Here is a 72089-nt window from a genome sequence, read left to right as displayed (position 1 = left end):
TACTTTTTGCAACAATAATCAAGCTATGGCAACAACAAAAAAATTTGTTGCCACATATATTTTTTCTTGTAGTGGACCTAGCTCCTCCACCATCGCACAACCACCACCACTGCCAACCATCACCGCCACCACCCGTATCGCGTGTAAAACACCTTCCAAATACCTCGACCTGCCACCACCTTACAATCTAATAATTTGTGAATATATATTTAAATCATTAATTTCTTAATACAGATAACTTTAAAAATGCAGGTGTCAAAAATATGAACAATCCTAATCATTTAGTAGAAATTAATGATTTAAATATATATTCACAAATTATTAGATTGTAAGGTGGTGGCAATCCTAATCATTTAGTAGAACATCCTAATATTCAAATGCATATTCAGATTCAAACATCTTACTCTCTTAAAAACACAAACAAACGCCCTCAGAAATCAGAAGTCTTCTTACAGCCACCATAACTCTTGTAAGATGCTTCGTTAAGATATTTACATGTATATATGAAGATTTTGTCGAACTCTCCAGGTACTGGCACAACCTCATCTTACAACATAGGTTTCGCGCTATTAATCCTTTTTAAATCATGTAGTTATGATATCAAGCTTAATAAAAGAGGGGGAAAAAATTCAAATTTCACAACTAAAATGGTAATTGGTATAGTCTCTGATAGTTTACAAATAATCAGAACAACTACATACATATTAAGAGTCACAACTAGTAGATTGTCTCACAATTTCAACTAAAAATTGTGCTAATGAAGAAGGCTGCACGAAAAAAAAAATATATATTACCTGCTTACACTATCAAGACAACATGACATACATACAATCTCGGTTTTTTCCCCAAATTTGAACAAACAAGAAAAGGAAGAACAAAAATTCAGCAAGTGAAGATACATTGGGTATACACTGGAGAAGAATGAGACCAAAAAGAAATAAATGAAAAGGGAAGATGAAAAAACAAGATCCATCTACAAAGAAAAGACTTTCCTATTGTTTTGGAAGCTGGAAAAGACCGAACGCCTCTGCTTCTTCGGTTTAGTTCCAAAAATGAATGATCTTAAAGGAATTGATCCCCCCGCTGAGTTATTAACTTGTTGCTGATTTCCAGCAGCAAGTCCAAACTCTTTCTCTAACTTTGTTACCGTCTTTTCGACATCTACTTGTAGTGTAGTTATATGATCAACACCGGCTTCCAATTCCTTTTTTACCTTTTTGTTCTCTTGTTTCATGTTCGAGACTTCGCCTTGCAACTTTGCAGCTTGATGACTACTGAATCTGATCCCATCTTCTTCCTCTCCTTCCTTTAAAGCTTTTGTAATCTCTTCCTGAATTCTGCACAACGATGTTGACCTACGTTTCATTTCATCTTTCAATGGGACGCTTTGTTCTAACCATACTCCCAACTCATTTTGAATTTCGCGCATGTGTTTATATATAGGCCTGATTTCTGATTTCATGTCTGCTTTAGTACTACTGCTCTCTTCCGTCTCTTTTTCACTTAGTTTAGATATTTCACTCTGCAAATCTTGGACCGTCGTCTTGAATTTTTGTATCTGATGAAATGTTGAGCTGAATCTTAGCCAGAAATCCAAGTTTTCGTCTAGCATTGAGTCAATTTCCAACCGGAACTTCTCCTCAAGAGGCGAGGGAGATGTATGTTCGTCGACCACAGTCATCTTTGTATTATCTTGATCATTGTTACAATTATCTTTGTCCTCTATCTCTGCCATGTCATTGGATTTTAAGGTTTGATCATCTGAAGGATTGGACGCTTTCTGTTTCTGTTCCTCCAATGCTTTGCTTTCAGTAACATTATCTCCTTGTAGAACGTTTAATTTCCCGCGTAGACTATTTATCTCTTCGTCCCTCTTTGCGATAGCACTTTTAAGCTCCCTCATCTGCAATGTGACTTCAAATTCGGTGTCCCTATCTTTCTTCTCCTTGTCACTTAGCTTCCTCTTTACTTCCTTATAATTCCTGAGAACGGTAGTATATTCTGCTAAGAGTGTCTTTTCCCTATCCTCCAACCGACTTGACAGCAACTCCTGCCAGTTAGGCTCGTCGCCTTTCTCCTCGTTTTCGTGTGATAGCGCTTCATGAGTCATGACTTTTGGATTCTCATCAACTTTTTCAGCTTGTGTTTGCTCCAAAATTTTGGAATTGGAATGATTATTTGTGGTTTCAATAACTTCCTCTTCTTTATTAGTACTAACAATTGTATTGGGAGATTCTTCTTTTTTAACTTCTTTATCTTCTGTTTTTGAGATACTTAAGTTCTTAGGATCTTCACTTTCACTTTGATGAACTTCCTGTTTTCTTGGCTCTTCTGGAGAATTGACCTTAACGACGGGCTCCTCTTCGTCTTGGATCTCCTCATCCGGTTTCACACTACTCAGTTTCTCAGCTAAACAATCAAGACTCGTACGAGCTGTGGTGAAACAAGTCTGAAAGCTACTGTTTTGACATTCAACATCTTGGTTCATGTTTTGGATACTGTGCAACTTTTCCTCTGCAGCCATCAGGCTGATTTTGAGATTCTGTTTATTATCATCTGTCAACGGTTCCTTATCATCTTCCAAAACATGAATTTGTGATTGGAGATCATCGGCTTCTGATCTTACTCTGTTGATTAGAACAGTTTGAGCTGAAACTGCTGTTTCGAGGCTGACTATTTCACTCACAAGCTCATCGATTTTCTCTGCCAGTTGTGTCACAGTTAGAGATGCCATCGAGCTTGTATCGAATTGCCCCTTAATTTTGTCCTGCAAAACTTCGATCTCCTTGGTCAATTCTTGGCTTAGGCTCTGAGATTCGTCTGCTGCTTTAGTGGCATTACCCTTTTCATCTGGCTTTGTTTCATCAATCTGATCACCAAAATGCTTATGCTTGAAGGACTTCAGTTTCTTACTAGCATCTTCAATTTTTGAGAATTCCTTGTTCGCTTCTCTTGTCGATTTTTCTTGTTTCTCCTGGATCTGAGCCAATGTTTCTTGACATGATTTTAGTGCTGCTTCAGCCATCAATGTGCGCGCGTCGTTATCGTCAATAACATGGCCCTCACCAAATTCATCCTCTAGTTTACATATCTTCTGTTGCTTTTCCATGATCTGGCTTTCAATTCCCTTGTACTTTGCGAGCCCGGATTCATAAGAACTCTTTACAAACTCTTTCACAGTCTGTAAAGCCAAAATATCTTTCTGAAGCTTGTCGATCTCTTCAAGAGCTTCGTTTTTTTGCAAACCGGATTTTGGAACACTTTTACTTGCATCTATCTTTTTGGATGATTTCTTGCCTTGCAACTTCTTTGAAGCTGTCGTTATAAGGCCCTTCAACTGTTTTATTGGAGCTTTTGGAACCTTTGGAACGTTTGATCCGCTTGATGTGGGAATTTGCCGGGGAATTTTTGGAGTTTTAGGGGTGCCATATTCGTCCTCCTCCTCCATTGCTAGTTGAATTTGTTCGGGGAAAACAGCAGCGATGGTGTTGTTTGCAGCCTGCAATTCCTTCGATAAATGATCATATCGTTCAGCCAAAGCTCGATAAGCACGATAAGATTCTTCCACGAAGTTTATCAGCTCTGGCCTTTTCTTGTAGTACATTTCAGCCCTTTTTGCAAATGAATCTCCATCCTCTTCAATGAGCTTAACCACACTCTCCACCTTCTCTTGCATATCTATTATTATGCCACAAATATATCAGAGTTGTTTTTCATACCCAATTAAGAGAAATACTGATACGTTAACAAACTATATAAGCAAGAGAAAACATATCAAACTTTGCACATGAACCGTAAGAATGTGCAATCTAGTCATGGTTAGAACCCTCCAATAGAATCTTTCTTCCTGGTTTGAAATTGAGTAAAAGTGGAACAAGATCATGCAGTTCCACTATGAAAAAGAAAAAAGAAGAGAAAGTGTTGCAAAACATAATTTCATCAAAGTTTAGCATTGGGTATGATTGTTTCCTGTTAAAACTCTTAGCCTGATTATGAACTGGAACCCAAGCTAGCATAGTACACACAGACACATGCATGAATGTTTGACCTTTGTACCTTTTTTTAACATATTTTGTTCTATAATCATTTTGGTCAAGTCAATTTGCGACTTATAAACTATTCTATTACGTGTGTATCTCCCACCAACACAAGTACCACGTAACTCTGTTTTGAACCCTATTATGTAACGCATTTCACCTTTGTATTCATAACAAAATGCTATAACAGGTACAACAACAATAACAATAATTACGCCTCAATCTCAAATAAGTTGGGATCAAGCTATATGAATCTTGACTCACAAAAGCTATTATGGAATATATGCAACATCGCATGTCTTTTTTGCTTTTTGGCTCAGTAATCCAATAATTTTTTTTAATTATGCCTTTTCCTTAATATTGAATGCTCCCACGACAACCAAAATTTGATGAAGAGTGAAGACAAAACTTGTTAGACTTTGTAAATGTTTTTTACCTTGAAGGCTCTGTTCAAGCCATTTGGATTGCTTGGTCCTAATGTGGCTAGCTGCCCACCATGAATATGCATTACTTGCTGCTCTTTGTAACATCTTGTTATTTTTTTATCCTTTCTCTTTTCCACAATATCTTAAGAAGAGGAAGAGTTTTTTTTTTTTTTTTTAACAAAAAGGAAATGCAAAAACAACTAAAACTCAAAATTTGTCATCTTGTCAACTCTTGATCCTTCCTCTTTTTTCCACAAAACAAATATTTCAAACTGAAAAAAGAAAACAATGAAAACAAATACTCAAAATTTTATCTTGTCAACATCATGATCCTTCCTCTTTTTCCACAAAAACAACAATCTCTTAGTAAGAGGAATATAGTTTCAAATAGGAGAAAATATCAAAAATTAAACAAACAAACTCAAGATTTCTTGTTGGAAACTTCAATGTGAAATAATATATATGATTAATTATGAGGTTAAGGTTGAGAGCTCATTTCGCCCCAAAATGAGTGTTGGATCCTTCTCTCTCTCTCAATCGATAAATTAAAGCCAATTAGCAAATCTTTATTAACGTGGCATAAATTGGTGCTAAACAGCTTGTCATTCCCACAAAGAAGAAAAATAAGAAGGAAAAAAAAAACCAAAAAAATGAATTATGTTGGGAAAAGGTTCAAATATATGTCTGAACTGTCGACTTCACTAAACTTTGTTTGTAGTTAGAAGTTGTCAACAAAAATCCCCTTACCGCTACACTTTCATATTATACTTCGTTCTTTTTTACCTATCGCAACAAGTAAAATTCTTGTTAATTTTTGCCATTACACAAGTGATGGCAAAGTCACAAATAATGAACGGGCTTAAAGTCAGAAAATTTACACTGTATAAATAAGTAAATAATATTTTTTTCTATATATATTAACTTTGAAATCCTATTGATATAAGAGAAACTTTTATTGTAGCGACAAAAACCATCCAAAAATTGCTTGACGCTCGTAGGTTCGAATTACAATTCCCTTGTTAACATTTTGGGTCTGCATGGTACACCGTCAAATTTTTACTAGATATGTATATAATAGAATAAGCAAAATAAAAATATTTAAAAAATGATACCACTTGTTATTATAATGATTTATTCACTTATTCACGTTTTAAAATGTTAGACACTTCGCACGGCTTACGAAAAATCCTGCGTACACTATTGTATACGCATAGGCTAACACATCCTGTAGAACAACTTATCTTATGCAAATTTGAGAGAGAAGATCCTCAAAATGTCTTATAATGATGTACTTGTTAGTGTCAAGTTTTTCTGATGACAATTTTATTTGTGCAGCTAAAACAATTGATGTAAAATCTTTCCAGCCTACAAGGCAGCCCAAACGAGATGGGCTCACACAAGTTTAACTCGGTGAAATCTTCCTTGCCCTACAAATGGATACTGCGAATATTGTGGTAGCTGACTAGATACTCCCCAGCAGTACAAAATCAGTTCAAGGAAGGAAAGGATATATGCGCCATTAAAGAAGGAATATTCCACGGGGTGTAAAAATCTTGTCAACTGTCAATTCGGCCTCATCGCACAAGGAAAGAAGCAACAGCCCAAGCCTTATTCTTGGAAATAGGATCACTAATTCCTTTTTCCAAGGATCAAATCCCTTGGGTTGATTACTCTGCATAAAGAGCCTAAACAGCCATAAAAGGGCTGCTTCGCAAAACAACTGAACCATGCTTAGTCTCATTCCCTCAGTGCTCTGCTTTACTTTTCATAAACATTGTTTGTCTGAGTGATTTATAGTGTAACAAAAAAGAGAAAGGAGAGTTACAGTATAGCGTGTGAAGCTTTGTATCAAAAAGACTAAGAGTGATTTGAGTGTAGACGTAGGAACTTCATTCAAAACACCCATTGTACCAAACCTTTATAAAAGAGCTGCAGAGAACACCCTTGCAACCCAAGGGAACTGGACTAGGATTCACATTGAATCTGAACCAGTATAAAATACTTTGTGTCATTTATTTTCTGTACCTTACTTTAGCATTCACTGAGTAAGCAGTCGACTACTGGTTTAACCTAGTCGACTAACAGATCGAAAAATTTACAATTCACCCCCCCCCCCCCCCCCCCCCTCTCTCGCACTTTCAGTACTCTTGTAAATCTATCATATTGTTAATAAATAATAATGGCATTTCTCTTGATCTGCCTCTACAAAGATCTAAAAGGTCAATCAAGAAAAAAAAAAATCATTCATTGGCTGTCATTTGGTAATTTGTTGATCATTTCTACCATAGCCAAAAGAAACACTCTTCACAGTAATATTCATTTCAGTGGTTCAGAAAACTGCTAAACATAGTAACATATCTTTGGCCTAAGATGCTCCATGTATAATGGTCTTGACAGGACTAGTACCAGATTGTAACACATTCCACAAGGGCAGTAACTTTCTTGTGGCAACACAAATACATCAATAGGATAAAAGGGTTGGCCTTTTATTTAACTCTAGAGGCACTAGCGATAGCTTTACGTCGACAAAGATCTGTAGGGCACTCACAGCCATCAATTTAGGTAATTTCAACCCTGGCACATGCAATCGGGAGCAGGATACGTATACACTGATTGTTTGGGTTTGCAAAGTCTGATCTTCCCTTGTCGGTTCTTGTGCCCTTCGACAATTGCCTCTCGGAAATCTGGCCAACTCAGTGTTTTATTCAGGTAAAGCTGGCCTAATAAGGCCATGTTAGGCCTTATTGTCTTCAGATTATAGTACGTTCGATGCCCCACCTGTTGATTTCAAGTTGATTAGCCGGATCATATGGGATTCAAATGAATCTTTATACAAAGTTTGCTTCTTGGATACAAAGTTCAATTGGATCTGAACTTAAAACAGATTATGGTCTTGCAACGAGAAGGAAAATCGCGGGTCATTACCATTGCATTGTGCATATTTCCTGGGGAAGCGGAAACAAAAATATCACTGTGCATGCTGACGTAATAATCAACTGCAGCCAGTAAAGAAGCCTTCCCTTTTATAAGAGCTCTTTCATCTGAAGAGGCAAGGCTCTTTTTATCTTCCATCAGAGGAAACAAACTTCTCAGGGTTGAGATCCGAGCTTCCCCACCGTAAACCTGGAAACAATGACATTAAAAAGAGTGTAACTTCAGAACGAAAAAAAATACAGGCTTAAGAAAATCTTGCACCTCAACACCAGACAAGATTTTGAAAAGATATAATCGAGTGGGGACCTTATGGGAGGCGAGATATAAGCGAGTGCTATTGTCAAATCCCAAAGCTGCTAGCAACAATCCGATTTCTTCTGGGGTCAATGGGCACCGTCCTTGATTTCTCAACTCTTCATCAGTAAATTGAGAGTTTAAGACTCTTCCCTGCCAAATCACTTGCCTGTATTTAGCTAATGCAAGTTTTTCAGCCTTTCCACCACCAAAATCACAGGCTGAATGTGCAGCCATATCCTGGAAAGATAACAAGGTTACATTTAGGGCTGGCAAAATGGTTGGAAACAACAAGTAGCCATCGTCGGATAACTAACTTTTTAAAAATGGATCAAATATGGATATTATCCACTAAAAAAATGGATTTCCATATAATCAACATAAATTTGTCTGCTTGTTATTTTTCATGAGTTCTTGCTTTTTGGGAGTCTAAGCTTATTTTGGCTTTTAAATATGGGCGGGTCAGATATCTTATCCATTTTTGTGTAACCCGTTTTCAACCCGCCCATATCCGATCTGACCCGCTGGTTTGCCACTCCAAGTTACATTGTGGATGAAGGGCAAGATTTTGAAAGCTCAAAACTGAAAAAATGTGCTATCGACTTTAACAGGTTTCAAGGATCAAAAACTCATCCAGAAAATCATAAACTAGTTATTTGATCAGGAGATACTGCAGGACGGCACACACGTTAAAATGCAAAGAAAGACAGAATTAGCAAAGCAGATATGAGAGCAGAAAATGGATCCTTAAGTTAAAGACTTCCAGAGCACTTCAGGCAGATATAATTATTGGAATGCAAAGAGCAAATTTTTTTATGATAATCCGGTAACTGCTAAAAGAATAGAGTGTTTTACCTTGTCAAAGCGAAGGTGAAGAGCAACAAACTTCCCTGCTCCTTGTTTGTACTTTTCACTAACCTCTCTAAGGTAGTTACTACTACCAACCATATTGCTTTTGGTAGAAGGATCTCTGAGGCGATTGACAAGGGCATCTCCAAGATGTCTTATGTGAGGAACAAAGACTAGTGCTTGAAAATTCGCTTTACATCGAAGGTGTTGGAGGTTCTTAGGCAAGTTGTCAAATGTCAGTCGGTGAGAAAATGGAGCTATGGCAGCAATCCCATAACTGTATCAATTTGAAAAAACGAAAATGTTATTTTAACGAGCTGACTCCAAACATAGGGAAATTATCTGCCAAGTTGCTCATGTAAGGTTAACATAGGGTCACAATCCGGTTCCTATTAATTAACTAAAGTAACGCACGTGAAGGAAATATGCAATCATCTATTCATAGGTCCTATAAATGAATGGCATTATATCTAGCATGACAAAAATAAAACTGCAGCTAGCTCTAGTGCTAGGCTGTTGAATTTTAGAAGAATTTTTCTAAAAATTCAAAAGCATGTAGCAGTTATACTCTCGGTTAATAGCATTATATCTAGTATGACAAAAACAAAACCTAGGCTAAAGGTAGGTTGTAGACCCTTTGAAGATTTTTCTAAAAATTCAAAAGCACTTTGAATACTCTCTGTAATTACGCCTTAACTTTTTGTTTTGTCATCCTAGTTATCGAGAAAGTAAACACATGCATCATTACCAATACCAAATAAATCTAACATAACAATTTTAACAGAAATATCAATCAAGTGAGCTACCTCTGCATGACAGGCAATACATTGTCCAAATACCAGTTTGTAGAAGCATGGACTGGTGCTCTCTTGATTCTGGATGGTCGAATAGCAGTTGCATAATACTCTCGTGTGCTCCAAGAGAGTCCATCTGGAAGCTCTTTAACTATTGCTACATCATCTTTCAAGGCATTGATGAAGTGATCCACATCAAAAATATCCATGAATGTGCTGTAAGAAGAGGCAGATAACTTGTATTATGTACCTAGTAGAATAGTCGAGGTGCGCGGCCCTGAAGCCACCGTTATTAAGAAAACACCTTGTAACATGTATTTGAAAAATGAAACTCAATAATCGAAATAGCAACATGTTACAGAGACCTCGAATCTTGCCAAACAGGATTCACTTCTAAATAAGGGATCACAAGTGTAGCATTCAGAATCTTGGCAACGACAACTGCATCACAGATCTTGTTCAAGAATTACACATGTCAGTAATCATCTAACAACAACTCATTATGTAAACTTGAGAAATGGGCAAATGGCATCGATGGTGAAAATATTCCTATAAAACGCGTTTGTATCTATCTTGTCCCCATAAACTATGAAAACTCATGATACGCACCGCCATCCTTTGTTGATTTAACCCTCCATCAAGAAACATTTGAATGTATCCCTCAGATTTTTCAGGTAGGTCTGCATGCATTTAAGTAACAGTAAATTAGAAAGAAAAAAAGGGTTAATTTGAAGTCAATTTGAAGAACTGATCCATAGATACTCACTAGAGGCAGCGGATTCAATACAGGGTTTCCATCCTTGGTAGGCCAAAGGCATCCAAAGGTCAGACTGTTTTTCAGAGGTCTAAATGAAAAAGAACATAATAAGATAGTAAACCAGTATCTGAGCATCCTGAGTAAAATTTGGAGCAACAAATGAATGCTTACGTACAGTTTGGCATTGTAGAGCACTTTTCAAAAGACGTGAGTGCCTGGGTTTTGGAGCATTCCATTCCTGAAGATGCAAATTGGATGACAGATATAAAACTTGCCTTATGAATCTAACTTCTATAATACTGCAAGTCAAATAGTGAGGTGGCAACCAAAAGCATGTATTCGCAGGCACAAATTGACTGTGTTCGCCGGTCTGTTAAAAGTTCATTCAATGCAGATAAGGAATTAGGAGAAAGGAAACCTACTTTTCACATAGGTTGTTTAGTCTAATTTATCCGCATCGTCTCTTGCCCTATGGAGTTCGGCTTTTCAGTTGTTTGGCGAATCATGTCAATAACTGTTAGAAAGAACGGCAGAGTTCTCATCTCTAGGCTAGGAATGGTGCATTTCCAGAAAATTACTAAAACTGACTACCATGCACTTTCTGGTTTCAACATCTGATCATCCATCCACTTCCCACTCTACACCCCTTCAATTGATCCTCCATAAAATCTAATCTTACTCAGATACCATTTTCACTTCAAAAAGGGTATTTTTATGCTTTTCCAGTTTACCATCCCATCCTCAGGAACCATTTTCTTTCATTCCAAACAGAACTCAGTGAGGCAAAAAGGTCAAAGAAAAAAAGCAGCACAACTTAGAAGGAAAAAAACACATTGAAGAAACAGCATCACTATTGCTATATGGTTACTTGCAAAAAGAAAAATTAAAATACTTAATAACAAGTAACAACATAACATTTGAATCCCAAACTTACAGGTGTCAGCCATACCAATCCTCAATATCTTTTTTTCTATTTTTGGTATAACTGAGTAATCCTCGAGAATCAGCTAGACTCGAAACTCGGGGAATAATGAGACATTCCTCTACACTTCTCCACTTAAAAACTAGACTTTTGTCTGTGGTAGAGCTCGAACACGTAACGTGGGCCTAACCTATATATCACACGCTGCTCTCTTACCCACTAAACACACCAAGCTCACCAATCCTCTCGTGTTCTATTAATCAGAAGCATCCAGCTGGGCCACACCAGTAGAAAAAAGTCAAGCTACTAATCTAAGCTGCTATATATTGGGGAACTCGGTATAAGCCATTTGCCACTTCTACCTTTCTAGGCTTCACAATAGCTCCCCTTTTTTCACAATTCCTTCTTTTCGTTCCACTCAGGGGCCAAAGTAGCCTTTCGGCCCCGGGTTCAATTGAACCCATAATTTTCGACATGGAAAATAGATAGTATGTTGTAAGAATCTACTAAGATTTCAACAAATACTAAAACTGAACCCAAAATTATCGACATGGAATATAGATATAATGTAAAAATTTACTAAAATTTCAACAAATACTAAAATTGAACCCATAACTTTAATATTACAAATGAATTCAACGCTGAAAATCTATGAAATTGCGCTCATTAAATATAAATTCTGAATCCACCTCTGGTTCCACTTAGGTGGAACAATCGTCAATATTTATTCTATTTCCTTTAGAATTATTTCACTACAGCACTCAATAAACTGTCCACCACAAATTGTTCTATACATTTTCTAATGACATAAAGCAAGAAAAATTACAGAGTGAGAGATACACTGGAACCAACAAGAACATATGCAGTGTTCACCCGAACACCCTCGGCAAAAAAATACAGTGTATATATAGGATAGATTTTCTGTATTTATGTACATATATTAACTTTTGAACACCCTGAACAAATGCAAAAGGTTAGCTCAAGCGGTCCAGGGTGTTCAAAATTGTCTCTAGTGTCCTAGGTTCGATTCCCTTTGACAACATTATTTTTTCCGAATCCCCTGAATGAAAATCCTGCATCCGCCACTGCCCACAGGTGGATTTTGGGAGGATAGACTGTACGCAGACCTTACTCCTACCTCATAGAGATAGAGAGGTTGTTTCCAATATACCCTCGGCTTATGTAAAGCATTTCAAAAAGTAAATACATAAATGAAGCAGTAAACAACAACAAAATAGTGTGAAATGGAAAGCGTACATAGCATTCAGAAGAAAGAACAAGTAACAACGTAGATACAATGGAATCATACCGAGAAAACGGACAGTGAGGCATGGCTCAAAGGAGTGAAAAGACTGGGAAACAAAATGGGGAAAAGCAGCAAAAAACAACCAGCCATAGTCCCACCTCTATGATAGACCCTCATACTGGTAATTGGCTCAACCCCTGATCAAATAAATAATATAATCAGTAACAGAATCATCCAAAAGTATTAATCTTGGAGAAATACTATAAGAAAAAAAAGCACATTTCAAGAATTAATAGAAAAGAAAACAGAAAAAAAGGAGACATTATGATTATTAGCTACTCCCTTTGTCACAATTTACGTGATACAGTTTGGATTTCAAGGGTAAACTTTTTTATTTTGACGGTGACTTACCATCTTTAAATTTTTTAAAAAATAATTTACATTTTAAGAAACTACACAAAAAATATTATTATAAGTCACACTAATTAATAATTTAAAATATTTAAAAGGCATACAAATAAATCAATAACAGAATCGTCCAATAGTGTTGATCTTGGAGAAATACTATAAGAAAAAAAGCACATTTTTAAGAATTAATAGAAAAGAAAAAAAAAAATGAGACATTAATATTATCAACAACTATAGCAATAGTAGAGTTGGATAGAAAGCTTACAGTTGCAATGAAGTGATTTGATTTTTACTTGTAAAAGTTTTTCACTATATTTATTTGTTAATGGGATTGAGGGGTGTCGTTTTTCTTTGAGGAATGACAAGTGGAGAAAGAGTTTTTGGAGTCCTTTGTTATTGTATGTATTCTCGTGAGTTTCACAGAAATGTTAAAAGTGAAAGCAGATTTTGGAAAATAAGTCACGTATTTACGTGACTATAAATCATCTCATTAAGGTAAAATAAGTATTTAAAAGTTACATTGTTAATAAATACTACTTCCGTTCATTTTTACTTGTCCGACTTTACACACTCCTTAAGAAATAAAATAATAAATAAAATGCGTAATTTACTATGATACTCATATTAATTGGTGCATATTTTAATGAACTTGAAAAATGAATAATTAATACAAACAAGGAAAAAAAATTATCTTCTCATTATACGCTAAAAGTGATAAGTCAAAGTGAATATATTTTTAGAATACTAGACAAGTAAAAGTGAATGGAGTGAATATATAATGGTGTTTGAGATTTGACTAAAAGTTAAAGGGTGGCACATAAATTGACACGGACGAATTAGTAAAAATATTGCGGTTGAAACAGTACAATAATCAAGAGAGAAATCCAGAAAGCTTACGGTTGCAACGAAGTGATTTGATTTTTAGTTGTAAAAGATTTTCACTATACAGTATTTTTCTTGTGGGAATTAATGGGGGTGTCGTTTTTCTTTGAGGAATGATAAATTAGGAAAGAAATTTTGGAGTCTTTTCTTGTTTTTTCTCGTGAATTTTCACAGAAATGTTAAAAGTGGGTTTGTTAACGACACTGCTTTGCTGATACAGGGAGCTGAAGAATTAGAGACATTGACAAGGAATTCACCTAGAAAGGAACTTTTTAATATATGGGATTCTGGATTTTTTTTTTTTTTAACGGTTTTTCCATTTTATATTACTCCCTGAGTCCCCGTTTAAGTTTTTTAGTTTGACTAGAAATATAGTTTAAGGGCCTATTTGGACATGATTTGAAACCAGTAATCTGAAATTAGTGATTTGAAATCGTGAAGTTGAAATTTTGTTTGAACATGCAATTTGAATTTCTTATGTTGTATTTTTCCTCAACAACAACAGCAACATAGCCAGTGAAATCTCATAAAGTGGAGTTTGGGGAGAGTAGAGTGTACGCACACCTTGCCCCTACTTTGGAGGTAGGGAGATTGTTTCCGATAGACCCTACGTTTGTGAAAACTATCAAATTTCTCTCAATTCTTATACAATCTTATCAAATGAACAAATTATAGTTTATCAATAAGGTATCGGAATATCCTAAAGCGCCACAATACTAAATCGCATATCTCCCCCTTGCTCTTATAAGTAAATGCTTGGAATTACATGCTATTACAAACTTTTAATACACATAATTTGAATAAGATTCATTGATTCAAAAAAGCTACAATAGTAGCAACTAGCTATTCTTTAATATAATCCTTCCACATGGTGTGGACAATTTTTTCACATCAAGTCTTTTTTTGCAAAATTTAAAATGATGAGTCTTTTTTTACAAAATATAAACTTATAGGTTAAGTTTTACATTTAAAAAACTTTGAAATCGTGATTTAGAATCCCAAATCCTACTTTTTGGAGAATTTGGGATTTGAAATCATGATATGAAGTTGAAGTTGAATTTTGTGCAAATTTCATAAACAAACGCTGATTTGAAATCAAAATATAAAATCATGATTCCAAATCACATGGCCAAATGCTTACTAGGAAATATAGGGAGACTTTTCAATCTCGTAGTTCTAAATTAAAGATGTGTATAATGTACTAAAATGTCCTTTGAATTTTGTGGTTTGAAACTTGACTTGTATGGTGTTTGAATTGGTAATTTACTAAATATAGAAAGAGACACTCTTTTTAGACAGACCAAAAAGAAAAATAAGATACTTAAATTGGACGAAGGGAGTAGTATATAGTAATAATTGGCTAGAAATTTATTACTATATTGGATTGGTTTGTGTAGTATATTTTTTCTTAACTAGATATGCCATTATATTGTTATTTTCTTTTGTATTAACTATTTACGGATCGTTGTATTAACCAGTGTTTTAGGAGGCAAGGTGTTTTACGCAGCAGAGGGCGAGGCGTAAGTCTCATGGATCAACGAGGCGTATGTCTCATGGATCTTCAATGTTATAATGTTATTATTAAAAATAAGTAAAAGTAAAGTTTTCATTAAAATTCTGCAAATAAATTCAAATAAATCACCAATAATATGAAAAAAATTATTATAATTATTATTTGAGAATGGTAACAATACAAAAAATGATAATAGCCTAGATAATCTTTAAAATGAAATCTACATTTACTTCATTATCAATCTCCAGATATATTAGTCCTTCCCACTCCTAACTAATATTTGCACTGAGTTTTATTTATATAATCAAAGAAGGAGAAGGGCAAAAAATGTAAGAGCAATGACAAAAAATGAATAAAGTTGCTTCAGGAACATAGTACTGTGATCTTTTTCACATCAATTTCAGGCATAATCATAAAAAAAAAAAAAAAAAAAAAAACTATTTATGTTAGTTTTATTTTTTATGAGAGTTATTTATTTATTTATTTATATATTGTAGGAAAAATCACTACAACATGAAAACATGATTACATAATACATAAAATACAAGTATCATTATACCAATAATGAAAATCCTAATTTATAACAAAAATACTTTTTAAAACAATAAAATCAAATTAACGCCCAAGGCGTACGCCTTTACACCCGGAGCTTATGTTTTTGCGCACGGGATTTACGTACCAAATTCTAGGGCATACGCCCTATGGATCTACGCCTTTTATTTAATCCCCGAAGCGTTTTTTATATATTCGGGACTCGCTCCGAAAACGCCTTTAAAAACATTGGCATTAACTATATCAATAAGATACAATCTAGATTATAAAATACTCATTTTACGATAAATCTCTTCGACGAGTTCTCATTTTTTAAATTTATATTCATGATACCTTCGTTAAAGGCGGCTTTAAATTAAAAACAAATCACTTTAAGATAGGAACTTTGGCAGAGTGGTTGAGTTGATTGCTAGGGTAAGAAGATTAGGTTGGATTTGTTACCACTTAGATTTTTTTTTTTTTTAACAAATAGGCAAAATATATAGATTTCATCTTGAATTATATTCAAAATATCGAGTTCACAGTCCAACCAATCGGGCTACTTATTATTCCTGATCATCTAAAACGTATATTTAATGCATCTCTGAGACACATATAATTAGTTGCACAAGGGGCGGTGTTACACACTCGCGCGCCAAATCAGTGTGACGTCAGAAATCTTCCAAATTTTAATTTTATATTCTTTTTCTTTTTTTAATTATATTTACGGTATTAATCCCTAATTAACCATTAAAATTATCCAATAATTATATCTTCTTCAATACTAGACCATCCCACCACGGCACCACCCATCTCACTGAAACAACATATCCGCCACCACAACCACCACCAATAATTATATGCTCTAAAAGTGTCATTTTGTTATTAGTTTCACAATTAATTATACTTAATTAATCTTTTTCTTTTTCCGTTTCTTTTTTCGAAAAAAAATCAGACGGAGATCGTATTAGATGATCGTTGCTGTTTTCGCTAATTGACGGAGCTGCACCAGCTGAGGTTCCCTGCACCTTTCAGTTAAACAATTTTGTGGCCGCAAAACTTCTGTTCCCATTTTTACTTCTAAAAGAGAAGGAAAATTAAAATCTTTACAAATAAATACCCAAGAAAGAAAAAATTTAACAGATGGAAAAATATAGGGGTGATATGTAATGGAAATTTAAGAAAGAAAAAGGATGGGCGTCGTCGTCGGAAACGAGCTTGTCGGAGCTACGACGATGATGGAAGTGGGATGAGCTCGTGAGATAGGGAAAAAATGAAGAAGAAAGGGAGAGTAGGGGTGGGATTACAAAATCTTAATTTTACAATAATAAAAAAAAAATGAATAAATTTTAACCAAAACACGCCTCATTTTTAATTATTTTTATATCTTGTGTCACATTAGCTCTCAGGGAGTCATTAAATACACTTTTTAGATGATCCGGGCTAAGGCAAAAAATTTATGACATATACATATGAGCACGAGCTCGAATCCCTGACTATGATTAATGAATAACTAGTATTAGTACTAGCGAGATGCGCGGATAGTATTTAAGAAAAAAAATTATAAAAAAGAGATTGATGAAAAATTACTTAAATTTGCAAATATACCATATGAATAAAAGCATAATTCGTTTTCCCCTTGATCAATAGGTAATGAAATATATTGTCAACATGATCTCCTTTGGCTTATTTATGATTATATATTTGAATAATCTACAAAAGTTAGTCCATTACTAATCATCTCAAAGTAAAAGAAAGGAGAGATTAAAACGCAATAACTTAAAATCTGTTGAAGTTGTTCACCTATAATAAATACTAAAAGGAGACTATGCCACTAACATAGCATACATAATATGTTTTCATTTATTCATTCAACCAATATGTCAGTAGATCTTCTTATAAGATGCCTATCGTATTTATGCCCTAACAGACCGTTTACACTTTACAACAGCTTGGACACTAAATAGACCGTTTACACTTTACAACAGCTCCTTATTATAATATGTGGTGGACCTGCAACGCCACCAAATTTTGACGTTTATTCCACACACCCCCCCCCCCCCCCCCCCGCGGGAAACCAAAAAAAAAAACCCCAACCACCCAAATAAAAAAAATAGTATATTTAACATAAGATTCATGATCTTGTTTTTAAACCCAACCTATACCATAATTTTAGTGTTGTAAATATAATTGTGATAACAGTTAGAGGGGAAAATGATCCTCTATTTAAAATCTGTTCATTTTCATCGATTCTCAAAGGGAAAGATTGTGGCACGATTAGTCATTTTGTTCTATTAAAGGGGAGAGAACTTTGTTAGTGACTTGGCGCCATTAGTTTAATATAATCAGTGTTTTGAGGTTTTAGATGAAGCCACAATGGTTAAAATATTATGGATACTTGTTACCTTCAGTTTGGTATCTTGTAGTTCTCTTTCCAGTGAAGTCAATATACTTTTAAGTTGCTCAAGTGCTTTTTCAGCGTCTGAGATCCCTATTCAAGTTGTTGGTTTTGTTATTCCAACAGACTATAATATAGTGTGTATTCCAATACCAAAGAACTGGATTTTTCCTTTGATATCTTAGTAAATAAAACATGAATTTTTTCCTACCTTCAGCACAGAAACGCACAAACCAAGTAACTTATGCGCCAATTGCAGTCTTTCGTCTTCCTTTTCCTATTAGACAAATTCTCAAGTATGTAAGTCTTAGAGACACACAAAAGAATTCTTCCCTCTGTCCTAACATAATTCATGTCCACAGTCACACATTGTGGAATTCCTTCTAGACACCTTAAATGATTAACAACTGAGAAACAAAATGTGACAGTTTGAATGTTAAAGGTTTGTCATGTTTCCACATGAACATAGATATATGCGAACAATGGAATACATTAGCCAAAAGATTATAAGAGAATAGCAATACATAAAAATAAAATGATAAATTTATGTTATAACGTATCAAATTAAATTACAAAAAAACTTCCTAGTACACTTCATTTATAGCTTCCTTTGTTATCTGTCCATTATCATCATAAATTAAAATGTTTAACTCTTTCTACTTATCACCTCTGAAAGAACTGTTGATAGTTAGTTAGTAAGTATTGCATTATTAGTTAGTCAAGTATTCATTTTGTACACTTAGGACCATTAGCTTCATACAATTTTACACTTGTATCTTGTATATATATAGCACTTTGTACATTGTAAAAGAGAGAGGACTTATTCTAAAAGATGAAATAAAAGATCTTCTCTTTCTCTCTCTTCAACCGACTTTCTTCTTCCATTTGGCCCTTGCTCCATTGATGAATTATGTATCGTAACATGGTATCAGAGCAAGATTCGTACAGATTCGAGGAGCATTTCAGATTTTCTATCGATCGATTGTAGTTTTTGATAGGTTCGTGGAGCACAGTTGAAAATCGTTGGCGAAATTAGGGCTTTTCAAATTGCTGCTTGAAGTTCTGGAATTTTCCGATCAAGTTGTTCATGATATTGTTGAATACAGTTGGTAATCTCTATTTCACTCCCTATTTTTAACAGATTGGGGCTTCTTTTCGTCTAAATTCATATGATATTGTTGCGATTTCCCCTACTTTGGTAGACTGGAATTTGTTTTCATCCGATTTGTGTTGGTAAATACGATATTACTGCAATTTCTCTGATTATCGTGTGCGAATATGGTTACGCCTACTGTCACGGCAACACATACGACTCCAGTAGCTAGTGTACCGACTACGACTGAAAATGTTGGTGCTTCTAGTGATGGTTTTGCCCCATTTTCTGTTGAGCCTTGGCATCCTTACTATTTACACCCATCTGATAGCCCAGGTACTATTCGATCTAGTTATCTCTAAGTTCAATGGTACTGGATATGGTGGTTGGAGGAGGAGTATGTTGATAGGTCTTTCATGCAAGAATAAATTAGGGCTCGTTAATGGTACCCTAAGTAGACCAGAAGAGAATTCTCCTTACTATGAACCTTGGTGTAGAGCAAATGATATGGTACTTGCTTGGATATTGAATGGATTAGAACTTGAGATTAGAGAGAGTGTAATGTACACAGAAATTGCAGAGAACTTGTGGAAAGATATTGAAAGAAGATATGGACAAGCAAGTGGAACTAAGGTTCATCAAATAAGAAAAGAGATTGCCTCTATTTCACAGGGATCTTCAAACATTGCTTCATACTTCTCTAAAATGAAGAAATTATGGGGTGAACTTGCATACTCAATTACTTACCCTGATTGCTCATGTGGTTGTAAGGAAGCTTTTCAGAAAATGGAGGAAGAACAAAGACTACATCAGTTTTTAATGGGTTTAAATGAAGTCTATTCAGGGGTTAGGAGAAACATTTTAATGATTAAACCACTTCCTGATGTTGACACTGCCTACTCTATGTTGATTAATGATGAGAGCCAACTTGAAGCACATACTACTAGCCCTTCATTCAGCACAGATGCTGCATCATTCTCCACTGGTATACAAAAGCCCTATTCAAGTTCTTACACACAAAGGAAACAAAATTATCCACAAAAGGTGAACTTTGATAATAGAAACAACAACAGAAACAGCAACAACAACTTGTTTTGTAGCTACTGCAAAAAAAAGCATGGGCATCTCATTGGGGACTGTAGAAAACTTCAATATATCAACAGTATCAACAATAATTCTGCTACTGGTCCTACAAATAGTGGCAATTTACATCATGGAAATTCTTCTTCCACTCAGTATAAAGGAACTGTTGCCTGTGTACAAGGTTCAGATGTTCAGGTTGATGCAAGAGCTGAGATTCTAGGCAAATCTGAAGTAAAGAATGCACAACAGTTTTCACCAGAGCAGTTGGACCAGATGATGAGCATGTTACAGCAAATGAGGAATGCATGTACTGAAACAGGACAGGGTACACCAGACACCATCTGTGCAGGTTTAGTAAGCACTTCTGATATTAGTAATTGTAGCTCCTTTGCTTGTCATATGTCTAGGGTAGTTGATAATCCTTGGATTATAGATTCAGGTGCAAACAATCACATGACACCAATTAAGTCTTTTTGGACAAACATCATTCCCCTTCCCATTCCTTATCTCATTACTCTCCCAAATAGATACACGGTGAAGGTTACTTGCACTGGCACTCTTGCATTATCACAGGAACTAGTCTTGAAAGATGTCTTGTTTGTTCCCTCTTTCAGATACAACCTGATTTCTTTACACAAACTGTTATGCCAATTTAAATGTGGGGCTTATTTCACTGCTTTTAATTGTATTCTACAGGGCCCTTCTTTGAAGAGGCCACTGGAGCTTGGTAGAGTGTCACAAGGACTGTACATCCTTCATCCTACTGCACTTACTCTTACTCAATCTGTAAATACCATTGCAGCTTCTGATTGCACTATTAATAAAGCTGCTCTATCTTCTACAGTTTCACATAAGATTGTATCCTCCTGTTTGTCTTCGGTTGCTTGTTATTCAGTTTCCAGTAAAGATGATTTGCTTTGGCACCTTAGGTTAGGTCATATGCCTTATAATAAAATGAAAGCTACCTTTTCTCCAAGATAAGCTATCTAAGAAACAAGATTTTATTTGCAAAATTTGTCCAATGGCCAGACAACAGAGACTTGTTTTTCCTGAAAGTTCAATTAAATCTACTTCACCTTTCCAACTCATTCACATTGATCTATGGGGTCCTTACCACACTCAAACATACAATGGTTATAAGCATTTTTTTAACTATAGTAGATGATTACTCCAGAGCCACATGGACTCACTTACTGTCCACCAAATCTAATGCCTTAACTCTCCTTAAGTCTTTCATTCTCATGGTTCAAAATCAATTTCATACATCTGTTCAAACAGTTAGGTCAGATAATGCATTTGAATTGGGTTCAAGTTCATTGGCAACTTCCTTTTTCTCATCCCAAGGCATTATTCATCAGACTTCCACTCCTCACACTCCTCAACAAAATGGTGTAGTAGAGAGAAAGCACAAGCATCTATTAGAAACTGCAAGGTCCTTGTTGTTTCAATCTAAACTTCCTGATAAATATTGGGGTGAATGCATTCTTACTACCACTTATCTGATAAATAGATTCCCCTCACCTCTATTGAACACTTCTACCCCATATTCCCTTCTCTACAAAACTGATCCATCCTATTCTCACCTTAAGCCTTTTGGTTGCCTAGCTTTTGCTGCTGTCCCTAAACCCTATAGGGATAAGTTTAAGTCTAGATCAATCACTTGTGCTTTCCTTGGTTACAGCATGACCAAGAAAGCGTACCAACTCCTGGACATGACCAGACATGCTATTTTCTTCTCTAGGGATGTTCAGTTTCAAGAAACAATATTTCCTTATTCCTCTCCTTCTCACCCTACTCTTTTTCCTCCTCCTGATCCCACTTTTGCAGATACTTCTAATCCTTCACAACAAATCCATTCCTCGGGTTCTTCCCTTCCTATTGACTCATCGACTAGTCCTGCTTCTGCTCTTCCTGTCCCTACCTCTCACTACAACACAAGGCATATATTGCTACAAAATACATTGTAGCTAAATATAAAAAATTCCGTGGCTAAACACTTTAGCCACAAAAAAAAAAAAAAAAAATCCGTAGCATCCGTAGCAAAATGTAGCGTAGCTAAAAGTTAACTACAAACTTTACATGGTCCGTGGCTAAGGATTAATACTTATTGCTACGAATTTTTTGTGTTGTAGCTATGATGGTAAGAAATTTTTGCCATGCAAAATGTATTTGTAGGAAGTGATTTTATTCTTTTGCCACGACAAAATAAACTCTATGGCTATCTTTATGCTTTAGCCACGAAGTGATATATTGTGGCAAAAGATGTAATTTATTTTGCCACAAAAATTAAAATATATAGCTAAGCTTACATATTAGCCTCTTGTTATTAATATTTATGTCTAGCTACAAATTCAAAATTTCATAGTTAGAAGTTGGCATAAGATCCGTGGATATATTTTTATTATATATTAATTTATAAATTCTTGATATAAATTAATTTATTAGTAGCGATAAAACTTTTCATTGAAAATCTATTGTTATTTTTCCAGATTAAATATTTTCAATTGTTTCATATCCATACATATATTATGAACATTAACAACATAATAAGCTTAAGGTATGACTTAATTCATACAAAAAATACACAAATATATAACTAAAATTCATGACATTCATAATTCAAAATACTTCCAAATCATACATAATGAGATTGTAGAATAAAACTAGACAGGATGGATAGTAACAAATATTACAAACTATGTACAACATGTTAGATATTTCAACCATAATCTGTAAAATTCTAAAGTTTCTCATATCCAAAAAAACAAGTATTTGTCTGGGATTTTTGATGCTGCAACCCGCCTGATAATCTTCTTGCATTCAGGGAAAGGATGAAGTAGGTTTTACCTGCATCAATAAGCTGAAAGCCTCAAACAATGAAACAAAAATACTTTGTCACAAACTTATCTGTGAATCATAAAATAAAAACAATGGATATAAGTGCATGTTTATATATCTCCATACCATAAACAAAAAGGCTAATCGAATGTCTGGAAAGTCATTTTCCTGTTGTCTAACTCTTGTCCATTAAAATGCATCTGTAAATTCATAAAATTAAACTAACAATCAGCACAATAAAAATGAGCAAACCCAAAAAAAAAATTAATACAAAGATGAAGTTTGCTAAGAAACAATAATAGAATCTCAAGAAAGAAAAAAAAAGATTATGTCTTGGTAATTATTTTACAAGAATCTTAACATATAACAAAATGAAAAAAACACAAAGAACAATATTATAAAGATCTTTGTAATTGGAAGAGAGAAGCGCCGATTACCGATGGTCGAAGACAAAAAGGGACAAGTAATAGAGGTGGTGCGGCGGCTGGAGAGGGAGAGAATTGGAGTAATATGTTTAGGTTTTGAAGATTTTATTTTGGATAATTGCCCAAGCCTTTATTAACTTATTCACTACTATATTTAACTCTTTTTTCCTTCTATAATAGTACGTAAATGAAAGTAAATGCAAGTACTAACAAATATTAGTAAGAAAATTACTTCTGAAGAAATCCTAAGTAATAACTACATATAATTTGCATTAAGTAAAATAGGAAAAACCAACTACTATATGATATCGTTAATTTTTGCATATGGTCCTATTTCAATGATATTAAATTCTTAATTTTATATTTTAAATTAGATTTATAACGATTAAGTTTTAAAATAGTACTATAAATCTAACCTTTATGCTTATTTGAATTGACTATAATTAGTAATCAGTATAAAGGATACATGGAAAAATAGTTAATTTGATATACTTAGTTATTCAAATGTAATTTAAATTAATTATATACATGGAACATATATAATATATATATATATATATATATATATATATATATATATATATATATATATATATATATATATATAATTTGATTAATGATAAATTATTGAAATAACAAAGGACCATATCATTATAACGTTTTTTCTCATCTAGATCAAATATAATTAGTTATAAAATGTAATTGGGTACAAGCTTATAATTGTTTAAATTCTAGTATATAATTAGTTATAGTTGTTTACTATCAGTTAGATATGATTCAATTCTTCTTTTAATTATAATTGGAACTTACGTGTAATACTTATTTAATAAGAATCAGTGTTTTAAAAGGCGGAGGCGTAAGGCGAGGCGTTTTATGTCTGCCTCAGCGAGGCGTAAGCCCCGAGGCACGAGGCGTAAGCCTCATGGGACTTTAATTTTTAGTATTTTATAAAATGATATAATTATAATAAATACTTTTAAATTGGTTAAATAACGTAAAAAATTGAAGAAAACAATAAATAAGTGATATATATATATATATATATATATATATATATATATATATATATATATATATATATATATATATATACACACATATACATACTCCACCCCCACAAAAAAATTAATTAGAACAATCTATTATACGTACTTACAAGTATAAGTGACTGCTCGTTACTTTTTTGAGATAGTAGAAGACAAGTTAAATAATTGGAAAAGAACATATATTAGGCATTCTAGCAATAAAAAAAGGTCTTGACTTTTAAATTTAATGTTTCAGTTCCTTTTTAAAATATTTGAGTAATTACATGTTGACTTTTGAAAATTTGGGCATTATACTAAGGACTTATTTAACAAATTTCGTTTTAGTTTGAAGAAGTTTTCTGGGCTTACGCCCCAACAAAAAAAAACTCGCCCCAAACGCCTAGGCTTACGCCCCAACAAAAAAAAAACTCGCCCCAAACGCCTGGGCGTACGCCCCAAATTGTTGGGCGTACGCCTTTGGGGACTTGCGCCCCGACCCATCGCCCCGAGGCATTTTTGGTACGCCCCGCCTCGGGGCTCGCCCCGAGGCTCGCCTCAAAAACGCCTTTTAAAACACTGATAAGAATTTATAATATAATTTATGTTTCGATTACAGGCCAAATTTCTAAAATTATTTACTTATTTTTTAGGAATGTTTTTTTAGAAGTATGTTTGGAGAAAAAGTTATTTGTGTTTGAACAATTCATTTGATAAGTGCCTTTTTTAGTATTTGATATAAATATATTGTGTTTGACGAATCTTTTCAAAAAGTGCTTTTACGTATTAAATTGCGAAAATGATAGTATTAAGACTCATTTTACAATTAGTAATATTTTGGCTAGAGAATGATTTTTAGAAGAGTTTAACTAAGTTTTTTTAATTTATTTAGGGAAAATTTAACACAGAAAATCAAAAAACATTTTAAGGTATTTAATGAAATATAAATATAGTTAAACCCATAAAGGGAGGAGAAAAAAATTTGTATTTATATTTGAGAGATATATTAGCTATATTAATGATATGTAGTTTTACACATATAATTTTCTTGGAAGGATAATTTTGTCTTGAAAGAATTAACTTTCTACTTTACTTTTAAAAAAATAATAATTAATAACTTTTTCCTAACATCAGAAAAAAACAATTTCTATTGTTATTGTAAAACACTTTTTGATTTTGACCAAACACCTCAAATCTTTAAAAAAAAGTGTGTGAGTATCAAAAAGTACTTTTGGCTCGCTAAAAGCTTGCAGTAATTATTTAAAAATGAGTTCTTAGATAAGTGAAATTACTTTAAATTATTTAAGATAATTAAGGTCGGCCTATACATAAATTTATCTACAACTACTAAAGTTTTCATTATATAAATACTTGTCTAAAATAAGTGCTTAAATATATAAAGTTAGTCTAAATACTTATTTAAAAATTATAAAGGAATAATACATACATAAAAAATCTCTATAAGTATTAATAACAATTTGAATTTTACATATAATATCATATAATTAATATCCAAAAAATATTGTAATAGAATAAAATATGAGTTAATTAAATATTTGAATTTACATATAAGCACATACTCGTTGTTTAAATCTGATATAACCACATATTCAAATTTAATTAAATATAATTAAGTATTTACTTAAATTACTCCTGACACTTATAAATAATGTTTTGTTAAATTTGATTTATGATATGTTGTTTAGTTTTGTTATACACTAATATATCAACCATATTATATTATTAACATCCCTTTTGAAATAGAACTTTATAACATCTAAAGTATTATAAAAAATCAAATAATAGTCACAAGAGATATAAGACACTTTTGTATACAAATCTTATTAAATTCTCAATTCGTAGATATAATGTATAATTTGATTTATAGGAACAACAATAACATACTCAGTGTAATCCACAAGTAAGGTCTTGTGAAGATAGAAAGGTTATTTCCGATAGACCCTCGGCTCAAATAAAGCATATCAAAATCAAGTATGTAAGGAAAAACAGTAGTGAAGAAGCCATGTTAAAAATGAAGGAGATAATAAAAGTTATAGTTGTTTAAATTTTATATAATAGTTTTTCACACATTAATTAGATATTTTCATTATGTTTTAAATTATAATTGGAACTTAGAATTAATACCTATTTAATAAGAATTATTATATAGTTAGTTTCTTATATGGACTTAGATATTAGCCATATTAATTTCGTAATACTTAGTGTAACTTAATAAAATAAAATTATGTAAGAATATGTATAAACAAAAATATGAGTGATAAAGAATTCCCGATGAAAAAAAAAAGAGATTTCGTAATATTTCGGCATGCATTAACGCAAAAATTAGCAATAAATTTCATTTTTAGTCGTAAATTCCTCATTATTTTAATATTTCTTCTCTCTCTCTCTCTCTCTCTCTCTCTCTCTCTCTCTCTCTCTCTCTCTCTCTCTATATATATATATATATATATATGCAAATATAAATCCACCATTATTCAATCTATGCTACTACGAAATGTCAATTAAAAGTTATTATTATAAATTTATCAAAACTAAATGCGCCAACACCACCACAAAAAGTTTCAATACATGAGCACTTATTTAAAATCAAATTTTTTAGATATATGAAATTACTTTTAAGTTCTTATTAGGACTAATTAAGGACCATATACATAATATTTCTACAACTATTAAATCTTCAATACAAATATATACGTTTTGAGAAAAAGTGATCACACGTAAGAAGTTACTCTATTTTAAATTAATTAAATACCAGATATATAAATTGATTTTACATACAAATTATAAAATTAACATAAAAAATAACAAGTTACAATGAAATAAAATATGCATGATAAGTTTTGAGGTTACAAGTAGGTACGAATAATCTGTTAATGAAGATTACTTTTTTTTTCATTTTATTCTTTTTATTTGAATGTTAATTAATTGTTTATTTTATATACAATAACTATTTTCTATCTTTTAGAAAAAATCTGAATTTTATGTTTAATTTCTTTCCATAACTTAACATTGTAGCGAAAATTTATTATAGCAAAAAGTCCGTGGCTATATAATTTAGCTATTGCCCCAATTTTTTTTAGAACTTGAAGCAAAAGTATCTATTTAGCTACAATATTGTTTTAAAATAATTTATCGTGGCTAAAAGGCTATTATTGCTACGGTAACTTCTATCGCGTGGCAAAACTTATAATCAGCTACAAAATTTTACCGTGGCAATAACTTTTGTAGCTATTTAAGTAATTATTGCCACGATTGTTAGCAATTATAGCAAAACTGATGAATTAGCTTTGTCAATTAAATTTTCATGGCTAAGAAATTTTACGAATTTGTATATAGCCATGGAATTCAAAATTTTGTGGCTATTACTAGGTATTAGCCACGATTTTTAAATTCATAGCTAAAATTTCGTAGCTATATATACCTTATGTTGTAGTGTCTCCTGTCCCTTCCACTGATAACACCTCTTCCACATTTTCAGATTATGTAACTTTCTCTCCCCCTGTAGCATTGAGAAAGTCCTCTAGAGTAACTGCCCTTCCCTCTTATTTGCACCAATACCATTGCTATAATGTTTCCACTTCCAATGATTCTTCTATCTCTACTGACTCTGACTATGCTTTATTTGAGCCTCAATTCTATCATCAAGCTGTTTCTAACCCTGCTTGGCAGGAAGCTATGCTTAAAGAGTTTCAGGCTTTGGAGGCCAACAATACATGGGATCTTGTCCCTCTTCCTCTTGGTAAGAAGACCATTTCTTCTAAATGGGTGTATAAAATTAAGCAAAAGGCTGATGGTACTGTTGTAAGATACAAGGCTAGATTAGTTATTAGGGGTGATACTCAACAGGAGGGAGTTGATTTTACTGAAACATTTTCCCCGGTTGTGAAACTCACTACTATCAAATGCTTGTTGTCTGTTGCTGTAAAAAATGGGTGGGATATTCATCAGTTAGATGTCAACAATGCATTTTTGCATGGTGACCTTGATGACCTTGATGAAGAGGTTTACATGAAAATTCCACTTGGGTTACAAGTTCAGGCCCCTGACTCCTCTACCACCCTTGTGTGTAAGCTCAACAAATCCCTTTATGGCCTTAGACAGGCCTCCAGGCAATGGTATGCTAAACTCTCTTCTGCCTTGTTGTCTAGAGGTTATCATTCTAGCAAAAATGATTATTCCCTATTTCTCAAGTCTGTAGGGCCTTCTTTTACTGTCATAGCTGTTTATGTGGATGATATCTTATTGACCGGGAATGACTTGATGGAAATTACTTCCCTTAGATCTTTTCTGGATGACCAGTTTAGGATAAAAGACTTAGGTCAAGCCCACTATTTCTTGGGCTTGCAACTCCTCAGGTTCCCTAAAGGTATTCTTGTGACTTAACAGAAGTTCCTCAAAGATTTGCTGCATGAGTTTCATTGCACTGATGTTTCTCCAGTGACTTTTTCATTGGATTTTCATATTAAGTTGGCAGTTGACTCCGGGGATCTTTTGCCTGACCCTTCCTCATACAGGAAGTTAGTTTGGAAGTTGAATTTCCTGCAGCACACACGACCTGACATATTATTTAGTGTTCAACATTTGAGTCAATTTATGTCTCAACCAAGGGTTCCACATTATGAGGCAGCCTTACATGTTCTAAGATATTTGTCTGGTACTTCAGATTTGGGGTTGTTCTTCAACAATACACTGGATTTCTCCCTTGTGGGATATTGTGATTCAGACTGGGCTAGTTTTTCTTCTAGTAGGAAGTCTGTCAGTGGCTACGTTTTACTCCTTGGTGGGTGTCCTGGAAATCCAAGAAGCAGGCTACTATTGCTCTTTCATCTGCTGAGGCTGAATATAGGGCCCTACGACAGCTGGTTGCTGAGATTGTTTGGTTGGTCAGACTGCTGGCTGAGTTGACTGTTGCTTCTGTTGCCCCTGTTTCTGTGTTTTGTGACAACACTTCTGCCATTCAAATTGCTAAGAACCCTGTCTTTCATGAGCGTACTAAACACATTGAGGTCGACTGCCATTTTGTTCGGGATGTTCTTCAAACTGGTTTGATTGCCCTCAATCGTGTGCCTACTGATTCTCAATATGCTGATGTGCTGACTAAGGCCCTTCCAGGTGTTCAACACAATACTTTCTTCTCCAAGCTTGGACTGGTCTCCCATTCCAGCTTGCGGGGGGGGGGGGGGGGGGGGGGGTGTTGATAGTTAGTTAGTTAGTATTGCATTATTAGTTAGTCAAGTATTCATTTTGTACACTTAGGACCATTAGCTTCATACAATTTTACACTTGTATCTTGTATATATATAGCACTTTGTACATTGTAAAAGAGAGAGGACTTATTCTAAAAGATGAAATAAAAGATCTTCTCTTTCTCTCTCTTCAACCGACTTTCTTCTTCAATTTGGCCCTTGCTCCATTGATGAATTATGTATCGTAACAAGAACAACGTTCAACTGTCCATGTGTAAATACTGATTTCTTCAAAAATAACCCACATCAGACAGTGACTGGCCTTGACTTTTATTGATGGTCATTGCAAATGACACAACGGCTTGAGCTTGTCATCGCTGGAACTTAAAAGGTATTCTCGCATCGATTGATAAAGTCAGTTTCCATAGGCATTTTTTGAAGGGAGTAATAGCTTCAACCTAGGTTTTTTCCTATATGATGTATACTCTAGGTTGAGGTCGTATTGTATTATAGGAATATATTCCAAATATATAGTATGCTGCATAGGGTTCTTTTATTTTAGAATGACTATTAATCACTACTAGTATTCGTACCCACGCGATGCACGGTCGATATCAAATGCACGAATCGTAGCAAATTTTATATACTAAAATATCAAATATGTAAAATTATCACAATCTGAGTCTTCTAACTCAACTATTTACTAAGGTCGAGATTTTCATTTATGTTTGAGAACATCAATATATCAATGCAAATATATTTTAGTGATTAAATACATTAAACAATTTTGTTGATCCAATGTAATCCTGATACTTTCAATGAGCTTAATTGATATTAATTATTTTTTTCATTTTCACTATGTTGATTAAAATTCTTGGATTGTTAAATAGATTTTGTTTTTTACTTTATCTGTTGATATTTTACTTACATGATTGTGCGAAATATTTCATCATAAAATCAAAACACTTTCTTGTATTAAATTAAAATAAACTTTATCCTTCTAATATTTTGTCTCTCTTAGTTCCTCACTAAAACATGGAGATACAATGCGTGTTACTACATTATAAAATGAAATTAATCATAGATACAATCTTATTTGTTTTAGCAATTTAAATCCTATCGATCAAACAAATGATATTAGATATTTTTCTTTCGTATGTAATACTCTAAAGAACAAAACATCTTAATTTAAAAAGCAAATGATCACGCGGTCAATGAATAATATTTGAATGTCCCAAAAGCATCCTAAGAATATAATTCAGTCGTGATAAGCTTTGTCTTTAGTTAATCTCCTTTTACATTTTGTAAAATAAGTAAAAGTAAGTTTCAGAAGTATATACTCAATTTTCTAGAGCAACATACATCTTTTTGAGTATACATATTTCGGGGGGTTGTTGTTTTATAAAGCCTATTGGCATTTAAACATTTTAAAATATTTTGAAAATAAACATCAATCCAAAAAAAAAATGTACTTAACAATGTAATTCTTATTATAATAAAAATTAAGTATATATGGAGTTCCCATTATACACCGAATATAAATATCAAAGTAATAACAATTCTTATCTATAATTTCCTTTTAATTTTGTAAAAAAAAAATGTAAGTGATAAGTTTCTATTTAGAGCCCTACCTATAAATGTCATTTATTACTCGTAATCTTAATCATACTTAAAATTTTATTTTTTTGGCTATAAAATCTTAAGTTATTTTAAATCGCCTTCATTTCAGTCTTAGAATAGACTTTCATTTATAATTAAGTACTTGGATTCCCTTCCTCACTTTCGATGTTTAAATATTTCTTAGATTTTTTCAAGATTAATTTTGTAAAAATTTGTGTTTTCATGAACATTCTGAAAAATAATATATCAACAAAAAATTTAAATTATTTAAAAAACAAATAAATCCTAATAAACTTAAGCAAGATCCATCTTGTATTTCTTAATATTCATTCCCATACTCTCTAAAATAATCGTATTCTCTATTCCATTAGCACTCTTTGCATTTTGTCATCACTTTTGTATATTGACCTCGTGTGGTACTATTTTACAGAAAATTTACAACCTAAATGCGATGAAAACTTTAACTTATCAATTTATATTTTCTTAAGTCTCTTACTGCTTTGCACATCAATTATAAATTTTCTTGTATCCAAATAAAGCATTCACCAAACTTACCAACTTTAAACACCGCGAATAATTCAAACCAATTCTGACAAATAATTTTCTTGCTCCAAACATACATCGTGAATTCAACGTTCAACCTCCATTAGCTCTTATTTTGAATTAGTAATGTCCTTGAGAAAACGTCTCATCAATATGCATGCTCGCCTACTCTATCAAAACCTGATGTTAAAAGGATAAGAATGAAAAAGATCAAGAAAGTCAATCACCTTTATATCATACTTATGTGAAAGAACATATAAATCAAGAAATTGTACATGTGATACAAACTCATCATGTTATAACACTGAAAATTTTAAGCAATGAAAGCAAAAACAAGTAGGATGTTTGGAGAATTGGTTGATGGCAGAAAAATAAGGATTCCAGACATTTATCACTTTTTTTTTTGCTTAATAATTGCACATTTATAAACATACCATAATTGTGTATCAATATTGATTGATATCTCTATTATTTCATACCTTATTTATGTGTTGCATTGTCCTCACAAATCTCTGAATCCAAATCTCTCTTTATTAACTTTCCTTAAATCTCTTTTAATTTTACGATTTGATTATATTTAACTAATTACTTAATTACCTCCATAAATGCCGGGAAGATTTTCTGGACTCAAATAAGGCACTGATTGATTTTTCCTGAATTGGTTTCCTAATATAGATTGCTTGGAATTATTATAGTGTTTAAATTTATCATTAAGATTTCGAGTATTATTTATTTTTATAATTAATTTAAAGTATATACCATGTTGTCATAATTATATTATTTTTCTCTACTACAATATTTTAGTTAGTTTTCCCATTGCTATTGAAAAGTGTAATAAAAGACATTTATCTTTCCACTACTATAAAATTTGCTCGCCTAAGATGGCATATCGGCGATTTTTACGCCAATCTTCTCAATTACTTTTCAACTAAAATTGGAAAAGATATCTTTCTTAATATTTGGCTAATCGTTTTTCTTTCTTTTAAAAAATCTAACAATTGGAAAGTAAATAAGGCAAATAATGTAAGTTTCTAGTAGAGGTTTGCATTAAAAAACTTCTTAAATTATTTATCTTTTAACTGAATGTACTTAAAATTGAAAACTACACTTGTGTCTATAAATTATATATATTTCAGTTCAAATTCAAATCCCTAATTATTTAGGATGTAAATTTGAAAAAAAGTCACAATTGCCAAAGGCGAGTAAAATTGGTAATCAAGTGCCTGTTTTCGATACATATATTATTATTATTATTATTATTATTATTATTATTATTATTATTATTATTATATCCTAGTATTCCTTATAAAACAATATTTGTGTAAATATTCTAATTTCATTCCTTATAGGGAATAAAATTGTAAGAGTACTTTTTGTCATATAATATTATTTCTCATATGGTAATATTTGAATTGAAAATATTATAATGTCCCTATAAGGAAAACTATTATATGAATATTCTTTTTAATTTATATGATGTTATTCCTTATATGGTAATATTTGACTTGCAATTGATATTTTTCTTAAATTAAGATAAATATTAAATAGAATTTGTTGCCAAGTGGCTTGTTCATATTACGCCACTTGGCTTAATATTAAGCTAGACTACTCTTCTTTTATTATAATATAGATATAGATTATTATTATTATTATTATTATTATTATTATTATTATTATTATTATTATTATTATATCCTAGTATTCCTTATAAAACAATATTTGTGTAAATATTCTAATTTCAATTCCTTATAGTGAATAAAATTGTAAGAGTACTTTTTGTCATATAATATTATTTCTCATATGATAATATTTGAACTGACAATATTATAATGTCCCTATAAGGAAAACTATTATATGAATATTCTTTTTAATTTATATGATGTTATTCCTTATATGGTAATATTTGACTTGCAATTAATATTTTTTTTAAATTAAGATAAATATTAAATAGAATTTGTTGCCAAGTGGCTTGTTCATATTACGCCACTTGGCTTAATATTAAGCTAGACTACTCTCTTATATATATATATATATATATATATATATATATATATATATATTGATTGATTGATTGCTAATTTATTATTCACTTTCCAACTTATTTATTACGCACATAATATTTGCTCCCTTTTTATTTTTCTGCTGATTTATTATATTATAATATATATGTTCCTCGTTCATTTCATGTTGAAGTGATTATTAAAGAATCGATCTTCTTTTGTGAGATCGATTGCCTTGGCTTTAAAATTTTATTACCTATTTCGTACTGTTATTAGCATTTTTCAAAGAAAATATTTTGTAAATCCAATATATCCTCCAAACCAATATGCCATTTGGGGAGCACATCAAATTTCTTACCAAATTTGCATCTACTAAATTCATTTTCTCGGATTTCATAAGTAGCAAAAGTTGCGCCATAGTGATTGGAATCAAAGTAATGAACTTACAAATGTGAATCTCCTCAGATGACTGGAATAAAATTAATAACCTTAAAAATGTGTAAACTACTCATTTGGTTAGTTATTAAATGCGTAGATTGATACAATCTACACTACAGTATATGACATAATCTTTTTATTAATTTAAGATATAGATTATTTATTTACTTAATTTATTTTTTAAATTAATTTAAGGTATAAATACCCTCTTGTCCTCATTATATTCTTTTCCTCTACTATAATATTTTAGTTAGTTTTCCCGTTAACTGTTTTATCTATAATTCAAAATGTTATTGATTTTGTTATTGAAAAGTCCAATAAAAGACATTTGCCTCCGAACTGCTATAGATTTGCTCCCTCAAGATGGCATATCGGTGATTTTTACGCCAAATCTTTCTCAATTACATTTCAACTGAAATTGGAAAAAATATTTTTCTTGATGTTTTGCTAATAATATTTCTTTCTTTCAAAAAGTTAACAGTTTTGGAAAGTAAATAAGGCAAATAATGTAAGCTTCAACAAAAGGTTAGCATTTAAACTTTTTAAATTATTTATCTTTTAACTGAATGTTTTTTATTTCACTTAAAATTCAAAAACTGTACTTGTAACTATTTCACTTATAAATTGGGACCATTTGTTCAATAGTATTCCTAGAAAATAGTAGTTGATGAGTTAATTGTCCATAGTTATAGGAACCCTCCAGATAAAATAGGAATTCTAATTTTTCAAAAGCTTTCCGAATTTATGGTGAAAATAGGAGTCAATCTTAATGGGTGAAAATCATTTACACTTCCCAACTATGCTTTACAAATCAAATTTCCCCTCAACTTTGAACTATAGAAATTCTCCCCCCTTTATCCTAATTGACTTTTTTAAATGCTTATTTTACCCTTACATTAGCAACTTTTGTCTTCTTTTTTTACTTCTATAAAATCATGATATTTTTTCATTTTTTTAGTTTATGTAACAAATTTCTTATAAAAAATAAATATTATCTTCTAGGCGAAGAAAAAAGTGAGAAATACTAATTGAGTATATAAGTTAATGATGTTCTATAATAAAATAAATTAGCAAAATAAATAAAAAATTAATTTTATTAAAAATAATCAAAACTTTAATATTTATTTATACAAGTGAAAAACAACAGGTTATAATAATTTTATAACATATTTATATGCACGTAATGAAAAAACAATTATAATATGGGACATTTTTTAAAATGATTTATTTATACTGTAAATGAATTTTATTATAATTTAAGAAATATTCCATTAGTGACAACCAAAACTTGTTTATTTATATAAACAATAGAGAATAATAAAGAAGTGAAACTTAAATATACACACATGCATGTACACACACACTTACTGCATATAATATTGAAATCACAATCATAAAAAATAGCATTAGAATTTGTTACAAATTCATAAAAGTATTATTCTACTTATAATGTTGAAGAACTTAAATAAGAATCAATAAATGTCTAGATTAAAAAAATAATTATTATATATAATATAAAAATATATTACATAAATTGAGGATTGATAAAACAAGGGTGAAATAGTCATTGCATATGATAAAGGGGGAAAATGACTATTGTTCAAAGTTGAGGGGGGAGTTTGATTTTTAAAGCAAAGTGGGGGGATGAAAATTATTTTCACCCAATCTTAATTGATTCCATCATAAATTAAATATGATCCAATCTAATTAATGTATCAATTTAAAATTAATACAAATAGAATTTCGTTGCCAAACGACTTGTTCATATTATGCAATTTGGCTTAATCTCAAGTTAGACTACCCCTTTTAATATAATATAGATATAGATGTGTTTGACTTGTTGGACTAGGAATTAGCACGGCATATATTAGTGCCAATTTATATTTTTATGTATTTTTTTTTACTGTGTGCAGAATGTATATTTAGTATTCACCGTCTCATTTTATATGACGGTGTTTGATTGGGCATTAAAAAGGAAAGAAAGCTTTTGAAATTGTTGGTTCAAAATGAGTCATAGATATCTGTGTGGCTATATAGAGTTTAGTTCTCCATGTATTAAGTATTCTATCTTCTATCCTGCATCAAATTATACTTAGACTTAAATTTCAGTAAATCAAGTACGGTGTTTGGTTTACAGTACCTCTTAACTAATATATACATGTCTAAGTTACTAAAATGCTATCAAATATGATACGAGTTATGCTAATTTTAAATCACTTCTCCGGCAATCAAACAACGTAATCCCTAAAGATATACTGTACAAATTGAATTTGTTATTACCAAGTTGGCGTAAGGTATTTCTTGATGCCATCACACAATTATATTCTGAGAACAATTTGCCAAAAGCAAAGACAAAAGACTAGGTATTCAGCACACTAGTTGATGGAGAATTTATGCGGGGAATTTGTTTTCATGGCTCTTGAATATTTTCTATGACGACTTCCATTTGTTACAGTTTGAATATGGTCCAAACAGACAACTCTATTCTTTTCCTTTTTATGATCCCCACTTTCTTGTACTAAATTCTACGGCATAAAAATTGGCATTAAGTATTTTGTTTTGATAACCCTGATCAGAGTGTCCAACGCGCTAATTTCAGAGGTACTTGCTAACTCTCATCAATATAAATATCAGATAACTCTATCCATCAAGACTTGAAAAAATGAAAAAAAAAAAAAAAAGAAAACCACCTAGTATTTTTGTTTCCACTGGAATTTGAATGTGAGACATCATCGTTCTTAACCAGTGCTTATTGATCACTAGGCATACCCTTAGATGTTTGAAAAGTTTGACATTGCTTTATAGACCAAAATTACTCTTTTTACTGTACATTATTATAGCAACATAATGAGTGAAAAATAAACAAATAAATTCTTTAAAGGTGGTCATAACTCATAGCGCTCACACCAGTATATAGGAATAAACTAACGACACAGACACCAAGTCGCTTTGGCCGAGTGGTTAAGGCGTGTGCCTGCTAAGTACATGGGGTTTCCCCGCGAGAGTTCGAATCTCTCAGGCGACGTTTGATTTTTTATTCATTTTAATTTGTTGGACCCACAAAGCATCTTTTACTATCCGGTAATCTTCTGCCACGTAAGAAAATACCCATCAATTTTATTTTATTCTTACTGGTGAAATTTATACCTCTCCTTTTTTTAGTTGGTCAAATATCACACCAAAAGAAAGATTACCGCCACGTAAGAAAATACCCATCAATTTTATTTTATTCTTACTGGTGAAATTTATACCTCTCCTTTTTTTAGTTGGTCAAATATCACACCAAAAGAAAAAGGGCCCAGGTGAAATATACTCCATCCACCAATTTATGCATGTGAAGTTTGATTGGGTATCAAATTTACAAAAAAAAAAAAAAAAAAAAACTTTTGAAGCTTATGATTTTAAAGAATCAAACTTTGCTTTTGATCAGGAGATCATGGGTTCGAGCCGTGGAAACAGCCTCTTGTAGAAATGTAAGGTAAGACTGCGTACAATAGACCCTTGTGGTTCGGCCCTTCCCCGAACCCCGCGCATAGCGAGAGCTTAATGCACCGGGCTGCTCTTTAAACTTTGCTTTTGAACTTTGTGAACAATCCAAATTTGCTTTTTAGCTGTTGTCGTTAGCCTATAAATACAAACTCAAACCACTTTATACTGACAAAAGTAAGAACGAAACATTCTTTAATAGAGATCAAAATTGTTCCATTTCATATAATATAAGAGCAGTTTTGACCTTGTAACCAAAGAGTGAGCCTAGAGGCCGTAAAAGTTTCACGGGGCAGTTTGTTTTGACACTAGTATTTAATCACTTCAGATGGAGTATATGTTATCTGAAGTTAGACCCCTCTTTTTTTTTTTTTTTTTTTTGGTTGAAAAGGAAGTCAGACTTGGCAAAACTAAACTCCACACAAAGTTATATGTGATCAGTGAAGAAACTTGAAGTTTTTAAAATAATTGAACTTCAATCATTTTCTCCTATATGATTAAAGTTAAATTTGCTTACCTTACGTCACATGTGCATGATCTTTAGACAGAAATGACTGAAGTCAGGTAAAATAATTGAGCTTCAACAACATATAGCTTAAATTCAGGTAAAAATGACTGGACTTCAATCGTATGAAGTTATATTTTATCAAGATTAACTTTAGACACAGCATATTTAAAATTATCCTAAAGTGAATATATATATTAAAAAATTTAAAAATATAAGCACAAATTAAATGATGTGTCTAAATCGAAAGGAAAAGTCAATCAGCACCATCCTCAAGCAGCCCTTCCCTAAAACACCCCGAGGATTTTTTTAAAGACGCGGGGACCTGGTCGAGTTCTTCCAGCTTCTAGGCAATTGTTTAGCTATTGACACGTGTCATCCATATTTCCGTTTATTCTATTTTTTCTCTTCTCTTCATTTATTTATTTATTTTTCTTTTGGTGTCATAGGAAAGGTCAAAAGGTAGAGTCCAAGCGTTATTATTTGGCCCCTGATGAATGGCCAAATAATTTTTTGAAGTGACGTTTAACAGAAAACTCTTAATTAGGCTTCCTCAATTTCAACCTTGTCCTTGTACCATTTTCAAGTGGCACTATTTGACTCCAAGATTTTTCTTGTTTACGTTTTCAGATTCAGACACTAAAGGTGCCGTTTGGCTATAAATTATCAAAAATAAATTAATTCTTTTAAAAAAAATTGAAGTTGGAATTAGAGTTGGAGTTGTGTTTGGCCATAGTTTTTAAAATTGTAATTTTTGATGAAATGTAGTGTAAAAAAGTGAATTTTTTTTGAAAAACAAGTTTTTCTTATTTTTGGTATTCCGGAATACATTCCGAATATTTATGGCCAAACGCCCAAAAATAAAAAAAATGAAAAAAATTTCTGAAAAAAAGTGAATAATTTTTACGGAAAAGGGTCAAAATTACCCCTGAACTTTGAAAAATAGTTCATTTATACCCTTCGTTATACTTTAGGGCCAATTATACCCTTACAGTTATACTATGGGGTCAATTATACCCTTATGACTAACTGCTGCCACGTGGCATCATCCCAAATATTTTACCCTCAAATAATTTTTTACCCACTAAAATAACTCAACAATTTTTTTTCCAGCAAAAATAATACGAAATTATTTTTATTTTTTTCCTAGAAAAAGTATCCGTATTATTTTTGCTGGAAAAAAAAATCGGGTCGAGTTGAGTTATTTTAGTGGGTAAAAAATTATTTGAGGGTAAAATAATTTTGAAGGGTTGGGATGATGCCACGTGGCAGCAGTTAGTCATAAGGGTATAATTGACCCCATAGTATAACGGTAAGGGTATAATTGGCCCTAAAGTATAACGGAGGGTATAAATGAACTATTTTTCAAAGTTCAGGAGTAATTTTGACCCTTTTCCGTAATTTTTATGGCCAAACGGCTACTAAGCATTTGAACAATTAATGATGTAGTACATTTTAAATCAATAATTGGCATTTTCATCGAGTTCAACCTATTATTTTAATAATTATAATGCGATCATTAAGTTCTAAACATTCAATGAGATCTCTTGTAATATCAATTTGACCTCTTAATAATTGACTTTGATCAAGTCAAAGTGATCTAAACTATGGACAGCTAGAGTATATTCTAGTTTAACTATTTGATGAAGATGAAAACATCTGGCTCATATTTTATAACTGCACGGCTTACTTAAAAAAACCATACCATCCTACTAACTTGAAGGAGATCCTTGGAATAACGGTAAAATTGTCTCCGTGTGACCTATAAATCACGAGTAATGCTTTGTGCATTGGGTTGTCTTTTCCTTAATAACTGATTTGATGAGTTAGCTGTCAAATATTTCTGAAATAGTGATTGTTTGTTAGAGCTTGTTTGGATGGGCTTATGCCTATGAGCCGCAAATAGCTTATAAGCTAAAAAAAATAAGTTGGGTAGCCTAATTTTTTTTTTTTTGGCTTATAAGTTGTTTTCAGCTGTTTTAGATAAGCTAAGTCAAATGGACCCAATTATTTTTTTGAGCTTATTTTAAGCACAAAATGATTTTAAGCTGGCCAGCCAAACACTCAAAAAAGCTGAAAACAGCTTATAAGCAACTTATAAGCCAATCCAAACGGGCTCTTAGTATTAATTAGTGGTATGTGATAAGTCACATATTTTTTATTTGTCAATTTTGAACATTAAAGACTTCAAACAAGTCTTCCAAATTTTAGATGAAGTGCCATTGCAGGCAAGCTGAGTTGAATTTTTCATTGCATCCTTGTTTCATAATTAATCTCGAATCAAGTTGATATAAGTGTCTCAATTCAGATAGTGCAAGTTGAGGTAATTTTCCACTATGCCAGTCTTGTTCTAATAAATATTCTAGTCGTAATTTTTAGATTATACATTTTTCGAGTAATATATTTCACAAGTTCAATAACTTGCAGGCATGTCTTCTTTGCTCCAACTGTAATTTTATGAGGTTGTTGGTTTAGTTTTCACTTATTTACTTTTATTTTCATTTTCAATTTGTATGAATCAGAAGTGAGTCAGAGTGGGGGGGGGGGGGGGGGGGTTCACTGGCATTGAGGGAAAAGTTAAGGCCACAATGGCAAAAATTACCTTCACCCGTTGAAGACCATTTTGAGAACCCATGATGTTCTTCCTTTTATAATTACCACCATAGTGATGATTATTATATCGTCCTTTGCCACGCCCACCTTTATTCATACGGCCCTGATAATTATTTAGTCTTCTTTCAGACTTTTGATCTATCGCTCTCACATTCCCTTCAGGGAATGGAGCAGATCTAGTGGGATGGACTTCATAATTTTTCATAAATAGACATACTTTGTCTTAATCATCATTATATCATCAATATGGTGCATCAGATCGCAACCCCAATGTCTTATCCATTTAAGGAGTTTTAGGCCGTAATGTGTTGGGACTAGAACCCAACGTCTTATTACCATGGTGCATCAGGACTTAAATCTGATGTCTTACCCTCACAAAGCCGCGTTAGGCCACATGCGTAGAGAACCAACCCAACATCTTATCATCAACGTGGATCAGGACTTGAACCCGGTGTCTTACCCTCATGGTGCGTTGGGACTTAAATCCATCGTCTTACCCTTATACAATGTTTATCACAATTTGTCTTATTCACCAAAGAATGTAACATAATTTTGTTTAGTCACAACTAGGCATAAAATAATCTCATAATATATTTTAAAAATCTTTTTTCGTAAATGCTGCTTTAGAAGCACATTTAAGATCATAAAAATTGAGAATATTTTCTTATACATTTTTGTAATTGATCTCAAATTTATTAGATCAATATTCATGTATTTTCAATCTGTTGAAATAATTGAATGCCCTAAAATATTGAAAACACAACTTGCTGCTTACCTGATGAGGGCTTTCAAAGCTTATTCTTCCTTTGTACAATTGTGAGTGACAACTTTTTCACATTGTTAGAGAACGTAGAAAGAATAATATTTTTACAAGCAATAGAGCAGTTCATTAGTAATAAACATAGTAAGCATTTGAAAATATTTTCACTTTTAGTGATCATAATAACCAACCATAGTTAATAATAACTTCAACATGTTATCACTAAATTTAACAGTTATTAAGTTAAAAGGTTAGTCATAATATGCCTTTATGAAAATATTTATTATCACCAATGATCACATATTTCTGACAATTCTGTAAGTAAAATTTACTAATGAAACGGATATGTATCTCATACTATAACCTTTTAAATTTAATGAAGATACATCTAATGTAGATATCCAACTAAATATGATGATCATCACTCCCTTAATATGAATAATGACCAAGATACAATTAATTAATGACATTCACATATTAACGAAAATTTTAGTCATACTTGTGTAGAGTATTTTATCATTGAGAAAAGTTTTTTTTTTCCACCCAAGGATTTCATGTGATAGTTAATTGAGCATCTAATTAACATGCTATATAGCTATCGAATAAAATAATACATATGCAATCTCATATTGTAAATTGTCATAGTTCACTTGCGTTAAATAACTTTGGCATTTTATGAATAATCAAATAATACCAAATATAAGTGATAATTTTCTTATATCGTGCCACATATATTCAATAACGTAATAATGATCAAGGTTAGATTATTTAATGACATGCATTTAAGTGTATTCATAAGACTAAAGCCAATCAACCTATATCAAATTCATTTAAGCTACTTTAGCAACCATTGTCGTTAATATTATTTCATTTATTTCATGCTTGTGTCTTGAGAATTCAAGATATAATTAGGTTCTATACTGACATGTAATATAATGTAACTATAATGATACTTCTATATTCCAAGAACCAACTAAAGTAGATCTTTTCGAAAACATACCTCGCTTGATGTTCATAACACAAAAATGAAAATCATATCGAAACATTCTCAGTTGATTAGAGCTTCGGCTGATAACGTGCTTTAAAATAAGAACAATATAAGACAAGAAATATAGACAATGATGTATAGAGGAGGAGAAAACTTTTCTTCTTATTTCAAGTATATTTAAGTCACTTCAAGTCTATCTTTCACAGAATTGAAGAATACTGTTTTATAGGATATACAAATCATTCGTTAGATGCAAGCCTTAAGTTATACATTAATAAGGTACATGTATGCTAGTAGTTCATTGAATGAAATGTTCACACAATAAATGGATTCATAACATATTTGGGAAACTAAATGGGCAACCACCATAAACGTAATGTATCCATCTCATAACGTAATGTATTCACTTTTTATTAGTCAATTTTGAACATTAAAGAAATTAAACAAGTCTCCCCAAAATTAGATGAAGTGTCATTACAGTCAAGTTGAGTTGATTTTTTTTCATTGCATGCGTCCTTGTTTCATAATTAAATTCGAATCAAGTTGATATAAGTGTCTCAATTCAGATAGTGCAAGTTGAGGAAAATTTAGATTGTACATTTTTCTAATATTTTCATAAGTTCAATAAATTGCAGGCATGTCCTCTTTTCTCCAATAGTAATTTTATGAAGCTTTGGTTTAATTTTCACTTATTTACTTTTATTTTCATTTTTATTTTGTATGAATCACAAGTGAGTCAGAGTGAGGGCGTTCACTGTCAGCATTGTTGTTTGATTCCCTTGCTTTACTTTTATGAAAAGTTACTATCAGCTCTAACTTCTTTTTTTTCTTGTAATTTGTATAAATTATAAAAGGACCGTGTTCATGTCTTAGTAAAAGCTAAAAAATGAAGCTTCTTAAAACGTCAAAACATGTGCCACTATCTCTTGCTGATTTTTTATTTTATGGGAGGAAAAAACGATTATGTTGATTTTAGTTTGTACTTTGTAATACAATTGCGGGATTCGCAAACGTCTAACTAAATTAAAGATAATGGGTCACTAACATAGGGGATAGCTTCATTTTTTTAAAATTAAGTTTTATGAGTTTTTCTGAAAAAAATTCACCAAAAATGGAACATCTTCTTCTTAGTAATTTTCCTACCTACCCTAGTTTAAAAGCTCGAGGAAAACAGTGTGTTATATGGTAACTACTCATCCGGATATTTACATCAAAGTAATTCAACTAACTATGATTAAGTGATTTAATGAAATAAATATGCATTAATTAACTATGATTAGGTGATGAAAGTGCATGTGCAAACACATATTTTATACTACTCAATTTATTGATTTGGCAAAAACAATTGTCACACATAACTTTTTACCGTGTTTATCTTTGTGTAGGGTCGAGCAGTTACAACTTTACATTAGTATAAGTTAAAAGTTGTAATTAAAGGACTTATGATATATATATATATATATATATTATGTTCAAAACACGATTAATATAACATTATAGTTTGTGCTCTGTATCTAAAATTTTATTATATTAATGTTCGCTATGAACACAAAATCGGCAAATTTATTAATATTTTTTAAAAAAGAAGACTTGTTTAAAAGGAAACTATTTTCTTCTCTTTGAGATAAAATAATAACGTGAGTTTGGAGATGGTGGGGTCCACTTTTTATTTTATTTTTTATATTGCTTAATGTCGTTTAGTATGGGGTCCACCCTTTATGGGGTGCACTTTTTTTTTTTGGACATTATTAGTTTGTACTATTTTTATGCATATAATATATATACATATACTATGTTCAAAACTCGATTACTATAACATTGTAGTTTGTGCTCCGTATCTAAAACTTTATTATATTAGTGTTTGCTACGAATATAAAGTCTGCACTTTTTTTTTTTAACATTATATTTTTTTTAATATGGGGTTCACTTTTTTTTTTTTTTGATATTGCTTGATTTTGATAATATGGGGTCCATTTTTTTTCCCCATGAGTTTGGAGAAGGTGAGTTCCATTTTTTTTCTTCCCTTTTTTTTATGGCTCGGTGTTATTTAGTATGCCCCCCCCCCTTGCCCCCCCCCCCCCCCCCCCTTTTTTTTTTAAAGGGACAACGGACGACGAAGCATGGGTCTAAACCCATGCTTTATATGTTTTTTTTTATATTGCTTGGTGTTGTTTAGTATGGAGCCCACCCTTTTGGACATTATTAGTTTGCACTGTTTTTATGCATATAATATATATATATATACCATGTTCAAAACACGATTAATATAACATTATAGTTCGTGCTCCATATCTAAAACTTTATTATATTAGTGTTTGCTATGAATACAAAGTCTACACCTTTTTTTTTGACATTGTTTATTTTTTTAATATGGGATTCACTTTTTTTTTTTTTTTTATATATTGCTTGATTTTGTCAATATGGGATACTATGTTCAAAACACGATTAATATAACATTGTAGTTTGTGCTCCGTATCTAAAACTTTATTATATTAGTGTTTGCTACGAATACAAAGTCTGCACTCTTTTTTTTTTTACATTGTTTGTTTTTTTTAATATGAGATTCACTTTTTTTTTATATTGCTTGATTTTGTTAATATGGAGTCCACCTTTTTTTTTCCCGTGAGTTTGGAGATGGCAGGTTCCACTTTATTTACTTTTTTTTTTTTTTAAATATTGGTTGGTGTTTTTTTTTTTTTTTTAATATTGATTGACGTTTAATATGGGGACCACACTTTTTTTTAAATGCTTAATTGGTTGGTGTTTTTTTAAATTTTTTAATATTGGTTGGTGTTTAATATGGGGACCACATTTTTTGTTTAAAGTATTTTAAGTATGTTGCTATACAATAATTTCATTTGCTCCCACTAATGGGTTGATACGCATGTGGTAATAAATCCATCATTATTGATTTAATTGTTTGATTTTCTAAGCACTTTTGTATTTTAAGTATGTTGTTGTACAATAATTCCATTTGCTCCCTCTAATGGGTTGATACGCATGTGGCAATGAATCCATCAGGCTATATGGGCCCACATTTTTTTTTTCAAAAATTGAAAAACGGATATATATAAGTATTTTAAGTATGTTGTTGTACAATAATTTCATTTGCTCCCACTAATGGGTTGATATGCATGTGGCAATAAATCCATCATTATTGATTTAATTGTTTGATTTTCTAAGCATTTTTGTATTTTAAGTATGTTGCTGTACAATAATTTCATTTGCTCCCTCTCAAAAATTGCAAAACGGATATATATATATATATATATAAGTATTTTAAGTATGTTGCTGTACAATAATTTCATTTGCTCCCACTAATGAGTTGATACGCATGTGGCAATAAATCCATCATTATTGATTTAATTGTTTGATTTTCTAAGCATTTTTGTATTTTAAGTATGTTGCTGTACAATAATTTTATTTGCTCCCTCTAATGGGTTGATACGCATGTGGCAATGAATCCATTATTATTGATTTAATTGTTTAATTTTCTAAGCACTTTTTTTTTAACATTGTTTGTTTTTTAATATGAGATTCATTTTTTTTTTAAATATTGCTTGATTTTGTTAATATGAGATTCACTTTTTTTTTCCCGTGAGTTTGGATGTGGTGGGTTCCACTTTTTTTTTTTTAATTACTAGTTGATGTTTAATATAGGGCCCATAATTTTTTTTTAAATATTAGTAGTTGTTTAAAGTATGTGGGCCATAATTTTTTTTTAAATATTAATAATTGTTTTTAAATATTAATAGTTATTTAAAATATGTGGGCTCACAATTTTTTTTGAGCCCACGAACGGATGACGAAACCTGACGACGAAGAAGTGAGGAAACTCACTCTTCTAAGTTCTAAATAGTTAGAATTCGTGGTATTAAAACAAAAAAAAACATATAACTTATTTAAAATCGTGCATTTTTGACCATTTTTAATTGGCTCCATCAGTTTGGTGTGTTGGACCCACTTCCGCGTAAATATTGGAGGAAATAAAATAAAATAGAATAAACAAACTTACCTTAGTTGTAAATCCCAACTCCACATGCTATATTATAGAAAGAGAAACCACGCGTACTTTGAAAACGTAATTTCCATTTCCTTTCCTTTCGCTCTTTATTACTTTTTCCTATAAATAAATCCCTTTCCTCCAATTTCTCTCAATCAACCAAATTCATCTCTCTCAGCATATGTCTCAGAGATCTAACATCCCACACTTTGCATCGATAGCCTTTGGCATCCATTCTCATCTCTTGGTTTCCAGTGATACGTCCTCCAATTCCAACTGGTCCTAATTTTTTCCTACAACTCAAAAAATAAAACAAGAGAATCAAGATCCCCTTTTAATTTTTCATCAAGAAAAAGCTAAAAAAAAAAAAAAAACAAAGACTTTGTTTGGAGCAGATCTTGATTTATTATGGGGGTGAAAGGATTTGTTGAAGGAGGCATTGCTTCAATTATCGCTGGATGTAGTACACATCCACTCGATCTCATCAAGGTACGTATGCAGCTTCAAGGCGAAGCGTCAGGTACAGTAAATCCTGTCCAGACGCTTCGCCCTGCTCTTGCTTTTCATCCATCTAACGCCCACGTGCCAGTTGCTCCACGTGTGGGGCCCATTTCTGTCGGGGTACGGATCATCCAGCAAGAAGGCGTCGCCGCGCTTTATTCTGGCGTGTCAGCTACCGTTCTTAGACAGACCCTTTATTCGACTACCCGGATGGGTTTGTACGACATGTTGAAGACAAAATGGACGGACCCTGATACGAATAACATGCCCTTGGGTAAAAAAATTGTTGCGGGACTCATCGCCGGAGGCATCGGGGCCGCGGTCGGGAATCCCGCTGATGTGGCGATGGTCCGCATGCAGGCGGACGGCAGATTGCCGTCCGCCCAGAGGAGGAATTACAAGAGCGTGGTGGACGCTATTACTCAAATGTGTAAGAGTGAGGGGGTCACTAGCCTGTGGCGCGGTTCATCCCTTACTGTGAACCGCGCCATGCTAGTGACAGCCTCACAGTTGGCGTCCTATGACGAGTTCAAGGAGATGATTTTACGGAAGGATATCATGAAAGACGGGCTCGGGACCCATGTGACCGCGAGCTTTGCTGCCGGGTTTGTGGCGGCGGTGGTGACGAATCCGGTGGATGTGATCAAGACTCGTGTGATGAATATGAAGGTGGAGCCCGGAAAGGCTCCACCTTACCGTGGCGCCCTTGATTGTGCAATGACCACAATCAAAGCTGAGGGCCCAATGGCTTTGTATAAGGGATTTATCCCTACAATTTCAAGGCAGGGACCATTTACTATTGTGCTCTTTGTTACATTGGAACAGGTCCGAAAGTTGCTTAAGGATTTTTAAATTAATTGATGATGACGAAGAATTTTGATTTAGTTGATGATTCATTAAACAGTATTAGTTCCTCAAGATTTGGAATGAAGAAGGAAAATGTTAGATGTTGTGTTCTCTCTTGTTAGTGTTGTTATGTTATTAGTATTACTATATATTATATGCTACTTTTTAATATAAAGAGACGTGCCGTTTGGTACACGAATTGTTGATTTGCTGATCAGTGTGGAACCAACTTTGATTTTTCTAGTTAAATCTAATTGCATCATTGAAGATTGTATAATATCAGATAGATTGCGAATTTAGTCAAAGTATATTTAAAAAACTTTTAACGAAATTTCAGAGTTGATAATAACAGTAAATATACGGAGTACTAGATTCCGCTGAAGAAGGGGATCCAGCCATGAGTCTGATTGGTTTATGGGAAATATTAACAGGAAATTGCAAAAGTTTCTCGAGGAAAAGTTAAGGCCACAACTTTTTGTTTTGAATTTGAATCTCAAAAAGAAAAGACTGTAAAATATGTTTATTGGCTTATTGTTATTGGTTTATTAAATTAATGGTTGGTGCACAGAATGAAATTTATAATTAATTGCTTAACAGTGCGGATACGGATTACTTAATTTTTTTATTGGATAAACCGTTTACCCGTTAAGAATGATTAAATTTATATCGTTTATATAAATAAGTCGTTTAAAAACCTAAAATGTTAACTTTAAGGAGGTAAGAAGCGGCAACAGGTGAACGTATCTGTTTATACCAAAAAGTTGGGCTGTAACTTATGACCAAAGAAGTGCAAATCAACTTTGTAATACAATTTGAGGCTCGTTAAAAAATAGATATAGCGTGCAAATTTTGTTTTTCTACATCCTTTCAAAGTTTATGAGCTATTGAGATGTTCTCAACATGTTTAAGATCTCTAGCTCTTGGCTCTTGGTAAGGGAATTTATAATGCAATAAAAAGCAATATTTTGCCGTTCTCTGTTGAATTTGAAACACTTGCAGTTAATTACCTATTTTTATGTCCCAATAATTTCCACAATATTTGTATCCTGAGATGGTTTCTTTTTTATGTGAATTTTCATTTGCAAGGTATATAAACTTTGCTGTTAGTTGATCTCACAGTGACAATCCTTTCTGGTTCTTTTTTCTTTCCTATTCTTATCTGTTGAAATTTCTACCATATAGCTAGGTTTAAATCATCGAAGGCCTTTTCTTAATTGACTTTGTTGATTAACCGATAAGCCAACCAATAACCGATCGATAACCGTTAAATCCAAATCGAACCAACCGTTACCTTATTGGTTGGTTAGCAGATTGGTATATTTAAAAATCGAAAACCGATAAGCTAAACAGTTAAGTGCTAATATCCAACCGAACACCAATAAACACCCTAGTGTTGTTTATATCTTTGAGGAAATAATATTTCTTATATATATATTTTTTCAAATATTTTATGTGTAAAAATGAAAATCTCTTGTAAAAGTTATAATTTTTTTTTATTTTTATTTTTTATAAATGACTAAAGCTCCGCTTCTCCCCAACCTTCTAGCAAATGTAGTTATTTTCCACATTCATACCACACCCATCTCGTGAATGAGTTTGACTCTCTATTTGGTTGTCCAACATTTACTCTCCTAAAGAATTACTGATTTGTAGAAGAAAAAAAAAATGTACTGACTATATAACAATTCAATAGAATTTAATTTTCACTCTGGTAGGTATCATTCTGTCACGTAAGATTTCATATCACTTCTTCATTTCAACCTTTCGAACTTGGTTCTATCATCTATGTATAATTCCTTTATCTATCACTCAATTCTCCTCGAACAACGATTCTAGCTATATAAATGTTCTTGCATTTAGGCATCACAATACTATCTAATCTTACCTCAACTTCACTCTTTTTACGCTGACTAAATTCGCAATACATATATTCATATTTTGTCTTTGCTTCAATTTATTCTAAACCTCCTGCTCTCTAAAGTACTACTCGAAAAAAAAAATTATACTTAAAATACCAATATAAAAAAATCTGGCCTACACAAAGAAAGTGAAAAAGAACACCTAGTGGACAGTAGGTAGGAGAGCATCTGCTTGCCACATGCGTATTGGGCCCAAAAATTATTTTACCTACGCCATCCCCACAATTAAACCTCGGACCTCTGTTATCAATTAATCTTTGTTTTGTTATATATGACAATATTAAGCATGAAGTTTAAGACATCACTCTCATTTTTATAATCTTCTTTAATTGACAGCTTTTTAATTCTAATTTTTCACATGACATGTTTAAGATCATAAAATTAAAAGACATTTTGATAAATTTTACACATCTTTAAGTTAACACCATAAGATTCAAAAGTCTTATTTGATTTGTTAAACTTTGTGTCAAGTCAAAACGAGACAAACATTTTGAAACGAAGGGAATACTACATAAGTACTACGTAGTTGTGAAAGAATTAAACTAATATGCGTGGTAGATTAGTTTGAAAGAGAAATATCATGTTAGAAGATTTGAAGAGTAAAAACTTGTGAAAGTATGTAAATGAAATTTATTTATCTAATGATACGAAAGATCTAATGGCGTCTCAAAATGAAATTAATTAAACAGTGTAGGATATGTCTAATCTTCTACTATTATTTTATTGTTATTCAATAATTGAGAGTTGGGTTTTGAGGGTCCCAAAAGGGAAGGTGTTTCTCAAGGGAGCTAGGCAACACAAGTACGTTTTGTTGTGATGTTTTTGTCATGAATTGCCATTTGGTATTAGGATATTTGGTTCCTATTTTGGCAGTAAGCTTGAAGGTGGAGCCTAAGAACAATTGATAGGAAATAATGTTTTTCTTCTAGAGCTGAATGTACGTATACTTTTATAAGGAGAAAAGGCCATAAATAATCCCTTATCTATGAGAATAGATTTAAAATAGTCCCTTAAATATACACTTATCGGTTTTAGTTCTGTAACTATTCAAAACTTATCAAATTTAGTCTTCGTCTTTTTTTTTTATACAAACAGCGTACAAACATATAAACCTCCATGAGATTATTGTTAAACCATTCCTAAGACCTGTCTCTCTCTCTCCTTGCTTCTTTTTTCCTCAAGTTCCTCTTGTTAAAAAAAAAAGCATTCTGGCACTGGTATCGCTCTCGAGTCTCCGAAATTCGAAAAGACAAACTCAGGCACACAATTTCTGTAATATTCTTTTCAAATTTTCTAACAATCCTCTGATAATCCGTCTCCCATAGACTCGCGAACGCCGTCCTTGCAATGGTTTCACATAAAAATGTTCACCAATCAAAAGATGAATCTAAAGGACACCATTTGGCTGCAAGGTTGATGTCTATCAATTTCCCCGTTTCCAACAATTCAAGATCCAACTTCAAGTTATTCGCGAAAAGATCATATACGCGATCATGCAACAATTTATAATCATGATCAAGCTTACATCTATCAACAACCTTTTTCGCCATATCAATTTTCTGTTGCTCCCTCGCGATCCTCGCTTTCTTTTACTCGATTTCACCTTTATTTTCTTCTTTAATTCCACCAAATGGTCTCTGTAACACCTCGTAGCTTTGGGCGAAGGTTTGACTCATAAGATGATAATATAATGGAACAAATATGGGGGTTGTAGGAAGTGTTTTGAAAACTAATCAAGTCATAAGAAATGTCTTTGGGCAAAGCAAAGTTGGAAGCCACTCTACGAAGCATGTTTGCAAGTGAGTTTATAAAAGGTCTTACTTCAAACGACCATAACCCCTTTACTAATTAGGAATTTGGGAAAACTTCCTTAATGAAAGTTTTAGCCCTTTGAATTATCTTTCCAACGGTATATTATTGGTCTTTAACGGAGCTATGTACAGGAAGTTATGCCTATTTTACTGAACACTGTGCAGAAGCGACACACGTCGTTTGTGAGGGCGCGTGCGATGGCCCCGCGTCGCGAGCCGATTGCACAAAAACACCCTCTCTGAATATCGACCTGAGGGGGTCGCGTGATGCACGTGCGTCGCGGACCCAATGCATAAAAAGTCGGGTTTCAGGTCAAAAGTCGGGTTTACGCGTTTTAAGTTATATTTAAGATTTGGGGTTTATTTTCCCAACACCCCGTTCACGAAAAATCATCCTAAATTCATAGAGAACAAGTCCCGAACCTCAAGAACCTTCCAAAGTAAGTTTTATCATGATTCTAGGTTGAATTCAAGTCTCTAATCCCTTTCTAACTTGAGTAAACCCTTCCAACTCAATTCTAATATATACTTTAATAATCTAAGCAAGAAATCATTGTTCCTAAACTAGGGTTTTCAAGAAAACCCATCCCAAGGTTCAAGAATTCAAGACTTTGGAATTCTTCTTCAAAAATTCAAACTTTTCTTCAAGTTTTAGAGTGATTAAGATATGTAGAGTTACTATCTACGTGTGGGAACATCATTGTTCTTCCAAACGCCTCATAATCCATAAATTATGATTCTTTACGAAAACTAGGGTTTCTATACCATGTTCATGATAACCCTAAGTCCATGTCCATGATTATATTATGTATGAATTGTTATAATTCCATCATTTAGTTCTTAATATTTCTTTATGATTATTAAGAATCTGTCCGTAATCTATGAAAAACCCATATATCTCATTCCATGAGTTCATGCATACTAGTTTATGATATATTATGCTATTTCAAGAAAATACTATACATGTTTTACAAGTTCATGCAAGCAAGCTATAATTCATGATATCCATGTACAAGCAAGTTATATTCATGAAAACCATGGGCAGCAAGTGCCACTTATTTTACATGTTCATGTTTTTAGGAGTTGCTTTAATTACCGAGGAAGGCTTCAAATAGCCTGAAACTACGTAGTCACTGTAGGATGAGGATCGCTCCACCCATGTCCCGGATGATCTCTCATAATGACTGAATCCTTTTATATTTTATTAAATCTCATGTTCCCTGGCAAGGACTGAGTGTTCTGCTGGCGGGACGCAAGCACCAGACCATGGATCGGTTATAAGTTATTGCTCTCCCTACTTATGATATTTTTACCATGTTTTATATATATGCATGTATTCATGTTCATGATCAGGTTTCAGTTCCTATCATTATTATTTCATGTCCCATATTATTTCATTCAGTTGCTTTACATAACAGTACATTCAAAGTACTGACGTCCCCTTTCTATTGCCCGGGGGGCCTGCATTTCATGATGCAAGTACTGATATACAGGACGACACACCTGCTCAGCAGGACAACATTCGTATCAGCTTATTGGTGAGCCCCATCTCATTCGGGGTTTAGTCAACTTTTGTTTTATGATTAGTTATGCATCTAAGGTATGCTGGGGGTCTTGTCCCAGTAAGTATGTTTTTCAATCAGACTCATGATAGAGGTTTCATAGACTAGACAAGTCAGTTATGTTATATCAGACATTCAGAGTCGTATAGCCATTTTGGCTCATTCATGTTATTTCCGCACTCATGTTTAAACAAGTATTTTTTATTAAGTATTATAACTTACTACGTTTTATAAAGGCTCGTCATGCATTCACGTTATATTCCGCTCATGTTATGCCTCATGATGATTCAGCAAGCCATGTGGTTCGCTCGGTCATATGCAGTAAGGCACCGAGTGCCGTGTTTCGCCCAGGCCATAGTTTGGGGCGTGACAGTCTCCAGCCTCTTTTTTCCTCTACCCCGTGAACTTTTAATCTCTTCATATTTTTTACTTCTTCCACTTTTCATTTCTTTTCTTTTTAAGCCTTTTTTCTCGTGTCTGGTCCTTTAAGCAATGTGCCTCCTTTTATCCTCCATTGAATAAAACTAGGGCTTATATCTCAAATCTTGTCACGCCCCGAACCATGTCCTGGGCGTAACACGGCACTCGGTGCCTTACTGCATGTGACCGAGCGAACCACATGGCTTACTGAATCATCATGAGGCATAACATGCATGGAATACAACGTGAATGCATTATGAGCTTCTATAAAATGCAACAAGTCATAATACTTAATCAAAGTACTTGTTTAAACATGAGTACGGAAATAACGTGAATGAGCCAAAATGGCTATATGACTCCGAAAGTGTGACATGACATAACTGACTTGTCCAATCTATGAAACCTCTAATATAAATATGAACATGGAAAACATACTCGCTGGGACTAGGCCCCCAGCATACTTTAGATGCATAGTTAATCATAAAACAAAGAGTTGACTAAACCCCGAATGAGATGAGACTCACCAATAAGCTGATACGAATGCTGTCCTATTGAGCAGATGTGTCATCCTGTAAATCAGTACCTGCATCGTGAAATGCAGGCCCCCGGGAAATAAAAGGGGACGTTAGCACATTGAATGTACTAGTATGTAAAACAACTGAATGAAATAACATGGGACATTAAATAACATGATAAGAACTGAAACTGAAAACCTGGACATGAACATGAGCATGAGCATGAGTACATATATATATATATATATATAACATAAGTAAAACATGATAAGTAGGGAGAGCATTTCATAAACCGACACATGATATCACCACATGGATATGTGGAGTCTGGTACCTCGCCGGACCAGCAGAGCCCCCATACCTTGCCAGGGTATAAGGTGGTAACGCGCCTGATGGATCCATTCAGTGTAAAATTAAGGAATCATCCTAACTGGGCGGAGCGATTCTTGTCCTACAGTGGCTACGTAGTTTCAGGCTATCTGAGCCTTCTCGGTAATTCGTGCAACTCCTAAAAACATGAACATGATATAATTGGCTAAGGAGCCCATGATTTTCGTGAATTAACTTGTACTTGACTTGTAATCATGATTTCACGAAATAACTTGTAAACATGGTTTCATGAAATAGCTTATATTTAGCATGTATGTATCTTGTATCATAGCATGAAAGTAATTATATAATATAGTTGCATGAAAACTTGTAGACATGTAGGATATTCATGAAATAATCATTTTAGCTAAAACATGTATGCAAGAGCCCATGGAATACAAGATATGGGTTTTCATGGATTACGGACTGATTCTCAACAATCATATGGAATTATTAAGAACATAATGATAGAATAATAACAATTCATACATAATATAATCACGGACATGGACCTAGGGTTGTTATGAGCATAGTATAGAAACCCTAGTTTTCGTAGAGAATCATAATTTATGGATTATGAGGCGTGGTGAAGAACAATGATGTTCCCACACGAAGATAGTAACTCTACATACCTGGTAGTGCTCCAAACTTGAATTAAAAACTTGAACATTGAAGAAGATTTCCAAAACCTTGAATTTTGAACCTTGAGATGGGTTTTCTTGAAAATCCTAGTTTTGGAATGATGATTTCTTATTTATATTACAAGGATATGTATTAGAATTGACTTGGAATAATTATATTAGGCTTACCTTGGTGTTCTTGATGATGGAAGAGGGTAGGAGGTCGTTCTAGGGCTTGATGTAATGAAAAATAACGATTTAAACTAATATGGACGAATATATACTATTTTGGAAAATTAAATTTTACACTCATTTAAATACTGCTCGTGTTTTGAAATATGGGCCGTATTTTGAAATACGGTCCGTATTCCGCATGGACTGCACTGTATCTCTTCCGCAAAATAGCCATACTCTTTGCACAGATGTCCGTTTGACCCCCATAATATACCGTTGGAAAGGTATTTTAAAGCTCAACAAATGTCATTGAGGAAGTTTTCTCATATTCCAAATAAATTTTAAAATACGGTCCGTATTTAACGATGTCACCTCTAAGTGTTAAAATTCCAGAATGCTCAGAAATCTTTGGTACCAGTTTATGTCTTGAAATACGGGCTGTGTACTGAAATACAGTTACTGTTCATGGGCGTAAACCACCATCTTACAACTGAAGAGGAAATTTCCAATTCCCACAATCTTTTTTTGGGTTTTCTAAGTCTAAGATCATGGTCAAAGCTTAAGTTAAAGGTATGGGGTGTTACAATATCTCCCCCTTGGGATCATTCATCCTCGAATGATGGGTCATGGTTAAGAACATGGCTGGACATGGCTTGAATACATGAATATGAAAGAAAGATGCCATAAAACATAAGAGTTTGACATGGTTACGTGGGAACATGGTCATGGATCATCAGAACTGAATACGTGATTACATGGAAACATGTACATCGGTAACATGAAACTGAGTAGCGCCTACATGAATGAGAATCATAAAACATTTGTTCTCGATTTATGACTAGTGGTTAAGAATCTCTACTAACTCTAGAATCTATAAAATTTATGGCAGGACTTTCTTCATAATTCAGACCCTCACGACATTTCTCAAACGCCTGCCAACTAACTAAAGTACCAACACACAACTCACATAGCATCTTAATACGCATGATGTGACATAACGTGATTACTAAATCTTGAATGTATCTAACATAAATACTGAGCTGGCTTGAACACACGGATATTGGCGGAATGATTACATGATTACTATACATGGGGTTTGGAAGAAATGCGTAGGCGCGAATGACATGAGTACTGGAAATAGACACGAACATGACATGATTACCTGGGACATAAATACACGAAGACTGGATGACATGAATACATGAGTGCTAAACTGTCATGAGATACAAATACGTGTAAACATGGATATCGTAGCATGAGATCTGAATATCGAAAACATGATTGTTACAACATGAGGATTGAATACTAAGCGTGGGTAGGATTTGGATACTTAGAGACTTAATCATAGACGTCCGTATGTCACCATGGTAATATGAGATAGGAGTATGACTTAGGCTTTGAATGTAAGCGCAACGCGATGTGAATGTGACAGACTTGAGTCATATAACAAGAATATGATCCTAACATAGGTGTTCATAAATCTCTAGCATAGGCATGACATGAATACATTGAATCTGAGTAGAATACTCCCGAGATAAGTACCATAGGGTACATGAAAAGATATCTATTTGAATATAGGAATGCACCTTACTTCTGATTATCTTGTTAGCTGTTAATCATGATTATGAATACGTTAGCTCATCTTGCTTATTCTCGTGAGCGAATTATAGAGGACTGAGAGAAAAGGAATTATTGGTACTATTCATATAAGATAGTTTGATTTAGAGAACAGACATGACATGGTGCATTGTACATGAAGGACGAAACGTGGGACATGGGTACATAGGAACGTGATTCATATGGCATGAAACGTGAATACGTGAATAGCATGACATGGGACATGGGTACATGAAAAACATGGCGCTCACATAAGTATCTGCATACCATAGCGTATAGACTTGAGTTCATGAGCATTGAAGTAAGACTAAGGCATAACTGTGACTTGCGTGGAGTACAATTGTAGACTAACTCTCGGGTACTCTGAGACGTAGGGCATGGATAAAAAATTACCTTTAGGATTTAGATATACCGAAAGAATAGGACATGGTTCAACATAGCTTACTCTTATCACTGTGAATAAACGCCCTTGTTATAAATAAGGCTCATGAAAGAATGGATTATAGGCATGAATAATTCATTTCTCGAGCATCTAAGACATGAGTATAAAGTCACCTTGAACATAACGAGGCCTAAATATTTAGCAAAAGGAAAACAAGAATCATTTCATCATGATCGTAAAACATTAGCTAAAGGAACATAAGCACGAATTACCTAGAATCATGGGTAGGACATCCATATTGGTTCACCTTCATTATTATCTAACAAAATCATTGCTACGATACTGCTATAAGTGGGATGCATAGCGAAATGAATTGGGGCACGAGTATGTGGTAACATGGATAACATAAAAATATGGGTCAAGATCATCATCAAATTTGAAAAGCACTTAGATACTAGAACATGGACATGAGTATAAAATCATGATAGATACGTGAGACCTGAATGCGGTTTTTAACTTTAGACATGAGGACACCTGGTGTGCGAAACCTGAAAAGACATTCCCTTGCATAGCTTACTATCATATGAAGTCTTAATTCTTGTATCTTAAACATGGAGTGTAAAGCTCTAACATGGGCATGATATGGGTACGAAAGGCACGAGTAGAGTACGTCTGGGCATTAGTACCACATAGTACATGAATTACTCTGGAATTGGAACTGTTTTAACCTTAAAACCTGCTATTCGATCTAGAACTTTAACTTATAACCTAATTACCTAGTACTTGATCTCAACAGCATGACAAAAATCACATTTTACGCATCTTATCTTGGCTACATGAAATTGTAATACTCTAACATAATCTCTTTAACACCTATCAACTTACGAAACACATAATCTGTATCGGCACCTTATCGTACGATCTCCCCCTTAGTTCAAAAACTGACGTTTAAAGCCTGTGGATCTCTTAAGTTAGCGATAAGTAGTCATCTAGTGGTTCCACCATTTTCATCTAAAATACTGACTACCCATTTCTTCGGCTTGCTTCAAGCAAGTCTTACTTACTGGAAAAAACAGATTGCTTAAACAAACGGGTTTCTAATGTACATAACCGGCATACTAGCTTTGTCAGTCTTGAGGAACACTTTTTTCTGATAACTCTTAAAGGCTCTTCTTCTGTAGCTTGCTCTCTTACTGCTTCGATGGTTTTCTTCTTTCACCAATTTCTATACCTCAAATTTAACTTAAGCCCTTTGGGTTCTAACACGTCTTCGGTGTATTCAGACAATTACCTTAGTAGTGCTAACTTGACTAAGTAACTCAAATCGTACTTCTACTAACTCTGCTGAAATTTTTTAATTCACTGTATCTATTCAAACTTACTTACTATGCTTCTGTTAACCACTTACTAGCATCATATTCTCTAATTCTTCTATGAGTACTAAAGTGAAGCATAAGGTTATTTCTAACTTTTCCTCCTTATCTGATTCTATTCTGGGGTTGTATACTATCTTTCTGAACTATAGACATGGATCACACTTAGGGAAATTTCATCTGTCTCAAACAAGGAATTGGAGCAACTAACCTCAAACTCCCTATACACTTTCAAAATTATATCATACTATACACATCAAGGATAAATACTTAATCACATAACATAAGAGGGAATTGTCGTATCTTTTATCTCATAGTAATATCTGCTTCTTGTAGTAACTTACTAACGTCCTACTCTCTAGGTATGATCTGAATAAGCTTAAATAATTTAAAACTAACCCTAAAAAAAAATCAATATCGTATGCTCATGGTTTTCTTATCTCATCAGTCCCTTCCTAGTCATGTGCATAGATCACATGACAAACATATATATATATATATATATCCTTGAAAAAACTGAGACTTTTTAGTATTACAGGTAGTTGGCTCTTAGGCTACTTCCTGCTCAAAACTATTGTGGACAATTTATGCCTCCTGTATTTAACTTCATAACATGCTACCTCATGGGGTCTTAAATATGAACCATCACCCTTATACTATAGCTCCATGGTCAAATAGTCCAAATAAACTTACTCTATAGGGTATATAACCTACGTGTGCTACTATACCAAAATTTGTCTTTCAAATGGTACTAACACCTGATAAACACACCACACACTATTTGGCAAGTCTTGGGTCTCGAATTTCCTTTTTGCCGCTTACACATTCAGAATTCGATGGAAAAAGAATGCTACTTACTGCTCTAAACTTCATGGCACGAATTAGAATAATTCCTGATGACTCCATCTGAAAGAAACACATCGATAATGATTAGATTTATATCTTTCTCATCCATTGAGACGTGACGTATTCGGTAGAATGGGAAACAATATACGAGCCCGAGTGATTTCTGAGAACATAGCTCCATTGCACGATCTAGAGTTGAAAGAAGTGAGACAATCTTAAATGTCTTGGCGGTCAACTGTTTATATGTGTGGGTGCCACACACATATAAAAGTGACCCCACTGGACACGGTTTCATAGACGCCCTAAGACACTTGAACCTATGGCTCTGATACCAAGCTTTGTCATGCCCCGAACCATGGCCTGGGCGTAACACGGCACTCGGTGCCTTACTGAATGCGACCGAGCGAACTACATGACTTGCTGAATCATCATGAGGCATAACATGAGCGGAATACAACGTGAATGCATGATGAGCCTCTATAAAATGCAACAAGTCATAATACTTAATCAAAATACTTGTTTAAACATGAGTGCGGAAATAACATGAATGAGCCAAAATGACTATACAACTCCGAAAGTGTGACATGACATAACTGACTTGTCCAGTCTATGAAACCTCTAACATAAATCTGAACATAGAAAACATACTCACTGGGACAGGGACCCCAGCATACCTTAGATGCATAGTTAATCATAAAACAAAGAGTTGACTAAACCCCGAATGAGATGGGACTCACCAATAAGCTAATACGAATGCTGTCCTACTGAACAGATGTACCGTTCTGTAAATCAGTACCTGCATCGTGAAATGCTGGCCCCTGGGCAATAAAAGGGGACGTCAGGACGTTGAATGTACTGGTATGTAAAGCAATTGAATGAAATAACATGGGACATGAAATAACATGATAAAAACTGAAACTGAAAACCTGGACATGAACATGATTATGAGCATGAGTATACATATATATATATATATATATATATCATAAGTAAAATATGATAAGTAGGGAGAGCATTTCATAAATCGACACATGATATCACCACGTGGATACGTGGAGTCTAGTACCTCGCTGGACTAGCAGATCCCCCATACCTTGCTAAGGTGTAAGGTGGTAATGCGCCTGATGGATCCATTCAGTGTAAAATTAAGGAATCATCCTAACTGGGTGGAGCGATCCTTGTCCTACAGTGGCTACGTAGTTTCAGGCTATCTGAGCCTTCTCGGTAATTCGTGCAACTCCTAAAAACATGAACATGATATAATTGGCTAAAGAGCCCATGATTTTCATGAATTAACTTGTACTTGACTTGTAATCATGATTTCACGAAATAACTTGTAAACATGGTTTCATGAAATAGCTTGTATTTAGCATGCATGTATCTTGTATCATGGCATGAAAGTAATTATATAATATAGTTGCATGAAAACTTGTAGACATGTAGGATATTCATGAAATAATCATTTTAGCTAAAACATGCATGGAAGAGCCCACGGAATACAAGATATGGGTTTTCATGGATTATATGGAGTTATTAAGAACACAATGATAGAATAATAACAATTCATACATAATATAATCATGGACCCAGGGTTGTCATGAGAATGGTATAGAAATCCTAGTTTTTGTAGAGAATCATAATTTATGGATTATGAGGCGTGGAGAAGAACAATGATGTTCCCACACATAGATAGTAACTCTACATTCCTGATAAATGCTCCAAACTTGAATTAAAAACTTGAATTTTGAAGAAGATTTCCAAAACCTTGAATCTTGAACCTTGAGATAGGTTTTCTTGAAAATCCTAATTTTGGAATGATGATTTCTCGTTTAGATTACAAGGATATATATTAGAATTGACTTGGAATAATTAGAATAGGCTTACCTTGGTGTTCTTGATGATGGAAGAGGGTAGGAGGTTGTTTTAGGGCTTGAAGGAATGAAAAATAATGATTTGAACTGATATGGACGAATATATATTGTTCTGAAAAATTAAAAATTTACACTCGGTTAAATGCTTGCCGTATTTTGAAATATGGTCCGTATTTTGAAATACGATCCGTATTTTGAAATACGGTCCATATTTTGAAATACGATCCGTATTCCGTATGGACTGCACTGCGTCTCTTCAGTAAAATGGCCATAACTCTTTGCACAAATGTTCGTTTGACCCCCATAATATACCGTTGGAAAGGTATTTCAAAGCTTTAAAATTTTCATCAAGAATTTTTTTCTAAATTAAAAATAAATTTTGAAATACAGGCCATATCTTTAAATACGGTCCGTATTTAACGATGTAACCTCTAAGTGTCAAATTCCAGAATGCTCAGAAATCTTTGGTACCTTTTTACGACTTGAAATACGGGCCGTATACTGAAATACGGTCACTGTTCATGGGCATAAACCACCATCTTACAACTGAAGAGGAAATTTCCAATTCCCACATTCTTTATCGGGTTTTCTAAGTCTAGGATCATGGTCAAAGCTTAGGTTAAAGGTACGCGGTGTTACAAATCTCTTAGCAATTTCACGGAGAATCATTGAGGTTAGGATTTTTTTTTTTAAAACAAGAGAAACTTGAGGACAAAAGAAGCAGGGAGAGAGAAATATAGGTCTGAGGAATGGTTTACGATTAATCTCACTGAGGTTTATGGGTTTGTACGCTGTTTATATAAAAAATAGACGGAGATCAAATTTGATAAGTTTTTGGATAATTAAAGAACTAAAACTGGTAAATGTATATTTAAGGGACCATTTTAGACCTACTCCCATAGATAAGAGACCATTTATGACCTTTTCTCCTTTTATAAGAGCAAAATCACGTATGTACTTGATGTATATTCTCAATAATATTTTCCATCAGAATCCCAAATGATCAACAATGTCTATCCTTGATAAACTAATTGTACTTTTAAGTTCGTTCAATTCAGTTTGACGGGGTGATATGATTGAGGTGCAAAGCGGGAGATTTCCAGTATATTGGTTCACTTCTAAATAAGATATAATATCTAATGACCCCCTAAACTTGACACGAATTATTAATTGCACACATAAATTGTTAATAGTCTTAATTACTCCCCGCGAACTTCATTATTTCATAGTCTTTACCTCCTATACTCTCTTTCAGGTGTGTATTGTTTTATTATCCTTTTGAATAATTACCATTCGCAAGTCAAAAATTTCTTTTTTCACAGTTCCCAACAGGATGTAAACGTCAATTCACTACATACACTAGCCACTTGCATAAATTCTGCTTTAAGAATTTTAATAAGATTTTATTCCCTTCTTTTTCCATTCCTTCTAAGTGTAGTGATGCCAAAAGGAAATCTAACCATTTCATTCGCGTCACCAACAAAAAGAGAGGAAGCTAAAAGCGAATTCTAACCAAAACAAATTAGTCCAGATTCTTTCTTTAGTGTTCACGTATCAAACGAGCATCAACCAGTTCAATTTGTGGGATAAAAAAGATTTCAATTTGTAAAGAACAAAAGAATCGTACCATGTTCTTCACGCTAGTTTTATGTCACGTGATCCCATATATAATAATCGGGCACCTAGAATATCATTAATATTCTGGTTGCTATTAACAATTTGTAACCTGACTTATATTATTTTTATATGAGAAAGCAGAAATTTTAAAAAGAGGCCAAATGACTGAAAATCTAAATACACATGAAGGATACAGAAGAACGTGTTGAATCCTACAATATTATGCCATAGTCAAAGAGGTAGTGACTAAGGAGAGAAATAGCTTAATGGTGTTGCTGTCAATATTCACTTCTAAAAACAACAGCTCAATTGATTCTTACAGTAATAATTAAGCTAACGAATGTATAAAAAATAGTGAAACTAGACAAAGAGGTGCACTACCCCACACAATAGATCTTGTCAAATTTATATTGCATTTTGATATTTTTTTAAATCTTTAATAAGTACTCCTTCTGTCCCAAAAAAATTATTCTCTTTTGACTTGACACAAAGTTTAAAAATAGAGGAAGACTTTTGAAATGTGTGATCCAAAACAAGTCTTAGATATTTGTGCGGCTGTAAATCATCTCATAAAGTTAAGTTATTTCTAAATATAGAAGGAGAAGAATTACTTTTTGGGACAGACTAAAAAAGAAAGAAGGACAATCTTTTTGAGAAAGAGGGATCGGAGTACCATTTATTCACGGACCACTGACAAATAGTATGTTTTTATATAGGTCTTTTTTCATTCACGTCAACTGCTTGATCTTTAGATTTCGCATTTTTATCTAAACACATGACTGTTTATTCTAAAATCAGCTTGATAGGTGTAAATTATTCATGTAATTTTATATATAAAACATGAATAATTATATCTTATTCTCGCATATTTTCTGACAGAATCTTGCAGGAAAAAGAATACCCCAGAAGAATAAAAAATAAGCAAATGCCAAAGAGATAAGAAATATTTTATGGGTGCAACCACAAGTCCATGGTCATAATCGTGAACTTTCACATGTGGGAATTACATAAAGGCTATATTGAAAGAAGTTACAAAATTCATGGATGTGACCGCCATTTTCATACTCACACCCGTCAAGTGTTGGCTTCAAGAGAAAAATTATAAAGCTCATGGATGTGATCATCACTTTCATACTCACACCCATCAAGTGTTGGCTTCAAGAGAAAAAAATTATAAAGCTCATGGATGTAATCACCACTTTCATACTCACACCCATCAAGTGTTGGCATCAACAAAAAAGCTACAAAGTTCACGGTTGTGACCAACACTCCAAGGAATGCATTCATGGGGATATACTATATTTTCCTATAAATAGAGGTATCACTTTGCTTAGAGATTATCTAATCCAATCTCTGAGAAAGACTTAAGAAATAGTCTTTGCTCTATTTTCTCTTCTTTTTTATTTTATATTTGTAGGAGTAGTATTTTATTTTTAATTTCTATTTTATTTTTAATTTCTTTCTTACATACTCCTTAAAGGAGTAGTTTTTTTTTGTTGGGATAGTTGAAGAAGCTTAGTATGATGTTATAATAATTATCTTTACTTTAATTTTTTCATGTCTTGATATTCAAAGCATTGATCTTGCTTCTTTTAGTCCTAATTATCATGGAGGGATTAATTCAAGCTAGTTTATCGATTAAAAAATCTCAATATTATTTCTTTTAGTCCTAATTCTCATGGAGGGATTAATTCAAATAATTTTATTGGTTTAAAATTGTTATCTTGTTTCTTTCGGTCATAATTCTCACGGAGGGATTGACTCAAATAAGTTTAATGATTTGAGGGGTCTCTGTTATTTCTTTCAGTTCTAATTCTCGTGGAGGGACTGACTCAAATAAGTTTATTGATTTTAAGGGCTAATCGCAAGAGGTCTTTATTCCTCATAACACAAATCAAGTCAAATAAGTTTTCTATTCTTTTGTGGAATTTACTAGAATAAGATTTTATTATAATTGTACCAAGTGGATTCAACGACTCCTAATTCTTTTCTTTTTAAATCTAATAAGTTGTTTGTTTTATTTTAAGTAATTTATAATTTCAAAACCTCTCCTTTCATCAATTTGATTCTCTCAAATAGTACCTAAGACAATACACATCTGTGGCCTAGGTGGTTTCAATCTCCGTGGGACGTATCTTAAACTATACTAGAATTTGACAAAGTACAAGCAAATTTTACTATGCACTTTGGCCTCGTGAAAGCTTCAATTTTATTGCTTAAAAACACTTAAATGCACCTATAATTTGAACGAGCTCTAAGTCTACTACTACTATACACAAATAATTGAATGTCACTAAGACGTACTATTTTAATTGTTACACTATCATCACCAAATATATCAGTAGTTCATTTCTCAAAATTTGACTTGTACAGATTCGAATCCATAACTTTTGACTTAAATGGAGCGCTATAGATAGTGAAAATAGTTATTATATCCAAGTTAGACTTGCTTGGAATTGAGATATAAGTAATTGTTTGTTGTTTTAGAAGAAAGAGAAGTGTGCTAATTTGAGCTCCGCTTGCTACTACTCGTAAAAGAAAATTTAACTAGATCTTTTGTCTACTTAATTTGTAACTTTAGGCTCGTTTGGCATGTGGGATGGCCGGATGGGATAAGCAAGGATGTCTCATGGGTTGGGATATTCATGAGATTATTTCATCCCCCTTCTATATGGAGATAGTAATCCTACCATTTTAGTATAAATGGTGGGGTAAAGTAATCCCGGAATTAGCTAATACCACAAACAAAACATGGGTTAAATTATGTTAATGAGTGTAGACAATAAAATTCGCGTCGAGAAAATAATAATCAAAACAGGAAAATATCGCAACAATTGTAGTATTTAATTTCAGAATATGAGTGTTACAACCTCTATGATTCCTCTGATTCGTCTTTTCAACAATAAATTCAAGGGCTTTTGAGCTTGACCTTGAACTTGATTTTGACTTGAACTTGAATTCAAGGGTTTTTGAGCTTGGTCTTGAATCTTTGTCTGGATCTCTAGAACTTCTAGAGAAATACTTGAGTGCTTGAATGCTTTTAGCTTGTAGAGAAATCTGCGGCGTTTGATCCACGAGCTCTCCCTGACTTCTTGTTAGAATTTATGTGCTTTTTCTGAATTACGAGACCCCTATTTATAGTTGTAGGATGGTGGAGTTGTGATAAGGACAGACTTGTTTCGACCAATCAGAATTAAGCTGAATGCCGATATTTGATTGGCCGGAACATGTCACTTGTACACATGACGCATCTTCATTGGCCTTTGATTTGACTAGGCATGCTGCATCATTTTGACACGTGGCATGACCCTATAGGCTCCTTTATTTGACTTGGCGTGTCACGTCATTTGACATGTGGCACCAATTTGGGCCTCTTAAGTAAGATGACATCTTGGGCTTGACAAAGTGAGCTCATTATTTATAGCCCAAATTAATGGACTAGCCCATAAAAATTGGATCATTAATCAAATCCATATTTATTGGACTTAAATAATTAATCCAATTATATTAATCCATAATATTTGTTTGGACTAATATATCTTGAATTTAATATAATCTGAATTTCTTGCGGATTTAAATTTAATACAATTTCACTATCCACAAATGCCCCCTACTTCAAGACTTATCGAGGTATAGACTTGTCGAACATAAAAAGATTGTATTAAATTTAAATCAAGAAAATGCCCATTATACCCCTCGTTCTTGAGATTTTAACGCCCATTCATCTTTGTACATGTGGTAATATTTATAAACCACGTACATATGAAATTCTTGGCATATGGATCTCATATTACCAAAGGTTCCAATTTCCTTTAATTAAAGAAGTATCCAACATTTAAGGAAAGTATTTTGACTTTGACGTGCTTGGTGCTGCACCGACCGTAGCCCTTTTCCTTTCCTTTCTCAATTGAATTGAGATATAGTCTTCCAAACCAACTAGGACTCCTTATTGAATCATTATTGGATTAGGAGTGGATAACCGTCATTACCCATCTATAAATAGGGATGTGCTCTCCAATATTTTTTCATTAGTTGCAGCTTCTCAAGTCACGATGAGTGTAATTTCTCCTCTCTTTTTCTTGTGTTGTCTTTCTTTTCTTTTTTATTTTTCTTGTAGGTCCAACACAAAAAGTTCATGAGAGATCAGCTTAATTTGCGAGAATAATATTACCTCCGACATCTTAAGACTGACACGCGGCATCCTTTTATTAATATATTTATGAAGCCATCGGCTTAGGGTGCGAGAGAATAATATTACCTCATAAAGATCCTTTTGACGACGTATGCAAGAAGCAATTAGCTTAGAGTGCGAGAGAATAATATTACCTCCGACACTTTCAGACTGATAATTTGCGCTCCTTTCTACAATACATTCACAAACAATCGGCTTAGGGTGCGAGAGACTAACATTGCCTCCGACACCTTAAGACTGTTAAGTCCCGTTTACATGAATTCAATCAACTTCAACCTTGTGATTAACCAAGCTTCTTTTGTTCATTGATGTGCTGTGGCTTTGTCACACATTCGACGCCTTTTTACTATGAATTTTGGTTGTTTTCAAGTAAGTCTAGTTCTTGTTAATATGTTTTTATTGTGTTTTAGGAAAACAATGGCCCAAAAGCAAAAACAAAGAACAAAGGAAAAATTGACCAAAAATGAAGAATCGACGTCCCGTCGATCAGCCGACGGACCGTCCTTCGAAGCGTCGATAAGCTTGATTTTCCAGTGATGACCTTAGTTGAAGACGACAAAGGACGGAGCCATCGACGAAGCGTCGAACTGAGTGACGCTTCGTAGATTGTGTCGTCAAACAAGAAGAGAGAAAGACAGAATACTCGACGGAGCGTCGAACTGGTCGACGACATCGTCGAATGGACCACATCGCTGAAGATACAAAGGACGGAGGAATCGACGGATCGTCGAACGATCGACGGTCCGTCGATCTTACTATCAGGGGCAATTTTGTCAATCGCTGCTGTGCGTTTTTGGAGCCTATTTAAAGAACATTTTAGGTTATTTTTAGCAGCCAATTTTCATTTTTATGCACGTGAACAAAGTTCCATTGGTGGGTGAGCATTGATTACTCTACTGTTGGAGCTTAGTGAAGACAATAAGATTCAATTTTCCATCATCTTTATCACACTTTGTAAGCTTTATGTCTCATTTATTGCTTACTACTGTTGAGACCATTATGTGTGAGTAGTTTCTTTAATCAAAGGTGTGGACCCAAATGGTGGTTGTTATGTAATGGGTGTCTAACATTGTATATATATATATATATAATGAGTTGTGATGTGTTTTATTATTTCTCACATTCATTGTTAGTTAGTGGTTGTAAACACTTGCTTATGAAGAAGAAGAAGGATGTGAGTTTCATCCCACTAGCTGAGGAAATTGCAGAAGTGGGCGATAAGGGTAAAGCTCAGTAAGGAGAAATGGAGGGCATATCAGCTTCATTGGAAACCATGGTAAATTCTCGACTTAAATCAATTGATTCTTCACCTCAATTGGGATCTAGCCCCCAGCTATTGAAAAACCCAAATGATATGGGGTCGACGAGCACTAACCCATCTAGGGTTATACCAGTCAACACCAATCAAACCAATAGGGTTGCTCCGGTCTCAAATTCTCAGGCAGTACCTTGGACAACCCTATTTGCACACAATAGAGTTGCAACCCATGGGATGGCACTAAAAGACATACCCCCTGAAATAATTAACGGGCAACCTGTGATAAAATTGGTGAAAGAAGAGGTTGATAAAGAAATACTGAAGTGGCAAAGCTCCCTAATTGCATACTTCATTAGAGAGCCACCAAGTTATAATGCTATGAGGAGATATATTGGACAATTTTGGGCTATGGCTGCTGAACCTGAACTGTTTTATCATGAAGAGGGGTGCTATGGGGTCAGATTCCAGTCGATTGAAGATATGAATGAGGTAATTTACTCTGGATCATATACACTCAATAGCAAGCCTATAATACTGAAGCCATGGACACTCAATTTTGACTTTAGCAAAGAATTTCCAACTGAGATCCCTTTATGAATAAAGTTTCCAAAATTGCCCATGTCTTGCTGGAGTACAGAATCCTTGTGTAGAATTGCAAGTGTGATTGGTATCCCTGTTTATGCTGATGAATGCACAGCAAATCAAACTCGTATTTTTTTTGCAAGGATATTAATTGAGGTGAACATTACTAGATGAAATTAGAATACAAGATCCTAATGGGACAGAATTTGTTCAAAGTGTGGCTTATGATTGGAGGCCACAATTCTGACAAACTTGCTCAATGGTTGGGCATGTTTGTCCTCCACAAAATAGAAAGCCTTCCCAACCACCAGAAATACCTAAAGAGCACAACAAAAGAAGACAAGACCCCAAGAGGATGAAGCAATATTGGAAGTTTAAAGGGTTACTTCCAGAGAACCCTGCCCAGGCACTCCTAAAACAACAGAACTAGGGACCAGCTGCACCAATTGAACGAGGTACTGACCCAAAACAAGTGAGCGGACCTGTAGATGTTGGTAAACAGATTCCTGTTACCAACCTAGAATGCCTAGAGCATGTGGAGGAAGTTGTGGTAACCCCTCCAACACATATTCCTAATATAACTGCACCCCAAAATGTAGCTATACATGACAGTCAGACTAAACAACAAGAGAAGGAGTAACTACTAGAACTGAGGCTAGAAAATTTTCCTATTTTGCAATCTGGATCAGCTCATAAATGTTGCACCCTATTTTTACCAAAGGCTAAACAAAGCACAACTTATGGAGATCTGAAATAATTAATTATGTACAGAGTCGCCACCTAACATTTAAGGTATACTAGGGTACCTATAAATTATTAATATATGCAGCTTAACATGGTCTACGAAAATAAGTGAGATTCTAGGTAAGCGTTCAAATTATTCCGAAGGGAAGGTGTTAGGCATCCTTCAGAATCCACAAATGTGGTTTCCGACTGGACCCATTTAACTATACGAGGGATGTGTAAAAAAGGCTTGATTATTATTTACAAAAATTAATAGAATTTAAACTAAAGAATAACTAATATGACTATTCACATAAATAATCATGCAATACGTATTTTATACATATGTGATATAATAATTATTTTAAAAAAAAGTTATGTGCAACTTAGAAGCTTGGGTATGTGAAAAGGGTATAAGGAATGAACATGAAATTATTTTGCACTCAAGGTGAGTTAACTAATTTAACTAGCTAAGTATGTACGCCTAATCAATTAATTATGAGAGTACATTCTAAAGCCTAAATATTGAGGCAAATCACCCTATTTATTTACTTAAGTGTGCTAAGCTATTGAATTAAAACTCTAGCGAAACATGATAACTATAAGAATATTAGCTACAAAAATAATAACTGCCTAATATTGATTTGTCTAAAACACATAAAATTTAAATCACCTAAGCAGATCATAAATAAATACCATCAACCTGCACCCTAAAAAGTAAAGTTTCACTATATTTTATGCTTGTATAATTTAATAATGTAAAAAAAAATATATATATAAACAGAGAATTTAAGAAGCTATTTGAACTTCTTTTGAGTGTCATCTTCAAAAAGTAACTGCAGATACCTGCATGAGACTTAATAAAAATGTTAGTAAGAAAATAAATAACTATCGAATGAATTAAAGGAATAATGAATAAACTTAAAATAAAAAACCCGTCTTTGTACATGGAAGACCTTGGAAATCGACGGAAATAGCTATGTAACGCCATTGGGCCAAGAGAGAGATAGTGCATGTAAGCACTCAGAAATGGTATAGGCTTATGATGTGGTGGTCAAAGAAAAGGCTTTAGGCTCAAAGGGGGAATGCTAGGGATAATGTCATTTGGTAGGCTAGAAAGGCTCAAACGGGTCAAAGAAGGCCTACGATCCTTTTCTATACTGAGTGTTACTCATAATTTCGCCTCAACAGACATTCAGGCCAAGTTCTAGATCACAATGCAATGCAATTGAACGCTATCTAAAGCTCACCACACAATGCACATGAAACAATGAGGTTGGTTTTGTTCTTGTCTCACAAGCATGCAAGAGAATTTTTCAAGTGTCACTTAAAGTGTGAATGAGAGGTACCAAAAGAATCTATAGTTTACCACGAAGTCAGTCCTCTCCATCATATTGATTGTTACTTGTTTCTTTCCTATGCACATTCCTAACTGTGTTGGTACCAACCAAGTCAAAGATATGAATCTAAAAAATATTTTTGTATTTTTGAATAGGGGTACCGAACCCAAAAGGGTTGCCTACGTATCTCATCTTTGATGAGAATCAGGTGCGCGTAGTTCGTTCAGATAGGATAGAAAGAAATAAAATATTTTTGTGATTTTTCAAAATAAAGGATTTTTTTTGTGATTTTTTGAATAATGAATACCGAACCCAAAAGGGATGCCTACGTATCTCATCAAAGAAGAGAATCAGGTGTGCGTAGTTCTTGCAGATATGGTATAAAATGCATGATTGAAGAAAAAACATTTTACAAAATGGAGAGTTCAACACAAGTCAACTAAAAATAGTTAGATAAAGTGCTAAGGTAGTGCAAAGCAAATAACAACAATATTTATTTAAAAACAAAAACATGTAACAAATAAAGAGTATGTGAAAAATGAAAAGAATGTTCGAAATAAAGGATAAAATTCAACATAGCTAAAAACAACTGCAAAATGGAATGTACAATAACCTAGGAATTCTAAGAGTTGGTTTTATGTAAACACAAGGTTCTCCCAAGCGGACAACTTGGGACTAGAAAGTCCGTGGCTGTCGACTGCACCGCCGATCGACTAAATCCACAAGATCGATCCAACTAAAGGGTGATTTAGTAGTGCGCGGCCGCAAACCGCGAAACCGCTTTAAGTGTGTGATTTTGTGTGAATTTTCCAGGATTTGGAAGAAGTATGAACGGATTGACAATTTATATAAACCGATAACACATATGAATATTAATATAAAACCACAATAAGATAGCAATTAAAGAGAAACAGTAAAAGCAAGATGCATAATTTAC

General features: G+C 33.3%; 3 protein-coding genes, 1 long non-coding RNA gene and 1 other non-coding gene across 7 annotated transcripts; 2 read left to right on the top strand and 3 right to left on the bottom strand.

Annotated features, from left to right (window-relative positions):
• Window positions 1-771: 771 nt before the first annotated feature.
• On the bottom strand, window positions 772-5061 carry LOC132642324 (kinase-interacting protein 1-like). Its single transcript, XM_060359557.1, has 2 exons — window positions 4474-5061; window positions 772-3678 (listed from the first exon to the last, which is right to left on the bottom strand). Exons 1-2 carry the CDS (start codon window positions 4565-4567, stop codon window positions 974-976), a joined length of 2799 nt encoding a protein of 932 aa, XP_060215540.1. The 5' UTR covers window positions 4568-5061; the 3' UTR covers window positions 772-973.
• A 1565-nt stretch (window positions 5062-6626) lies between these two features.
• LOC132640548 (O-fucosyltransferase 31-like) lies at window positions 6627-13830 on the bottom strand. Of its 3 annotated transcripts, none has more exons than XM_060357161.1 (11): window positions 13564-13830; window positions 12322-12455; window positions 10266-10328; window positions 10100-10178; window positions 9943-10013; window positions 9699-9787; window positions 9346-9549; window positions 8546-8816; window positions 7703-7930; window positions 7388-7585; window positions 6627-7240 (listed from the first exon to the last, which is right to left on the bottom strand). In XM_060357161.1, exons 2-11 carry the CDS (start codon window positions 12433-12435, stop codon window positions 7031-7033), a joined length of 1527 nt encoding a protein of 508 aa, XP_060213144.1. In that variant the 5' UTR covers window positions 12436-12455; window positions 13564-13830; the 3' UTR covers window positions 6627-7030. The 3 variants fall into 3 exon arrangements, with proteins under 3 accessions (XP_060213144.1, XP_060213145.1, XP_060213146.1); XM_060357162.1 differs by lacking the exon at window positions 13564-13830 and adding an exon at window positions 12960-13095; XM_060357163.1 differs by lacking the exon at window positions 13564-13830 and adding an exon at window positions 12932-13088.
• Window positions 13831-22799: 8969 nt separating this feature from the next.
• Window positions 22800-23518, bottom strand: LOC132642323 (uncharacterized). Its single transcript, XR_009583105.1, has 3 exons — window positions 23442-23518; window positions 23131-23204; window positions 22800-23013 (listed from the first exon to the last, which is right to left on the bottom strand). It is a non-coding gene; the product is annotated as an uncharacterized LOC132642323 (long non-coding RNA).
• A 13684-nt stretch (window positions 23519-37202) lies between these two features.
• On the top strand, window positions 37203-37284 carry TRNAS-GCU (transfer RNA serine (anticodon GCU)). Its single transcript has one exon. It is a non-coding gene; the product is annotated as a tRNA-Ser (tRNA).
• Window positions 37285-46731: 9447 nt separating this feature from the next.
• On the top strand, window positions 46732-48178 carry LOC132640547 (mitochondrial uncoupling protein 5-like). Its single transcript, XM_060357160.1, has one exon. It carries the CDS (start codon window positions 47023-47025, stop codon window positions 47965-47967), a length of 945 nt encoding a protein of 314 aa, XP_060213143.1. The 5' UTR covers window positions 46732-47022; the 3' UTR covers window positions 47968-48178.
• Window positions 48179-72089: the final 23911 nt, after the last annotated feature.

The sequence above is a fragment of the Lycium barbarum genome, chromosome 5 (genome assembly GCF_019175385.1).
Source record: "Lycium barbarum isolate Lr01 chromosome 5, ASM1917538v2, whole genome shotgun sequence".
In the NCBI taxonomy this organism is placed as follows: domain Eukaryota; kingdom Viridiplantae; phylum Streptophyta; class Magnoliopsida; order Solanales; family Solanaceae; genus Lycium; species Lycium barbarum.
Note: the sequence above shows the minus strand (reverse complement) of the source record. Positions and strands in the feature narration are given on the sequence as shown.

What these genes read in the sequence shown, in the direction of transcription:
- LOC132642324 (XM_060359557.1), bottom strand. Translation starts at nt 4,567, where the DNA reads ATGTTACAAAGAGCAGCAAGTAATGCATATTCATGGTGGGCAGCTAGC. An exon ending in GCTTGAACAGAGCCTTCAAG is followed by an intron (nt 3,679 to 4,473) that starts GTAAAAAACATT and finishes GCATAATAATAG; the next exon opens with ATATGCAAGAGAAGGTGGAG.
- LOC132640548 (XM_060357161.1), bottom strand. Translation starts at nt 12,435, where the DNA reads ATGAGGGTCTATCATAGAGGTGGGACTATGGCTGGTTGTTTTTTGCTG. An exon ending in TAAATCAACAAAGGATGGCG is followed by an intron (nt 9,788 to 9,942) that starts GTGCGTATCATG and finishes TTCTTGAACAAG; the next exon opens with ATCTGTGATGCAGTTGTCGT. An exon ending in CCTGTTTGGCAAGATTCGAG is followed by an intron (nt 9,550 to 9,698) that starts GTCTCTGTAACA and finishes CTCTTCTTACAG; the next exon opens with CACATTCATGGATATTTTTG.
- LOC132640547 (XM_060357160.1), top strand. Translation starts at nt 47,023, where the DNA reads ATGGGGGTGAAAGGATTTGTTGAAGGAGGCATTGCTTCAATTATCGCT.